This window comes from Lolium perenne, chromosome 3 (assembly GCF_019359855.2).
Source record: "Lolium perenne isolate Kyuss_39 chromosome 3, Kyuss_2.0, whole genome shotgun sequence".
Lineage (NCBI taxonomy): Eukaryota > Viridiplantae > Streptophyta > Magnoliopsida > Poales > Poaceae > Lolium > Lolium perenne.
The window spans coordinates 27444760-27516848 of record NC_067246.2 but is presented as its reverse complement, the minus strand read 5'-3'; the positions used below and the strand labels follow the sequence as shown (position 1 = coordinate 27516848).

General features: G+C 45.9%; 2 protein-coding genes and 1 long non-coding RNA gene across 3 annotated transcripts; 1 reads left to right on the top strand and 2 right to left on the bottom strand.

Annotated features, from left to right (window-relative positions):
• Positions 1-5104: 5104 nt before the first annotated feature.
• Positions 5105-5789, bottom strand: LOC127338112 (uncharacterized). Its single transcript, XR_011754701.1, has 3 exons — positions 5582-5789; positions 5388-5502; positions 5105-5305 (listed from the first exon to the last, which is right to left on the bottom strand). It is a non-coding gene; the product is annotated as an uncharacterized lncRNA (long non-coding RNA).
• Positions 5790-9632: 3843 nt separating this feature from the next.
• On the bottom strand, positions 9633-11559 carry LOC127338111 (cytochrome P450 716B1-like). The gene is made up of 3 exons (XM_051364359.2): positions 10592-11559; positions 10265-10452; positions 9633-10175 (listed from the first exon to the last, which is right to left on the bottom strand). The coding sequence occupies exons 1-3, from the start codon at positions 11532-11534 to the stop codon at positions 9867-9869; spliced, it is 1440 nt and encodes a 479-aa protein (XP_051220319.1). The 5' UTR covers positions 11535-11559; the 3' UTR covers positions 9633-9866.
• Positions 11560-21783: 10224 nt separating this feature from the next.
• LOC127339182 (pentatricopeptide repeat-containing protein At5g59600-like) lies at positions 21784-42572 on the top strand. The gene is made up of 2 exons (XM_071827128.1): positions 21784-21834; positions 41739-42572. Exons 1-2 carry the CDS (start codon positions 21784-21786, stop codon positions 42570-42572), a joined length of 885 nt encoding a protein of 294 aa, XP_071683229.1.
• Positions 42573-72089: the final 29517 nt, after the last annotated feature.

Sequence of the window (72089 nt, the reverse complement as noted above, 5' to 3'; positions counted from 1 at the left end):
CAACAAGAGCCTACTCTTGTAGGCTTTGGAATCTCTTCAAGGGTGAGACTCGATAAACCCCTCGTTGCTACCGTCTTCTAGATTGCATCTTGGCTTGGATTGCGTGTTCGCGGTAGGAAATTTTTTGTTTTCTATGCAACGTTATCCTTCAGCGCCGGTGGAGGAAGCCGGGCGGCACGGCTACTTGGCCGGGGCCTGATGCTCTCCGTCGGTAGCCATGGAGGATTCGGTGGAGCGGTGGCGGCCTCCGCCCCCGGTGACGGTTCAGCGGTGGTACGCATGATCCGCGCCGCCGTCTTATTCCCTGGTGATCCGGCAGGAGGGACTGGCGGCGTGGGGGCTGCTGGTCTTGCTTTGTTTTTGGTGGCGGTCCTCGGGTTTCTCGCAAGCGAAGATGAAGATCTACCGGAGGTCGGTTTGCTTTGATCTGGCTGGAGAGATGAGTTCCAGAAAGCTCCGCTGGCGAATGGAACAGTGCATATTTTGCCTGCAGTTTGCTGGATCGGGTGGTATTCGGTCGCGCGCACCCATGTTTTTATTCCGACCGTTTGGTTCCGGAGGGAGCGCCGCGAAGCTATATTCTGTGTTGACATCTGGTGACTTTTTGGTCCATGGTGAAGTCAGAAGAAGGAATATCATGAAGGCCGGATTGGTGGACTGACTAAAGGAGGTTCGAGTCAACGTGATGCTGAGGGATCTGCTTGGCGTTCTGGGCTTGCCGCAGTGGTATGCATGTGGGGGCGGCAGCACAGGGGAAGTTCGGAGTCTTACCTCTCAGGGTGAAAACCCAAGGTCTGGCCTTAACTGGTTGTGCCTGGCAATGTTCTTGTTGGAGGCATTGTTTTGAGAGTGGGGACTATCTTCAGGAAGAAATCCTAAGACCTTTGGTCGGGCGACGACGGCGCTGGTGCACTGTTTCCTTCTTGAAGGCGTCGCTTTTGGAGAGTCTGTACTTCAGGTGTTGTCACGGTGGTGGTTGTATTGCTATTGCTAGGTCTAGAAGGCTGTAGCGGGACTTTTATTTTTTAGTTTTCTTTTCTATTTTTTGGCTGTGTGCATCCGTACTGCCATTAGCACTACGGGAAAAAGGGACGTTGCCGTGCTCCACTTTGCACGGCAAAGAGCCCTATACGCACGGCAACGGCTTTGCCGTGCGTGCCCTCACGGCAAAGCTTGCACGGCAAAGTCATCGACGGCAAAGCCATCTTTGCCGTGCGCATGCAACTACCGCACGGCAAAGCCCTTTGCCGTGCGCTGCCTTCTCTGCCGTGCGCTGCAAACGCTGCCGTGCTCCCACTCTTTGCCGTGCGGCACAATACTTTGCCGTGCTCCCACTCTTTGCCGTGCGCCGCTATACTTTGCCGTGCGAGGGTCGTTGCCGTGCGCCTCGCTTCTCTGCCGTGCGCGCCTTTGCCGTGCGGGCTACCCTACCACGCACGGCAAAGCCCCCTACAGGCACGCCTCCAGGAGCTCCCAGGAGCACAGGCTTGCGCCACGTGGCCCCTTTGCCGTGCGTGTGCACACGGCAAAGTGACCAAAAGTCCTTTGCCGTGTGCACACACACGGCAAAGGGGCCTGATTTTTTCATTTTTTTGCTGTTTTTCATTTATCCCTGCAGTTCAAATATTGCATTTCACAAATATAGCATATATATCAATATATGATCACCAAACACATCAACAACACCACAAATACGTCGAGCACACATAGTTCATGCATACAATCCGTTACATAGAGTCCATAGTCCATCCACACAAGTTACATAGAGTCCATAGTGCAATGTTCAATATTACAATCCATTACAAGCATACAATCCGACAAAGCGCACGAAGACCATGCCATCAACCTTGTCCTCCTCCGCTTCCGCCGGCCTCATCGTCATTGCCTTGTGACATATAATCTATAAGCATGTTGATGGAATGAACATTTGCATTTGCATATTGAACACTTGAACAAGTAGCGGGTTGGGCACAAGAGGACTCACCGCGGTTCATGCTCCGGATGATGTTCATGTTGTTGACGGTGATAGGTGTCCCCGGGGTCTGAGTGGGCGGTGGCGGCATCCACATGGAGTAAGGTGGAGGAGGAAGACTCCCCGGTGGAGTAGACAGAGCCGTATGGCTCATCAGCCAGCTCATCTGTGCCTGCTGCTGCTGCATCATCTGCTGCTGCTGTTGCATCTGCTGCATCATCTGTGTCTGCTGCTGCTGGTACTCCAGAATCGTCCGCTCCATGTTCCGTGCGTGCTCCTGGGCCGCCTGCTCCTTCGCTGCCATCTCCTCCTACGTTGTGTTGCCGCGATGTCATTAACATTTCAATGGAAAGCATGTAAAGGAAATGTAGAGACCCGAGGAAGAACATACCCGTAACCGCTCGACAGCTAGATCCGAAGCCCGTGGCCGGGGCTCTACCTCAGGCTGGCCGCTCTTACGACCACGACGGATCTGGCGGAGAGAGGGAACCCTCGCTGGGTCGACGCACCCGTCACCAAACCATCGGCGGCCATGCTTCAAGCCTTCTCCCGCAAGCACCGCGACCTCAGGGTCAAAGTCCTCGGCCTCTGGATTGGCCTCCTCGCCGTACTTCTGCTTGAACTTGGAGACATACGACGTGCACTGGGTCTCGGATTGCGGGTTAACCCACACGGACCCCGTCTCAGGATCAGGCGTCTTCCTTTGCTTCATCTTCTTTAGCACGGCAAAGACGTTAGGCTTCGCTCCTGTCCTGACTTCCTGCAAAAGAGAACATGTAATTGAGTGAAGTGACACACCCTTGGAGAGTTAACAAATATATAACATGAATTCAAAGAATGAAGGAACCATTAATTTGCTCACCTCCTTCTGCAGGTGAAGAGAGATGGGGATGCTGCCTTGGATATGCGATCCACCTCGCATCTCTGCCCGCTTCTTCTTGCCCTCCTCGTGCTTCTTGAGGTACTGGGGGCATGTCCACCACATGACCATCGCACGAAAGCACCTATCGTCGTTGCCGACGTACTGAGGAGGGTTCTACATGCACAAGATAAACCCATTATGGTAAAATAAACTACATGGCGATAAAGAAATCAATAACACATAAATGCAAATACCTGCAAGTACTGCCACGGCTGCATGAGCGTGTCGCGAGCGTCCTCCTTACTCATGTGGACGAAGCGGTCGGCGTGCCAGTCGCGGACGCATTGAACACGTGCCTCGTAGTGCATGCCAGTCACCCTCTTCCTTGCAAGCTGGTGTAGGACATCATCGCACGCATTCTCCTTGCCCTCGGCCCTCTTGAAGAATTTCTGCAACATAGGTAAAACAAGGGGCATTAGTGCAATTATTGTGAACCAAGGAGAGTGTATGAATGGTAAGAAGTCAAAAGTCACGTACCCAGAATTTGGCAACAACCAAATCCGCCGCGGTGCCGCGGCCAAGAGGATCTTCCGCGAGGCTGTAGTGCGCCCACCTCCAAGCTACGTCGCAGCCACCAGTAGGGAGATTGACTATCCCAGGGAAATAAAATCTAAGTAGGCCCCCAAGGATGTTCGAGTACCCACGTGGCGGTCTCTGCGTCGGGTCTTCAAACTGGAACGAGCTGCACCATGAAACGACAACATCAATATGTATGTGATAATAATTTTGATAATGACAAAATTGCGATAACGAAATGCCAAAAAATAACATGTACCTCCTTCCATAGGGCACAAGAACAACGTGCCTGTAGCGCCAGCTCTTCAGCGAGGGGAGCTGTGTTATCCCACGCCGATATGGCTTCCTATCACGTGGCCTCAGCCTCTCCAAAGCTGGAACGTACTGGTAATCCTCCGGCTCACACCACTCTAGGCTTGGATCAGGATCGAACACTAAGTTCCCCAACTCCTCATCCTCCGAGAGGTCGTCCTCGTCCCTCCTCCTCCCTGGTCCTCCCCACCCCCTCCTCCTCCCTGGTCCTCCCCACCCACCTCCTCCTCCTGGTCCTCCCCACCCCCGTGGTGCTCCTGGTCCTCCTCCTCGTCATCATCATCGGCTGCGGGAGGGGGGCTAGGACTAGGAGTGAGTACCCGCGTCGCATTCTTCCTACGCGGCCGCCCTGTGGGAGCGACAGGAGGGGGGCTAGGAGGGGGGGTAGTAGCTCGGCCCTGCCTCGAAGTCCCTACACCTACCAAGTCCTTGAGCTTCTTTTTAAGACCGCCACCCCTTTTTTTTGGCGCCATGCTTCAATCACCTGCAAACACAAATGAAGAGAGTGGTTTATTAGTACGCAATATTGTAAAGAGATAAATATTAGTGAAAGCAACAGAAATATAAGTAGATGAACATTAATGAAAGCAACAAATAATGCAAAAGGATGAACATTAATTAATTAGTGGAAGCAACAAATAGCTACCATAGAGTTCTCTCAAACATAGCACGGAGTTCTTACAAATAACCTAGCTAGACAATCTCTATTACACGGAGTTATTACAAATAGGCTAGCCTCACAATTACTACTACATAGATCAGTAGCCTGTGTCGCCATCCGTGATTGGACCGCGTGTCTCCTCATCGTCATCAGGCTCGGCGAACCAATAATCATCAATGAAACCTGGAGGTGGTCCATCTGCATCGAGGTCAATCCCTGCTTTGAACGCCTCGAGCAAACTCAGGTCTTCCGGGGCACAGACATCCTCAGCTTCATCTTCTGCATTGTCTCCATCCATGCCCGCGTCTTCTTGTTCATCGTCTACGACCATGTCATCGATAGTCGGCAAGCCGATTGTGAAATGGCCGGGGAGCCCTTCTTCCTGATAAAACTCGACACTCCTTGCTGAGGGGTCTACGTGGCGGTAATCGTCCTTGTTTGGCGGGGGCGGCCTATTGCGTGAAGGCACCGTCATCACAACATCCCATCCATGTAGACGTTTTGTCGGGTTTCTGCACGCGTACGGGAGATAGAATACTTGAAAGGCCTGGGTTGCCAAGATGTACACATCCTCTCCCTTATAAACGGAGTTCCTTTCAACTTCGACCAACCCAATTTCAGGATCCCGTCTCACCCGACGTGGGTCAAACCAATGGCATTTGAAGACGACGGGATTTAGCCCTTTGTGAAACCCGTAATTCAGCTCGTATATACCCTCGACTCTTCCATAGTAATGGAGCCCATCATCACCTTGACATACCACCCCACTATTTATTGTCTTCGCGTTGGGCCGGCTTGTTGTGTATTGATGGGTCTGGAAGCGATACCCGTTCACGTCATAGGAGTTGAACGCTTCTACGGAATGGTCAAAGCCCCTAGCAATTTTTCTTAGCTCTGACTTCATCTCTTTGTCAGTTCTTGCCTACAAGTTTAGCACAAGAAGTTTAGAACGAGAAATGACCGATAAATGTAGGAAGTGCTAGCTAATTTGGATAGAATAGTACCAAATTACAAAACCAGCTACTGAAACCGAAACCGCCTCCCTTATCGAAAATTTGCTTGGATTCTTCCGGGGTAGGCTCCCTGTGGGTATTCTTCCAATGTATAGCCTTGAATTTCCTATACCGATGAAAAGAGGAAGAGTTAGCCACGAACATACGAGTGAACGTTTGCGAATAATTAAATGGTTCGCACTTACTCGATGTACGGCTTCACTTCGACCATGGTGTTTAAGACATACGAGTGGATCAAGGTCCGCTCAGGTAGGTCCGTTCTGTACGGCTTCGAGCCACTTGACTTGCCACCAAGCCCCACGAAGATGCTAAGCTTGGGTACTTCTTCATTGTTGGCGGCATTGTAACGGAGGACCGGGTTGTGCTTTGTGGGAATGTTGGGATCATAGTGCTTAGTGGTGAAGTTTGCCACCTCCACGTTCGGGACTGCCTCGGCTATGGATGCTTCGATCTTGCATTTATTGCCGGTCATTTGACGAAGCTTTTGTGTTTCTCTCTCGGGACCAAAGCGCCAACGGCCCCAATTCGGGCCCCCCTTTAAGCACTCCTCCGCGAGGTGCAGGATCATGTGTTGCATCGGATTAAAAAACCCTGGAGGAAAGATCTTCTCCAGATCGCAAAGCAACACGGGTGCCTCTTCATCCAGCTTCTCAATCACTTTAGTGTCTAACTCCCTAGCACAAATCACGGAAGAAAAACTCAACCTCGCTAGCACTCGCCAAGTCTTCTCGGGGACATAGCCTCGAATCATCACCGGCATTATCCGCTCAAGCCATATGTGGTAGTCATGACTCTTCAGTCCTTGTACTCGCAGCGTTTCAATGTTCAGGCCCCTCATCCAGTTGGCTGCGAACCCATCGGGGAAAAACAAGGAGTCCTTCATCCATTGGAAGACCTCCCTTTTTTGGGCCTTTGTGAGGCAGAACGGAGCGTGTGGCTTAGTCCAAGTTTTTTTGGCACCATTAGGTGGCTGCATGTTCAACTCCGGCCTATCACACCACCTTTCTTGATCAATTCGAGCCTTTATGTTATCCTTCGTCTTCTCAGTGTCCACAATCGTGCTCCAAATGGCTTCACTGATATTCTTCTCGGTGTGCATTACATCAATGTTATGCGGGAGCTCGAGAAACTCAAAGTAAGGGAGCTTCCATAAGCACGGCTTGTGAGTCCATTGGTGTGTCTCCCCATATCCTAAGAAACCATTCCCATCAGGGCTAGGCTGAAGAGCATCTAACTCGGCCTTGATTTCCGTTCCGGTCTTCGGAATTGGCTTCGGGCCACGGACAACACGGCCTTTCTTGAAACTCTTTACATCACTCCTGTATGCATGCCTCCGCTCAAGGAACTGTCGAGCTTCATCAAAGCATGAATACTTGCCTCCCTTGTTTAGCCAGAAGAAAGTCACGGCCTGTCTGCACTGTGGGCAAGGCCACTTCCCATGTGTACACCACCCGCAGAACAAAGCACGTGCTGGCAGGTCATGCAGGGACGTGTGGTACCACACATACATATCGAAGTACTCCTTCTTTGATGCGTCATATGTTCGGATCCCGCGACCTTCCCAGCCACGAACCAAGTCATCCACCAGCGGTTCCAGGTACACATTCATGTTCTTGCCCGGGTATTTGGGCCCTGGGATTATCATCGACACAAACATGTTCTCTGATCTCATGCAGACGCCAGGGGGGAGGTTCATGGGAATAACAAACACTGGCCAACAACTGTATACTGCAGCCGACATACCATATGGATTGAACCCATCAGTTGATATCGCAACTGCTACGCTCCTCGGGTCACCTGCTTTCAGTGGAAATTTCTTCACAAAGTTCTTCCATGCAGTACCATCCGACGGATGTATCATCTTGTCGGTGTATCTGTTTCCTTCCACGGCCCACCTCATCTGCTGGGCAGTATCCTCGGTCATGAAGAGCCGCTGGATCCTCGGTAGAACTGGAAGATAGCGGAGGATATTCTTGGCAACCGTGGTCTGCCTCTTCTGACCATCACCATTGCGGTCTACCTCAAAGTACCTAGAGGAATTGCATTTGATGCAATAATTTGTGTCAGCGTGCTCCTCTCTGAATAGCATGCATCCCTTTGGACAAGCGTGTATCTGCTGAGATGACATCTTAAGGTCACTGAGCAATTTGGTCGAATAGTAGAAGTTTTGCGGCAAGAGGTGCCCTTTCGGCAGAAGGCTGCCTACGATGACCAGAAGTTCATCGAACCCATCTCTGCACAAGTTCCTATGGCACTTCAAGGCCATAAGGCGAGCGATGGCATCTAGTTGGGTAACCTCTGTATTTTCATGTAGGGGTTTCTGCGAAGCAAACAGAGCCTCATAGTACTCCTTTGTGTTTTCCTCCGGGTCCTCACTTGTCTCCGCATCTTTGGTTCTCCATGTGTATATGTACTAAACAAACCTAAAAGAATGAAAAGTTACATTGGTGCACCCTCGCGCGGAGAAATCTAGGGGGGTAGACCCGCCGGGGCACACGTTCCGCTGTTTTGGGGGGAGGAGGGGGAGAACGACCGCCGGAGCACCGGAACCCCACCAAACCTTGCATGTGGACCTATTCTATGTTTCAAAGTGTGGTGCTAGGTGTAATTCACCAAATGGTGCATGGCATGGATCCCCGGTCTGACATTCCTCACCTTCGGGCGATAACACTTAACAGATTCCTGGACGTGTACGGTGAAGTGTCCCGCCGCGGGTATATCGGGGGCTAGACTGTGCCAAAGGGTACCACACATGGTTTTCCATATGTCCATGGACTAAACAAACCTAAACCTATGAAAAGGTATATTGGTGGAACGTCGCGCGGAGAAATCTAGGGGGTAGACCCGCCGTCCCGCTGTTTTGGGGGGGAAGGAGGGGGACGGCCGCCGGAGCACCGGAACCCTGATATATGTGGGGGATGAGCATGGAGACTAATTTTGTATTTCACATAGTGTAATAAATAGTCATCAAAAAGAAAAACTAATTAACAAAATAAATATAAGTAGTAGATGAAATAAAATAGTTAGAAAAACAAAACAAAAAGTATAATGGCGCACGGCAAAGGGAGAAGCGCACGGCAAAGGACCCTTTGCCGTGCAACTTGTCTGTCTGCACGGCAAAGTTTGGCCGCACGGCAGTGCCCAGGCCTTTGCCGTGCGCTGTTTCTTTGCCGTGCGGCTTGCAGGGACTTTGCCGTCCCAAAATCTTTGCCGTGCGCTTCTCCAATTCTTTGCCGTGAGACACTTCTTTGCCGTGCGCCATATCTTTCTTTGCCGTGATATGTTTCTTTGCCGTGCGCTGCGCTAATACTTTGCCGTGCATTTTTTCGTTGCCGTGCGCTCTTCCTGCTACGCACGGCAAAGAAATCTTTGCCGTGCAGCAGCTCACGGCAAAGTTTGGCTGCACGGCAGTGCCTGATTTTCCCGTAGTGTAGGGTGGGACGTTGTTGCAGAGGCTGGGTGTAATTGGTATCTTTTGATATTAATATATTCCCTTTATCGAAAAAATGCAGAATGACTGTAATGTATGCATCTAATTCAAATCTGTTTCAAAAAAAATTCAAATCTGCAACGTAAGAGGCCTTGGCTTCATGAGTTTTGGTATGTACAGAGACAAGCTTTTGTATCTTTAGTTGCCTCACTAATGAAACTTGGCTCTTCATCTAAGTATGTTTTAAGAGATTTGCTCATTTAAGAATGACTTCATATATATATATCTAGCATACTAGGATTTGTTTTCTTAACTTTATCTTGCTTTGCATCCGTTGTTACTAATATATAGTGCTTTCATTCAGCCATTGTGACTGAAAAAATAATTCGGTGTGTCAAATTTATTCTTTCCATTGTATGCAAATGTCTTAATTTAAAGGAATTCGGTGTAATGATCGATCAGTGCTATGCAAGCTTCTACATTAGCTAACTTAAGTAATTATCTTGCTTTGATCGATGTATGATACTCAGATATAAGTGAGACAATTTTTTTTGTCTTACTTGCTCTTACAAATGCTTATTGGTCGAATATGGATGTGTTTCCATCAATGTTACATATTCTCATCATATTTTCATAGACAATTTCATGCCATCTTTTGCATACAAGAAAATCATGTATGATGACCGCCGCAATGCGCGGGGTATCAACTAGTATACTATATAGGGTAGGAGGAGCTGAACTAGAGGAGGTAGCCAGGTAGGCGTGCGCGTATTGGTGTTGGCCATGAGAGAGGGAGGAGCGCCCGCTTTGATACTAATAAGAGAAATAATCCATGTAGTTTTATTCATTACCAATCTAAGTATAAGTACATGTGACAAGGGGAGATCGTGCACACGTAGAGGCACACAGAGACGCATGCAAGGCGCAGGAATACAACTCCCTCATGACTAGGTACTACTTTTACAGCACATACAAATACAAGGTATAAACATGATTCAGTAAGGGACACCGATTGATGTGTACTTTTTCACGTTCAAACTTCAAAGGGAGGTCATGTGCTCCAGTTGTATCGGCAGGCCATGTAGAGGCGATGGCATGGGGTCCCTGATGAAGGTATTCTCCTTGTAGCAGAGCTTCCATCTGAAGTGTCTCACCAGGTTATGCATGGTCACCAATATTTCGATCTTAGCAAACTCCCTACCGGGGCATATTCTAGGGCCGCCACCAAAGGCGACGAAGGAGCATGGTGGCGCTGACGCCAACGCGTTCTCGAAACGGGAGGGGTCAAACTTTGCCGGATCGTGGAAAATGCTGGGGTCCATGTGTGTTTCATTTGCCGTCCAAAACACCTGAAAACACGATAAAAGTTGCATCATCTTTTTGCTGCAAATTGGTGTTTCAGTTACAAGCTGAGTAGACGTCAGAGATTATGATTGACCTGCCATCCTTTTGGAATGAGGTAGCCGTCAAACTCAATGTCTTCGAGTGCTGTTCTGAAGCCCCCGACGACTGGAGGGACGATGCGAAGTGTCTCCTGTGCGACTCGCCATGTGAACTTCATTTTCGATAGGTCTTCCCAGGTTAGAGCTTCCCCATCTGCCTTGTCCTTTGCAATCTCTTCATGCTCTGTGTCCATAAACACACAACACATGATTAACTGTCCGCAAAAGGTAAAGCATGAAAATAAATTGACTGTCCGCAAAAGGTAAAGCATGAAAAGAAAATAAACCCACAACATGCCCATGGCAGGTTAGTTGTCACTTACCTTGCACCATAGCTGCGAGGGTGGCCGGATCATTGCCGAGGTGGCGGACCATGAACGTCATGAGTATGGAGGTCGTGTCATGGCCGGCAATCAAGGCGAGGATGCAATTGTCGATGATCTCGTCGCTGCTCAAGAGCTGCTCGCCATGGTCGTCTGTCATGCTGACCAGACGGCTGATGAGGTCATTGTTTGGCGAGACCTTTCCCTGCTCCAGCATAGCCTTCCTCTCTCGCATGATCCCGTTGAGGAGACGTTCAGCCCTTCGCCTAGCCTTGATGCTCCGGCTGAAAGCCGTGAACGGCAGGTTCACCGGGATTGCCAACGCGCCTTCGAGTATGCATGTGAAGTCAATGGCGAGGGCGTCCCGTACGGCACCCCTCTCAAGGCCAAACAGTAGTGATGAGATGATACCCAACGTCAGACGCTTCATCAGCGGCAGCACGGTGACAGCCGTGCGACCGACCCAGTTCTCCTCTAGGTGGTGCCTCACCTCGGCGTCGATCCTCGAAATGTACAGCTTGAGCATGTCAGGCTTGAGGAACTCCATTAGCGCGCCACGAATGCGCCGGTGATCGTCGCCGTGGATGCTCAGGAGGCTCTTCTCCCCGATGATACGCTTGGTCGATCGGATTTGCATCACCGGCAGCAAGCTGCTGAAGAACATGAACTTATTGGCCGCCGGGCCCGCCAGAAGAACCGTCGGCATGCTGAAAAGCGATAGTTTCGAAACCGGGCCGTATCTCTGGACCCGGTCCCGAATCCACCGATCAGTGGTGTTTCCGCGCATAGCGCGGATGATGCTGACGGTCTGGCCAATCACCGGCAGACCAAAGGAGCCCGGGGGCAAGTTCGCCAGACATGGTTTCTTTGCTCTGGTCACGAGATGGATTCCTATAGACGAGGCCGTGACAATGAGCGCTACCACTATAAGCAAATGATCCATTTCAAGAGCAAGTGTTCAGATGATAGATCGATGCTTCTACATAATTGAGGCATATAGGGGCATACTTATTTATACGAGCTAGCTAGAATATCGATCCAAGGAGAGCATAATTTAATTGAAGATTCCTTTTCTATAGACTTCAAAAGATACGATTCCAGGATTTCATTTCTATATTAATTAGCTAATGTCAACTACGTCGCTATGTAAAATACACTTCTGCACGTTACATGGTTGAAACGGTACTACCTAAATAATTCGTAAATCAACCCTTGTCCTTATCAATTCATCGGATCCGACAGTAATTAACTCTATGTTTTACATGTCCAGAATTTGGTTGTGCACTTGGTAATTAATGTACTACCTAAAATTATTATCCTCAATTTCTGAGATCAAGTAACACCTAAGCATATCGAATACATATTTCTTTATTTCTGAGAGTTGATTTTATACATACGGCATGGGTGTGGGTGTGTACTGTACCGCCGATTTATTCCTCGAGATTCTTGCTCATCGTTGCAGGTGACTGTCTCTCGTAGTTTTATCCGAATCTCAAAGCAAAACGGACGATGAAGGATACACCCACACTCATTCGTGTAAGGTACGAAAATATATTTCCATTAAATATATGGTTGAGAATATATATTGACTCGATGCGGGTTCACAAACCAATGAACGTACCCACCAATGAGGTATACATTAGTACAATTATAGTCGTTGCGCAAAGAACACTTTCACAGTGCATGATTGGAACAATACACACTAAGGAGATTTTAAATTAACCCTTGGCAGCCTCAATTTGGATTATATCCTTTTTTCGAAATGGGGATGTACCCTGGCTTCTACATCATGATGATGCACACGACCTTTTATTAAAGAAGGTTTAAAATCTGTATTATTTACAGCTCAAGCATCGCCAAGAATTGATACACGTTGGATTCTATCCTAACTCTAGGTTTTCTAATCCCTCAAAATAACTTCAACTAATGTCCATTGTTTGGTTGAACTCTTACTAATCTAATTATGAGAAACGATTGGATGACCTAATAATCCAAGCAGAGGCAAACAATTATGGAGCTGGTGTCCAGGTTTTTGCTTTGCAGCTGTCCAACATGGGGCGTGACCGGCGTACATGTTCGAAGTCCCGATTGGCGATCTACTCATGTTCGTGGAGCTGGCTAGCGTGGCCACGGGGCATTGGCGACCTTGATTTTTTTTAAACATAAGGTCCTTGGCCCGGCTTTATATATAAAGCCATCACGACAACCATAGAGTAGCGATACAACACACCCAACATAAGACTGATGCCTCCAAAGTGCTGAAGCCACAATAGAAATAAGCAAAGTCTGGTACCAAGATCAACTCATAGATAAAACAGGGAAACTAAAGCGCGTGGAGCGGGCGTGAGCGGCAACGTGCAGTCGACGATGGCGTCAGTGTCCTCCGGCCCGGGTCCGCGCATGTAGCCTCCTAACCTCGTCCAGCGCCACGTCCAGCAGTGGTCGGTCCCTCGGTCTGACCAGAACCCTCCAGCTCTGCATGTACATAGACATTTTGAAGATAGCATCAGCCGGGCTGGAGATGAGAGAGCCCTCAATAGCTAGCTTGTTGCGGATGTTCCACGGCGTCCAGCACTGCGCAACAAAAGTAAACCAAGCTATCCTACGGAGTCTACCCGACAAGCCGTTGGCAATGGCGATGAAGTCCGCAGCCCCTGCTGGGTTCCATGAGCAGGAGAGGAGGTCCCTGATTCCTGCCCACATAAATTTAGCGATGTGGCAAGTGAAGAAAATATGGTCGCAAGTTTCCCATTCGCCACAAAGGGCACACCGCCCATTCGATGACCCATGTCGCTTGATTATTTGGTCCACTGACGGGAGCCTCCCTCGGATGAGTTGCCAGAGGAAGACCCGGATTTTTGGCGGAACCCTAGTGCGCCAAATTTCCTTGAAGTGGGTGATCGTCCCGCCCCGGGACAATTTGGAGTACATCGAGCGGGTGGAGTACTCCCTAGATTGCTCAAGCGCCCAACGAACCACATCATCGCCCTCAGAGGCCGGCGATAGGTCAAAGATTCTGCAGAGGTTGTCCCATTCCACCCTCTCTGCGAGGCCGAAGGTGCGCCGGAAGCGAATTCTCCAGCCCCCGCTGGACCTAACCCCCTGATACGTCTCCGACGTATCGATAATTTCTTATGTTCCATGCCACATTATTGATGTTATCTACATGTTTTATGCACACTTTATGTCATATTCGTGCATTTTCTGGAACTAACCTATTAACAAGATGCCGAAGTGCCGCTTGTTTTTCTGCTGTTTTTGGTTTCAGAAATCCTAGTAACGAAATATTCTCGGAATTGGACGAAATCAACGCCCAGGGTCCTATTTTGCCACGAAGCTTCCAGAAGACCGAAGAGGAGACGAAGTGGGGCCACGAGGTGGCCACACCCTAGGGCGGCGCGGCCCCCCCCTTGGCCGCGCGGCCCTGTGGTGTGGGCCCCTCGTGCCGCCTCCTGACCTGCCCTTCCGCCTACTTAAAGCCTCCGTCGCGAAACCCCCAGTACCGAGAGCCACGATACGGAAAACCTTCCAGAGACGCCGCCGCCGCCAATCCCATCTCGGGGGATTCAGGAGATCGCCTCCGGCACCCTGCCGGAGAGGGGAATCATCTCCCGGAGGACTCTACGCCGCCATGGTCGCCTCCGGAGTGATGTGTGAGTAGTCTACCCCTGGACTATGGGTCCATAGCTGTAGCTAGATGGTTGTCTTCTCCCCATTGTGCTTAATTGTCGGATTTTGTGAGCTGCCTAACATGATCAAGATCATCTATTTGTAATTCTATATGTTGCGTTTGTTGGGATCCGATGAATAGAGAATACTTGTTATGTTGATTATCAAAGTTATGTCTATGTGTTGTTTATGATCTTGCATGCTCTCCGTTATTAGTAGATGCTCTAGCCAAGTTGATGCTAGTAACTCCAAGAGGGAGTATTTATGCTCGATAGTGGGTTCATGTCTCCGTGAATCTGGAGGGGTGACAAGAACCTCTAAGATTATGGATGTGCTGTTGCCACTAGGGATAAAACATTGGTGCTATGTTCAAGGACGTAGTCACTGATTACATTACGCGCAATACTTAATGCAATTGTCTGTTGTTAGCAACTTAATACTGGAGGGGGTTCGGATGATAACCTGAAGGTGGACTTTTTAGGCATAGATGCATGCTGGATAGCGGTCTATGTACTTTGTCGTAATGCCCAATTAAATCTCACTATACTCATCATAATATGTATGTGCATGGTCATGCCCTCTTTATTTGTCAATTGCCCAACTGTAATTTGTTCACCCAACATGCTGTTTATCTCATGGGAGAGACACCTCTAGTGAACTGTGGACCCCGGTCCAATTCTCTATACTGAAATACAATCTACTGCAGTATTGTTCTACTGTTTTCTGCAAACAATCAGCATCCACACTATACATCTAATCCTTTATTACAGCAAGCCGGTGAGATTGACAACCTCACTGTTTCGTTGGGGCAAAGTAATTTGGTTGTGTTGTGCAGGTTCCACGTTGGCGCCGGAATCCCTGGTGTTGCGCCGAACTACATCCCGCCGCCATCAACCTTCAACGTGCTTCTTGGCTCCTACTGGTTCGATAAACCTTGGTTTCATACTGAGGGAAAACTTACCGCTGTACGCATCACACCTTCCTCTTGGGGTTCCCAACGGACGCGTGCTGTACGCGTATCAAGCTCTTTTTCTGGCGCCGTTGCCGGGGAGATCAAGACACGCTGCAAGGGGAGTCTCCACTTCCCAATCTCTTTACTTTGTTTTTGTCTTGCTTAGTTTTATTTACTAATTTGTTTGCTGCACTAAATCAAAATACAAAAAAAATTAGTCGCTAGTTTTACTTTATTTGCTATCTTGTTTGCTATATCAAAAACACAAAAAAATTAGTTACTTGTATTTGCTTTACTTATTTCACTATGTTTCCTCCTAAGTTTGTTCTTAAAGATGTACCGGTAGGGCGAGGGTCTATCCTTGGGAAAGATAATATAGAAGATTTTTTCACTCATATTAGTACGGTTGAAGATTTTGAAGATAGACACTTGGTAGAACTTGCTCCTACTTATGAAATTGCTGTTGCTTCTTTAGTACACGCGTTAGAAGCTAGATTTGTTAATCTTAATCCTGTGATTCAACATATGTTTCTTACACTCAGTGATATGGAAGAAGGAGAAAAGAAAGATTTTGTATTAGAAATCCTTCTTAAAGAATTTAGGGGAATAGCGAGAGAAGCTAGAAAAGTCTTCACTAAATATAATATGCTAGGCTCTTATACCAACTTTGCCAGTACCCTTGAGAAGATGGAAAAGGATAGACAAAAGTACACTAATAAAGTTAATTATGAGGGGGATATTAAAACATCAATACCTTGCAAGCTCTTGGGAATGTGTGAGGCACTAGAAAAGAATTTTGATTGGATTGTTCCTGAAGATTTGTTTGATGAGAGTAGCAAGCCCAAGACTAATGAAAAGGGAGCCTCTGAAACTCACATAGAAAAGATAAAATGCATAGTTGAGAAAACTCCACACCCCGTTGGAGATGCACCATCTCTCGATAATACTTGATACACACTTTCTGCGCCTAGCTGAAAGGCGTTAACGAAAAGCGCTTATGGGAGACAACCCATGTTTTTACCTACAGTACTTTGTTTTTATTTTGTGTCTTGGAAGTTGTTTACTACTGTAACAACCTCTCCTTATCTTAGTTTAGTGTTTTGTTGTGCCAAGTAAAGTCGTTGATAGTAAAGTTCATACTAGATTTGGATTACTGCGCAGAAACAGATTTCTTTGCTGTCACGAATCTGGGCTGTTTTCTCTGTAGTAACTCAGAAAATTATGCCAATTTACGTGAGTGATCCTCGGATATGTACGCAACTTTCATTCAATTTGAGAATTTTCATTTGAGCAAGTCTGGTGCCTCGATAAAATTCGTCAATACGAACTGTTCTGTTTTGACAGATTCTGCCTTTTATTTCGCATTGCCTCTTTTGCTATGTTGGATGAATTTCTTTGATCCATTAATGTCCAGTAGCTTTATGCAATGTCCAGAAGTGTTAAGAATGATTATGTCACCTCTGAACATGTTAATTTTTATTGTCCACTAACCCTCTAATGAGTTGTTCTAAGTTTGGTGTGGAGGAAGTTTTCAAGGATCAAGAGAGGAGTATGATGCAACATGATCAAGGAGAGTGAAAGCTCTAAGCTTGGGGATGCCCCGGTGGTTCAACCCTGCATATTCTAAGAAGACTCAAGCGTCTAAGCTTGGGGATGCCCAAGGCATCCCCTTCTTCATCGACAACATTATCAGGTTCCTCCCCTGAAACTATATTTTTATTCCATCACATCTTATGTGCTTTGCTTGGAGCGTCGGTTTGTTTTTGTTTTTGTTTTGTTTGAATAAAATGGATCCTAGCATTTACTTTGTGGGAGAGAGACACGCTCCGCTGTAGCATATGGACAAGTATGTCCTTAGTTTCTACTCATAGTATTCATGGCGAAGTTTCTTCTTCGTTAAATTGTTATATGGTTGGAATTGGAAAATGATACATGTAGTAATTTGCTATAATGTCTTGGGTAATGTGATACTTGGCAATTGTTGTGCTCATGTTTAAGCTCTTGCATCATATGCTTTGCACCCATTAATGAAGAAATACATAGAGCATGCTAAAATTTGGTTTGCATATTTGGTTTCTCTAAGGTTTAGATAATTTCTAGTATTGAGTTTGAACAACAAGGAAGACGGTGTAGAGTCTTATAATGTTTTCAATATGTCTTTTATGTGAGTTTTGCTGCACCGGTTCATCCTTGTGTTTGTTTCAAATAAGCCTTGCTAGCCTAAGCCTTGTATCGAGAGGGATTACCTCTCATGCATCCAAAATACTTGAGCCAACCACTATGCCATTTGTGTCCACCATACCTACCTACTACATGGTATTTTCCGCCATTCCAAAGTAAATTGCTTGAGTGCTACCTTTAAAATTCCATCATTCACCTTTGCAATATATAGCTCATGGGACAAATAGCTTAAAAACTATTGTGGTATTGAATATGTACTTATGCACTTTATCTCTTATTAAGTTGCTTGTTGTGCGATAACCATGTTCACTGGGGACGCCATCAACTACTCTTTGTTGAATTTCATGTGAGTTGCTATGCATGTTCATCTTGTCTGAAGTAAGAGAGATCTACCACCTTATGGTTAAGCATGCATATTGTTAGAGAAGAACATTGGGCCGCTAACTAAAGCCATGATCCATGGTGGAAGTTTCAGTTTTGGACAATATCCTCAATCTCATATGAGAAAATTATTAATTGTTGCCACATGCTTATGCATAAAAGAGGAGTCCATTATCTGTTGTCTATGTTGTCCCGGTATGGATGTCTAAGTTGAGAATAATCAATAGCGAGAAATCCAATGCGAGCTTTCTCCTTAGACCTTTGTACAGCGGCATAGAGGTACCCCTTTGTGACACTTGGTTAAAACATGTGCATTGTGATGATCCGGTAGTCCAAGCTAATTAGGACAAGGTGCGGGCACTATTAGTATACTATGCATGAGGCTTGCAACTTGTAAGATATAATTTACATGATACATATGCTTTATTACTACCGTTGACAAAATTGTTTCATGTTTTCAAAATCAAAGCTCTAGCACAAATATAGCAATCGATGCTTTTCCTCTATGGAGGACCATTCTTTTACTTTCATTGTTGAGTCAGTTCACCTATTTCTCTCCACCTCAAGAAGCAAACACTTGTGTGAACTGTGCATTGATTCCTACATACTTGCTTATTGCACTTATTATATTACTCTATGTTGACAATATCCATGAGATATACATGTTACAAGTTGAAAGCAACCGCTGAAACTTAATCTTCCTTTGTGTTGCTTCAATGCTTTTACTATGAATTATTGCTTTATGAGTTAACTCTTATGCAAGACTTATTGATGCTTGTCTTGAAGTACTATTCATGAAAAGTCTTTGCTTTATGATTCACTTGTTTACTCATGTCATATACATTGTTTTGATCGCTGCATTCACTACATATGCTTTACAAATAGTATGATCAAGGTTATGATGGCATGTCACTCCAGAAATTATCTTTGTTATCGTTTTACCTGCTCGGGACGAGCAGAACTAAGCTTGGGGATGCTGATACGTCTCCGACGTATCGATAATTTCTTATGTTCCATGCCACATTATTGATGTTATCTACATGTTTTATGCACACTTTATGTCATATTCGTGCATTTTCTAGAACTAACCTATTAACAAGATGCTGAAGTGCCGATTCTTTGTTTTCATTGTTTTTTGTTTCAGAAATCCTAGTAACGAAATATTCTCGGAATTGGACGAAATCAACGCCTAGGGTCCTATTTTGCCACGAATCTTCCAGAAGACCGAAGAGGAGACGAAGTGGGGCCACGAGGTGGCCACACCCTAGGGCGGCGCGGCCCCCCCCTTGGCCGCGCGGCCCTGTGGTGTGGGCCCCTCGTGCCGCCTCCTGACCTGCCCTTCCGCCTACTTAAAGCCTCCATCGCGAAACCCCCAGTACCGAGAGCCACGATACGGAAAACCTTCCAGAGACGCCGCCGCCGCCAATCCCATCTCGGGGGATTCAGAAGATCGCCTCCGGCACCCTGCCGGAGAGGGGAATCATCTCCCGGAGGACTCTACGCCGCCATGGTCGCCTCCGGAGTGATGTGTGAGTAGTCTACCCCTGGACTATGGGTCCATAGCAGTAGCTAGATGGTTGTCTTCTCCCCATTGTGCTTAATTGTCGGATCTTGTGAGCTGCCTAACATGATCAAGATCATCTATTTGTAATTCTATATGTTGCGTTTGTTGGGATCCGATGAATAGAGAATACTTGTTATGTTGATTATCAAAGTTATGTCTATGTGTTGTTTATGATCTTGCATGCTCTCCGTTATTAGTAGATGCTCTGGCCAAGTTGATGCTAGTAACTCCAAGAGAGAGTATTTATGCTCGATAGTGGGTTCATGTCTCCGTGAATCTGGAGGGGTGACAAGAACCTCTAAGATTATGGATGTGCTGTTGCCACTAGGGATAAAACATTGGTGCTATGTTCAAGGACGTAGTCACTGATTACATTACGCGCAATACTTAATGCAATTGTCTGTTGTTAGCAACTTAATACTGGAGGGGGTTCGGATGATAACCTGAAGGTGGACTTTTTAGGCATAGATGCATGCTGGATAGCGGTCTATGTACTTTGTCGTAATGCCCAATTAAATCTCACTATACTCATCATAATATGTATGTGCATGGTCATGCCCTCTTTATTTGTCAATTGCCCAACTGTAATTTGTTCACCCAACATGCTGTTTATCTCATGGGAGAGACACCTCTAGTGAACTGTGGACCCCGGTCCAATTCTCTATACTGAAATACAATCTACTGCAATACTGTTCTACTGTTTTCTGCAAACAATCAGCATCCACACTATACATCTAATCCTTTGTTACAGCAAGCCGGTGAGATTGACAACCTCACTGTTTCGTTGGGGCAAAGTACTTTGGTTGTGTTGTGCAGGTTCCACGTTGGCGCCGGAATCCCTGGTGTTGCGCCACACTACATCCCGCCGCCATCAACCTTCAACGTGCTTCTTGGCTCCTACTGGTTCGATAAACCTTGGTTTCATACTGAGGGAAAACTTGCCGCTGTACGCATCACACCTTCCTCTTGGGGTTCCCAACGGACGCGTGATGTACGCGTATCACCCCCTGAACAGTCGCAAAGTGGTTGTCGCAGCAGGCGAACAACCTAGGAAAAGTAAAGCGAAGGGGCCCCGTGCCCTTCCACCAGTCTAACCAGAAGTAGGTCCTCCGCCCACTGTTAACCTGGTGCTTCGCACCCAGTTTGAAGTACCATTTGATCTTCTGGATGGCGTTCCAGAATTGTGATCCTTTGGTGGGTACCGCCGGGGAGAACAAGTCGTGGTCCCCCAGGTACTTGGCCCTAAGAAGGTCTGCCCATAGGCCTTCCTCGTTCTGATAGATCTTCCAGATCCACTTTAACATCAGGGCAATGTTTATGAACTTGGTGTTGAGGATTCCCAATCCTCCGAACTCACGTGGTTTGCACACCGTGGCCCAGTCCACCATATGGTACTTCCGTTTGGGTCCCACTCCCTCCCAAAAGAAGCGGGACCGGTGTTTATCCATCACCGCATGCGTCGTGTCATGCAGCAGATAGAGACCCATTGCAAACATCGGTAGGCTGGAGAGGCAGGAGTTGGTGAGCTCCAGTATGCCGGCTGATGCAAGGAACAGACCCTGCCAAGGCTCCACCCTATGACCAACCTTCTCAGTGAGGAAGTTCCAGTCCGCAACGGAGAGGGGGCGGTCGCTGACCGGTAAGCCGAGGTAATGTAACGGCAGGCTCCCCAGCTTGCAGTTAAGGGCGTCAGCCACCCTCTGACGTTCCAGGTCGGGGACCCCTGTCACGACCACTTCGCTCTTAGCGAAGTTAATCTTAAGCCCTGACATGTTCTCGAAGCAGAGAAGCAGGAGCTTAAGGTTGGCCAACCCCATATCGGATGGCTCGATCAGAATCAAGGTGTCATCCGCATACTGGAGGTGGGTGATCCCTCCCGGGACCAGGTGGGGCACCATACCCTTGAGGTGCCCAGATTCGGTAGCCCTTGCGATGATAGCAGCCAGGGAATCCACCATAAAGTCGAACAAGATCGGGGAAAGAGGGTCCCCTTGCCTCACACCCCGTGCGTTTCTGAAGTTTTCCCCGATGACTCCGTTCACGTTGACCGCGGTCTGGCCACCCGAGACCAGCTGCAATAAGCGGTGAACGATCATGGGGGAGAAGCACTTCCTCAACATAACTTCTCTCAGGAAGTCCTAGCTTACCCGATCGAAGGCTTTCTCAAAGTCAAGTTTGAAAAGAAGGCCCTTGAGTTTCTTAACCCTCAACTCATGGGCAATTTCGTGGAGAGCAAGCACGCCCTCGTGCAGGCATCTCCCTTTGATGAATGCCGATTGGCTGCGGTCGATCATCCTATGCGCTAGCGGGGCAAGACGAGTAGCGTAAGCCTTAGCGACGAATTTAAAAATAACGTTGATTAAAGCGATGGGTCTAAACTGCTTGATGGTGTCCGCCCCCTGAACTTTCGGAATAAGAGAGATGACGCCAAAATTAAGGCGCGCGATGTCAACCCTCCCTAGGGCGAAGTCGTTCAGGATCCGGAGGATCGGTCCTGTCAGAATATCCTAGAATATATTTGGCGACCTTGAATTTGGATCGATCAGGAAGTTGTAGTACTTTTGGGCCGTGGTCCGCAAGGCATACGTTGTAGGTCCTACACAGACTAAGAAAACGCGTTTATAGAGTGTGTGAACACCCAGTAAAGGAACATAATGAACATACCAGCCAAAGATAAACAATATTAAAATTATAGTCACTATGTAAATTACAGTTTGCGTTGCACATGTTTGGAATGGTACACGCCAGATAATATCTTAAATCAACCAATTCAGTGGTTCCCTTAGTAACTCTATATTTTCCAGTGTCTACAATTTTGCTGTGATCTTACTATTATACTAATAATGAATGATTAGACAACCTAATAATTATTATCCATGATTCATAAGATCAATTAACACCTAAGCATATCATATTATTATTTCTTTATGTAGCAAATCTCATAGCTTATGGATGTGACAGAGAATTTATATTGATTCAATGTTGGTTCGTCTATCAAATGAACATACCTGCCAATGAAGAAAAGTAGTATAGTTATAGTCGATATTAATTAATTTTTTGCGCAGCACATGGTTTGCACGCTACACACTAAAAAGATTTTAAGTCAACCCTTGACAGATTCAACTCATTGGTTCCCATAAATTTTCTAATGTCCATGATTGTGCTACACACTTATCAATCTATTTATCATGAATGATTGCACAATAAATTATTGTTATCCAGGATTTCTACGATCAATATATGAACACCTACGCATAGCGTACTGTTATTTCTTTATTTAACAACTCTCATAGCTCACAGATGTGATCGAGAATATATATTGATTCAATGCAGGTTCAGTCATCAAATGAACATACCAGCCAATGACGAAAGGCCATGCTACTATAGTCACTATGCAATTACATTTTGCGCACCAGAGGTTTGAGAGCATCTCCAGTCGCGTCCCCCAAAACGTCCCCCAAACCGCGCCGGATCGAGCGTTTGGGGGACGTGTTTTGTTCGTGCCGCGTTTGGGGGACGTTGCTCCCCAGCCGCGTCCCCCAAACGCCGCCCCCAAATGAATATTTGTGCACGAAAATAAAGGTTTTCATTCAATTTTGATTATATATTACAAAGTTTGAATGAAAACGGCTAGATTTCATCTAAACCTAGACTACTGACCGCCCGGCGGCGCGTTCGACGGCCCCGCCCCGTCGTCGCCTCCCCTACGCCGCAGCTCCTCCTGCGCGCGCCTCCTCTCCTTGCGTTCGGCGGCGGCCAGACGGTGCCGCTCCCGCCGCGCGTCCTCCGCCGTCCCCTGCTGCGCCGCCTGGAGGGAGAGCTCGTTGGCGCGACGAATATGCGCCTCTTCGAGGGCACGGGCGTCGTCCTGGAGCTTCTTCTCCGACTCGAAGGACTCGACGAGGGCGCGTTGCTGATCCGCCGTCTCGTCCGGGTGCGGCCCGTCGTCGTCGGACCACTCGAACTCGTCGTCGTCGTCGTCCTCCACCTCGGTCTCCTCCGCCTCGGCCTCCTCCTCCTCCATTGGCGCCTCCTCCTCCACATCTGTTGGCGCCTCCATCATCGCCGCCGCAAACGCGTCGGCCGCCGCCAACTGCTCCGCCCGCCTCCCCCATAGCGCCGTAAGCGCCGCCTCCCGCTGTCGACGCTCCTCCGCCGTCGCCTGCTGCTGGAGCTCGATCGACTCACGCCGCCGGCGCTCGATCGAGTCACGCCGTTCACGGAACAGCGCCTGCCGCTCATCGCGCTGGCGCCGGCGCTCGTCAGCCCATCGCTGCTCCATCTCCTCCCGGTACTGGCGCCGTCGCGCCTCTTGTCCCGTCGAGGCCGCAACGGTGTCGCACTGCTGCTCCTGCCACGCTGCTGCCGCCGCGGCCTCCTCAGCTGCGGAGGCAGGGGCGGAGAACGCCGCTAGATCCGCCGCCTGCTGCGCCTCACGGCGCTGGCGGGCCTCCTCCTCGAGTGCCTCCTCGAGTGCCGCACGCCGCTGCCGGCTCGTTAATGGAGGAGACGGCGGTGGAGGGAAGTGGCCATCGCCGGGGCGGTTCGCCATTGCCACTGGTGATGGAGGAGACGGCTGTGGAGCGACGAGGGCTGTGTTTGTTGCCGGCGGGGTGTGGTGGCTACCATTGATGAGCCGGGAGACCTTTTATAGACGCCGGCGTCGGGAAGAAAGCGCGGGAACAGACGAGAAGAGGCGGGAAGATCGCGCGGGAACGGGCGGTGGCGTGCGAACGCCGGCGACGCGTGGAGGCTGCGCAGCACCGACGAGACGTCTCGCCTGCCCCTCCGTCGCCATTAAGGCAAAGATGCCGCTGCGCGCGAATAACTACCGTCGCGAGGTAGGCGACGGTTAGGTTAAAATTAACTGTGCCGCTGACGCATCGGCCCCGCGTCGGTTGGCCTCGCTTTTCGTTGTGTCCGGCGTCCCCGGAGCGTCCCCTGTGGGACGGGGACGGGCTCGGGGCGCCGGACACCGTATCGGGGAGCGCCGGACAAAAAAGGGCTTTGGGGGAGGCGGCTGGAACGCTTTTTTTGTCCGGCGCGCCCCAAATCCCTTTGGGGGACGCTTTGGGGGACGCGACTGGAGATGCTCTGAAAAGTACACGCCAAATAAAATTTTAAGTGAGCCCTTGATGCATTCAATTCACTGGTTCAAATACCAACTCTAAGTAGTATTGTAATGTCCACGTGTTTATGATGAATGATTGCACAACCTAATAATTTATTATCCATGATTTCTAAGATCAATAAACACGTAAGCATATTGTATTATTATTTCTTTATTTAACAACTCACATAGCTTACAGACACTAGTAGAAAACCTCTCATCCATCTAAGCCATTGGTACCGGTTCCCTTACGAACCGGTACCAATGGGGTCATCTGCACCGGTTCAAGGGCTCTGGCGGGCGAGGAGATTTGGTACCGGTTCGTGAGGAGCTTTCGTACCGGTTCGTGTTAGGAACCAGTACGAAAGGTCTTCGGCCAAAATTCAGACGCGTGGTGGGGCTCGGGCTGGACCTTTGGTACCGGTTCGTAACACGAACCGGTACCAAAGGGTACCCAGCTATATCAAATCGCCCAGATCCCTTCCCGAGCCCCCTGGCTCTCATTTTTCTCTTCTTCCTCACACTCTAAATTTTTCTCCACCTTTCACACTCCAATAATCTTTATTTTTCTCCACCATTTTAACAAGATTAACGGCATACATCTATCCAAGGGTTAGCAATATCATCCTTCCTTCCGGCGTTCCTAATTTAGCTCAGTTCTTTGGTAGTTTTAACTCGTACTATTTTTGTAGTGCAAGCAAGGTGTTCGATGAAATGCCTAAGTTACTGATTTTATTTTTTTATATGCAATTTGAGCTGAAAGTATGGTATGTTTTGTAGGTTTTAATTAGTATCATCCCCGTCCTTACCGCTGTCGATCGCCAGCGTCGTCCCCTAGCCGGCACGGTACCACCTCGGTGAGCCCCTCTTCTTTTATAAAAAACAATTAGTTTTATGTGATGAACTTGAATATTAATTAAGTTGGTCACTCATATATCCATGATGTTGTGATTTTAATGATTTTTGATATACATATAAAATGCAGATGAGTCGACAATGGATGTACGGTGACCGGTGCCATCCCGAGTTCATTACTGGCATGCATTATTTTCTCAACGTGGCTGAGGCAAACAGGCGGTCGGATGGTTTCATGTATTGTCCATGTAGTTCCTGTAAGAATATGAAGGATTACTCTACCTCGAAGACCCTTCACGTCCACCTGCTGGAGAATGGTTTCATGCCCAGCTATAATTGTTGGACCAAGCACGGAGAAAGAGGGGTTATATTGGAAGACAACGAAGAAGAAGAGGATAGTGACAACTATCCCTTATTCACTGAAGACGGTGGTAGTAGAATGGGGGAAGACGAAGCTGGAGAAGAGCCCATTTTCGATGAGCCGATTTTTGATGACCCAGATGACGATTTGGGTCGGGCCATTCTTGATGCGAAGATGAACTGCAGAAATGAAAAGGAGAGGTTGAAGTTGGAGAAAATGTTAGAGGATCACAACAAACTGTTGTACCCAAATTGCGAAAATGGTCAGAAAAAGCTGGGTACCACGCTGGAATTGTTGCAGTGGAAGGCAGAGAATGGTACTTCTGACAAGGGATTTGAAAAGTTGCTGAAAATAATAAAGAAGATGCTTCCAGGGGAGAACGTGTTGCCCTCTAGCACGTACGAAGCAAAGAAGGTTGTCTGCCCTCTAGGATTAGAGGTGCAGAAGATACATGCATGCATCAATGACTGCATCCTCTACCGCGGGAGTACGAGAATTTGAATGCATGCCCGGTATGTAGTGCATTGAGGTATAAGATCAGGCGAGATGACCCTGGCGATGTTGAGGGTGAGTCCACCCCCAGGAAGAGGGTTCCTGCGAAGGTGATGTGGTATGCTCCTATAATACCACGGTTGAAACGTTTGTTCCAGAACAAAGAGCATGCCAAGTTGTTGCGATGGCACAAAGAGGACCGTAAGAAAGATGTGATGCTGAGACACCCCGCTGACGGGTCGCAGTGGAGAAAAATCGACAGAGAGTTCAAGTCATTTTCAGATGACGCAAGGAACTTAAGATTTGGTCTAAGTACAGATGGCTTTAATCCTTTCGGGAGCAGAGCTCACCATAGCACCTGGCCAGTGACTCTATGTATCTATAACCTTCCTCCTTGGTTGTGCATGAAGCGAAGTTCATTATGATGCCAGTGCTCATCCAGGGCCCGAAGCAACCCGGCAACGACATTGATGTGTACCTGAGGCCATTGGTTGAAGAACTTTTAGAGTTGTGGCGTGACGAAGGTGTACCTGTGTGGGATGAGCACGAACAAAAGGAATTTAACCTACGAGCGTTGTTATTTGTAACCATCAATGATTGACCTGCTCTTGGTAACATTTCAGGGCAGTCAAACAAGGGATACAATGCATGCACACACTGTTTAGGTGAGACTGACAGTAATTATTTGGGAAACAAGATTGTGTACCTAGGGCATCGTCGATTTCTTCCAAAACAACATCACGTAAGAAAGAGAGGAAAGCATTTCGGAGGTGAGGCAGATAACCGAACGAAGCCTACCCGCCCTAATGGGGAAGTTATATATGATATGGTCAAGGATTTAAAAGTGATCTTTGGAAAGGGTCCCGGCGGACAATCTGTTCCGCATGATGTTGACGGACACGTACCCATGTGGAAGAAGAAGTCGATATTTTGGGAGCTACCCTACTGGAAATTCTTAGAGGTTCACTCTGCAATCGACGTGATGCACGTGACGAAAAATCTTTGCGTGAACCTGCTAAACTTCTTGGGCGTGTATGGGAAGACAAAAGATACACCGGATGCACGGCAGGACCAGCAAAGTATCCACGAAGGAAACAACCTGAATCCAGAGAAGTATCAAGGTCCTGCCAGCTATGCTCTTACCAAAGAGGAGAAGGAGATCTTTTTTGAAGTCCTGAGTAGCATCAAGGTCCCGTCTGGCTTCTCGTCGAATATAAAGGGAATAATAAACATGTCGGAGAAAAAGTTTCAAAACCTAAAGTCTCATGACTGCCACGTGATTATGACACAATTACTTCCGGTTGCATTGAGGGGGCTTAGGAAAATGTTCGAGTACCCATTGTGAAGCTATGTGCGTTCCTCAATGCAATTTCTCGAAGGTGATCAATCCACTTACTCTACAAAATTTACAGAAGGATGTGGTCCAATGTCTAGTCAGCTTCGAGTTGGTGTTCCCACCATCCTTCTTCAATATTATGACACATCTCCTAGTTCACCTGGTCGAAGAGATTGGCGTTCTCGGTCCTGTATTTCTACACAACATGTTCCCCTTTGAGAGATTCATGGGAGTCTTAAAGAAGTACGTTCATAACCGTGCTAGGCCAGAAGGAAGCATCTCCAAGGGCTATGGAACAGAGGAGGTCATTGAGTTTTGTGTTGACTTTATTCCTGACCTTAAGCCGATCGGTGTTCCTGAATCGCGCTATGAGGGGAGACTGCGTGGAAAAGGCACGCTAGGAAAGAAATCAGCAACGTGTATGGACGGACATTCTTTCACTCAAGCACACTACACAGTTCTACATAATTCCATCTTGGTGGCTCCGTACAAAGAGGAACACAAGGAGATCTTACGCTCTAAATACCCTAGCAACGTGAAGATTGGATTGATGGAGAACACATGAAGACTTTCGGCGGTTGGTTGCAAACACGTCTCATGAATGTCACCGATGACGAGCAGCTGTACTTGTTGGCCAAGCAACCATCTTCTACTATATCGACTTTTCAAGGGTACGAAATTAATGGGAACACATTTTACACTTTCGCCCAAGACAAAAAGAGCACCAACCAAAACAGTGGTGTCCGCTTTGATGCAGAAGATGGCAATGGGAACAAGGTCACATATTATGGGTACATAGAGGAGATATGGGAACTTGACTATGGACCTAATTTCAAGGTCCCTTTGTTCCGGTGTAAATGGTTCAACCTGAAAGACGGGGTACAGGTAGACCCGCGATGACGGAATGACTACAGTGGATTTCAAGAATCTAGGGTACGACACCGAACCATTCGTCCTAGCCAGTGAAGTGGCTCGGGTTTTTTATGTGAAGGATATGTCTAGCAAACCGAAAAAAAGAAAAGAAAGGCAAGAGGACACATCATACGATGAGCCAAAGCGGCACATAGTTCTTTCAGGAAAAAGAAACATCGTGGGAGTAGAGGACAAGACAGACATGTCAGAAGATTATAATAAGTTTGACGATATTCCACCCTTCAAGGTAAAAATTGACCCAAGCATCATCTTAAACAATGAAGATTGTCCATGGTTGCGTCGCGAAGAAGAAAGGGAAACGGGCGAAGAAAACTCGAAGACTAGCTAGCTACATATAGGGATCATAACTTGTGTATCTCAATATGGAAATCACTTTTGTGTAATGATGTTACTGTATGTAAGATATTAACAATGGAGATGGTTGGCTTGTTTTACTAGTTAAGTCACGGGCTTGCAGGGAAATTTTTCCGAGGCGGAACTTCCGAATATGCCATATATAGGGCATGTGCACCAAGGGCATATTCGAGAAGTTCCGCCACGGGAGATTTCCCAACCCTTTCCCCAACATTGTTAGAGGAGATGGAGTCTTCCACGGGCTTGCAGGAAAAAATTTCCGAGGCGGAACTTCCGAAGATGCCATAGGGCGTGTGCACCAAGGGCATCTTCGACAAGTTCCGCCACGGGAGATTTCCCAACCCTTTCCCCAACATTGTTAGAGGAGATCGATGGAGTCTTCCACGGGCTTGCAGGGAAAAATTTCCGAGGCGGAACTTCCGAAGATGCCATAGGGCGTGTGCACCAAGGGCATCTTCGACAAGTTCCGCCACGGGAGATTTCCCAACCATTTCCTCCATCCATGGTGATGAAACTCTCCATCCATGTTGGCTTGTTGAGCTGCTTCCCATGGTGTATCGATGCTCCTTTTATAGGCACGGCGCCGCTTCTACTTTGTCTTCTTCTTCCTCCGACAGGGCGTCGTGCGCTACATACTTTAGCTCATCGAGCAGAGCGTCCTTATCCCACCGACAGCTTTAGTACCGGTTGCACCCACCAACCGGTACTAAAGGTTACCCACGCGTCCTTATCCCACCGACAGGGTGTCGTGCGCTACATACTTTATCTCATCGAGCAGGGCGTCCTTATCCTGCCGACAGCTTTAGTACCGGTTGCACCCACCAACCGGTACTAAAGGTTACCCACGCGTCCTTATCCCACCGACAGGGCGTCGTGCGCTACATACTTTATCTCATCGAGCAGGGCGTCCTTATCCTGCCGACAGCTTTAGTACCGGTTGCACCCACCAACCAGTACTAAAGGTTTGCCTCTGTCTTCCCACCTATTTTCTTCCCGCGCTTTCCACCGGTTCCCGCCTCTGTCTTCCCGCCATTTTTTCACTATATATATGTAGGCTTGGCCACCATTTACATATCACATCTAGACTCATATCTGCAAACCTCATCATTCTCTCCCATGGCTTCCATCGCATCTCTAACCCCCCGGGAGGCGGAGGCGCTTTGCGCCTCGAACTACCCCTGCCCGCCGGGCTACCGCGTCCCGATCGGCTGGTTGCTAAGCGTCGGAGGCGTACCGGTCCCTCCAGTCCCTCTAGGTGTGGCGCGCGAGATGGCCATCACGAACCACTACTACTTCGAGCTCACGCCAGAGCAGCGGAGGAATCCCCAGTGGCATCCCGACTACAGCCCGACTTGGGAAAGCTTCTTCATCAATCGGCGTGAGAGGGCGCTTGCCAGGCACGAGGAGGGCGGCCCGCCTCCTCCGAACTTCAACGAGGCCGGCCGTCGGCTGTGGTGGCGCGGCCGGACTCTCCAGGGCGTCATGGCCTACCGTGGCCCCCGCCTGCGCTACCCTCAGTCCCAGCCCACGCGTGCTCACCCGCCGACGTTCGAGTACCGCGACCCCGATGCCAGCGACGATGATGACGGCGACTACGATGACTACAGTGGCGACTACTACAGGGCTAGGCACGAGTATGACTGAATGACTCCAACAGTAGAATTTGGCCATGTATCTTTAATTTTCAGTTAAGCTATGTACTTTTAATTCGAGTTCACTCGTAATAAAATTTTATTCCCGCCCTTTCTTTCCCGCCTTTTTCCGTCGTACGTGGCGGGAAAGTTTCCCGCGCGGACGGCGTCGTGGCAGGAGTAGATAATATATAGAAAAGAATTAGAAAATATATAGAAAAGAAATATAAAAAAGGATATAGAAAATAAATAGAAAAGAAAACAAACGAAAAAAGAAAAACAAATAGAAAACAAATAGAAAAGAAAGAAATAGAAAATAAAAAGAAAACAAACACAAAAGAAAACAAAAAAAACTGAAAAGAAAAGAAAGAAGAAACATAAAACAAAATAAATAGAAAAGAAATATAAAAGAAAAGAAACACAAAAGAAAGGGGAGCGAAAATGAAAAGAAAAGAAATAGAAAATGAAAAGAAATAGAAAATGAAAAGAAAAGAAATAGAAAATGAAAAGAAATAGAAAATGAAAAGAAAAGAAAAGAAACACAAAATAAAAGAAAAGAGAAACAGAAAAGAAAGAAGAAAACGAGAAAAGAAAAAAGAAACAAAGAAAAGAAAAGAAAACGAGAAAAGAAAAAAGAAAACAAAAAAATACATTTGGTACCGGGTGGTAGCACCAACCGGTACGAAAGGCCTTTCGTACCGGTTGGTGGTACCAACCGGTACCAAAGGCCTCTCCCCCTGGTTTTCCCTTAGCCGCGCGACGGAAAATCCCCAAATCCCCTGGTTCTCCCTTAGCCGCGCGACGCACAAAGCAGAGCCGCCGACGCACCCACGCCGCCGACGCCACCGACGCACCCACGCCGCCGACGCACCCACGCCGCCGCCGACGCAGTGATGACCCACAAGTATAGGGGGGTATCGTAGTATTTTCGATAAGTAAGAATGTCGATCCCAACGAGGAGCAGAAGGTGTTGACAAGCAGTTTCGATGAAGGATTCCCTGTAAATGCTCACAGACAAGTATTCAGGGGGTTTTGATGTAACAGTTGAATAAAGTACGAAGTAAAGTGCGAGAGTAACAATTGCAGCGAGTGGCCCAATCCTTTTTAGCACAAAGGACAAGCCGGTTTGTTTACTTATAATGACCAAACGTTCTCGAGGACACACGGGATTTTAGTCTAGTGCTTTCGCTACATACGGCTAAATAATCTTCATTGTTATGATAAGTGTTGTGTGGGTGAACCTATGCTAATGTACCGCCCTTTCTAGGACTAATACATACTTGTGATTATACCCCTTGCAAGCATCCGCAACTACAAGAAAGTAATTAAGAATAAATCTAACCACAGCCTTAAACTCTGAGATCCTGCTATCCCTCCTGCATCGCTATACCAACGGGGGTTTAGGTTTCTGTCACTCCGGCAACCCCGCAATTGGCAAACGAGTACAAGATGCATTCCCCTAGGCCCATAAATGGTGAAGTGTCATGTAGTCGACGTTCACATGACACCACTAGAAGAATAACACCACAACTTAAATATCATACCATTGAATATTACTCAACCATAGTTCACTACTAACATTTAGACTTCACCCATGTCCTCAAGAACTGCACGAACTACTCACAAGACATCATATGGAACATGATCAGAGGTGATATGATGATGAATAACAATCTGAACATAAACTTGGTTCAATGGTTTCACTCAATAGCATCAACAACAAGTAGGAATCGATACCGGGAGAGTTTCCCCTATCAAACAATCAAGATCAAACCCAAATTGCTACGGCGGTGACGGTGTCCAGCGGTGGAGACGGCGGTGATGATGGTGGAGATGATGATGATGGTGATGGAGATGATGTCCAGCTCAATGACGGTGACGATGGCGTCGATTTCCCCCTCCGGGAGGGAATTTCCCCGGCGGATTCCTGTCCGCCGGAGAGCTCTTTTCTCTCTGGTGTTCTCCGCCCTGCAGAGGCGGCTGTAACTCTTCGCGAGGTACCCTCTGTGGCTTAGGTTTTCGGGACGAAGGGTTTCGCGAAGAAAAGGAGGCGAAAGGGGCTGTGGGGCCCCCACACCACATGGTGGCGCGGCCAGGCCATGGGCCGCGCCGCCCTATGGTCTGGGCCCACCTTGGGTCCAGCTCGCTCCTCCTTCTGGCTTCCTTCGTCATCTTGAAAAATAGGATTTTTGGTATAATTTCCTTCCACAGTTGATCTTCCGAAATATTGCGTTCTGACGGTGCTTTTTCCAGCAGAATCCTGGCTCCGGTGCTTGATCCTCCAATAATGATGAAACATGCAAAATAGATGAAATAACATAAGTATTGTGTCCAAATATGAAATATATCAATGAATAACAGCAAATTATGATATAAAATAGTGATGCAAATTGGACGTATCAACTCCCCCAAGCTTAGACTTCGCTTGTCCCCAAGCGAAACTGAACTCAGTAAACAGGACCACATGTTTATGGAGTGAAGAGTCGATAAATAAAATACGGACAAGAAGCATCATATTCATTCACACAAGACATTCTAGTAAACAACTTCCTCATATAACTCAACTTGAAACAAGTATAAAGTAATCACAAATAAAGGTGCATAAGAAATCATAGTTGGTGATGGCAAACTTCGTTCTTAGTCAGAGAACAATTAACAGATTATATTTATCTCATTGAGCAGCGCTCTCATGTTAAAGTTTATATGGCATAACTTGCATACTCAATCATAATAGTCTCCTCGTAATCATTGATAACTTGCAAAGTTATATTCATTCAGATAAAAATTGTACTAAACAAAAAAGAATAAAAGACATGATGAGGCAAATCACAATATAATGGTTTGATCACAACTACTCAAATGCTTGCTTGAGATAGAGGGAAATAGGTTTACTGACTCAACATAAAGTAAAAGACAGGCCCTTCGCAGAGGGAAGCAGGGATTAAATCATGTGCTAGAGCTTTTTCAGTTTCGAAATCATATAAAGAGAATAAAAGTAGCATTTTGAGAGGTGTTTGTTGTTGTCAACGACTGGTAGCGGGTACTCTAACCCCCTTGCCAGACAACCTTCAAAGAGCGGCTCCCATATTATTTTCATTTTATGTGGCACTCCTTCCAACCTTTCTTTCACAAACCATGGCTAACCGAATCCTCGGGTGCCTGCCAACAATCTCATACTATGAAGGAGTGCCTTTTTATTTTGGTTTTATTATGATGATGACACTCCCCCCAACCTTTGCTTACACAAGCCATGGCTAACCGAATCCTTCGGGTGTCGTCCATCAATCACATACCATGGAGGAGTGTCTATTTAGTTTAATTAATTTGGGACTGGGAATCCCATTGCCAGCTCTTTTTGCAAAATTATTGGATAAGCGGATGAAGCCGCTAGTCCATTGGTGAAAGTTGCCCAACAAGATTGAAAGATAAAACACCACATACTTCCTCATGAGCTATAAAACATTGACACAAATAAGAGATACTAAGTTGTGAATTGTTTAAAGGTAGCACATGAAGTATTTACTTGGAATGGCGGAAAATACCATGTAGTAGGTAGGTATGGTGGACACAAATGACATAGGTTTGGGCTAAGGTTTGGATGCACGAGAAGTATTCCCTCTCAGTACAGGTTTTTGGCTAGCAAAGTTAATTAGCAAGCATAAGAGTTGAGGGAAACAAACAAATATACATGTGATAGAAACAATCATGCATCTTCCTTGTAAGCACAAACAATTTTAACTTCAGAATAATAAGCTATGAGCTAACAAGAAAGAAAGACAATGAAACAACTACATGTATTTCTCTTTTCTACTTAAACCTCAAAGTGTTGTTGCTATTGACCAATGCTAAGTTTGCCAAAACCAAATAGATTTATTCAATGCTCCCAAAGTGATACCAATACTAATGACAAAATAAATCATATAATAGAGATTGCAAACTAAAATAAAATGTGCAATATGTAAATGATAAGACTTCTCATTAATATTCCATAATGATAACTCACACCAAGGGATACATAGACAACCAACTAAAGGAGAGATACTTCCAAACTGCAACCCATCTTATATGATAACTTCCCTACTCATGATATGACACTACTTGACAGTAAAAAGTAAAAGGTAGTGATGATGTGATACCGCGGCACTCCCCCAAGCTTGGAACAAACCAAGGGGATGCCAATACCGATGATGAATTACTCCTTCGGCGATGGTGGTGATGAACTCCTCCCGCGCTTCTTACAGATCTCCTTCAGCTTCAGTTTCTCAGCTTGGCAATTCTGCACTAAGACTTGAAGAGATTCATTGTTATCTGAAGTTGGCGATGATGACCTTGTGATGTGAATCGAGTGGTATTCCAGCATTCTTCGGAGACGGCAATTCTCCTCCTGGAGTATGTCCACTTCTCTTCTCAGAGCCCGATATTGATCACAAAACTCATCGGTAGTCCGTAGAGCTTCTTCCAACACAGGGAAGGAGTCGAGGCTAAGAGCGGGTGGTAAAGGTCCCTGCAAGTTATGAGAAAAAGAACGTCGAGTGTCAACAGATCCCACCAAGATTTGCTTGCTCCCAACGGCTTGCTGCTCTTGTCTTGATGGCACCCTCTTCACTTCTTCCTCCGAAAGCCCCTTGCCCTTGTTGTTGGAGGCCATGGTGCTTCTAGACCGAAAACAGATCCTGCCAGAAACAGCTCGAAACAAAACACGTCGAGAAAACGATATACGGACCTCCAGGGATCCGGGGGATTATATAGCAAAAAAATTTACGACAAAAGGAAAGTACCAGATCGAACCAGAGTCGGAAAGGGGCGACGAGGCGGCCAGACCATAGGGCGGCGCGGGCCCAGGCCAGGCCGCGCCGGCCTATGGTGGCACGCCCTCGTGCGTCCTTTCCTCTCCGTTTCGAACTCGTAATTTTTCATATTTTCCAAAAACAGCAAAAATATTGTTCGGAAAGTAAATTGCGTACTTTTCATTACCGATCATACCTATTCAAAGTCGAGTTCTGGCGGACTGTCAATTTGCCCTTTGATGAAAGCCTCCGGTGTTTCCACTTGAATAATATCAACATCAACGTTATAAGAATCACCTGAGATATAATGCTTGAGTCTTTGTCCATTTACCACTTGCGTGGCATTGCCTTGGAGAGAGCTAATTTTGATTGCTCCTGAACGATACACCTCCTCGACAACATACGGTCCTTCCCATTTCGAGAGTAATTTCCCTGCAAAGAATCTGAGACGAGACTGATACAATAGGACTTTATCCCCAACATTAAACTCTCTTTTGATGATCCTCCTATCATGCCATTTTTTAACTTTCTCTTTAAAGAGTTTAGCATTTTCATAAGCTTCACTTCTCCATTCATCTAGAGAACTTAATTGCAACAACCTCTTATCACCAGCTAGTTTAGGATCTTTATTTAGTTCTCTAACAGCCCAATAAGCTTTGTGCTCTAGTTCTAAAGGTAAATGACATGCTTTCCCATAAACCATTTTATAAGGTGACATTCCCATGGGATTTTTATAAGCAGTTCTATAAGCCCATAGTGCATCCTTCAATTTACTAGCCCAATTCTTTCTAGTTTTATTAACGGTCTTTCCCAGAATAGATTTAATCTCTCTATTTGATAATTCTACTTGACCACTAGTTTGAGGATGATAAGCGGAAGCAATTCTATGATTAATACCATACCTAGCAAGAGTTTTTCTAAAACCTCCATGAATAAAATGAGAACCTCCATCAGTCATAATATATCTAGGCACTCCAAATCTAGGAAAAATAATGTCTAAAAACATTTTTAAAGAGGTCTCACCATCAGCACTTTTTGTAGGTATGGCTTCCACCCATTTAGTAACATAATCAACAGCAACAAGTATGTGAGTGTTACCTTCTGAAGACGGAAAAGGTCCCATGAAGTCAAATCCCCAACAATCAAATGGTTCAATAACAAGAGTATAATTCATAGGCATTTCATTATGTCTGGATATATTACCAACCCTTTGGCATTCATCACAAGATAAAATAAACTTTCTCGCATCCTTGAAGAGAGTTGGCCAATAAAAACCTGATTGTAGAACCTTTTGCGCGGTTCTTTCTCCGGCGTGATGTCCTCCATAAGCACTACCATGACATTTACTCAATATCTCCTGTTGTTCATATTCGGGAACGCACCTTCGCTGAATACCATCCACTCCTTCTTTATATAAGTGTGGGTCATCCCAGAAATAATGCCTCAAGTCATAAAAGAATTTCCTCCTTTGCTGAGCTGAAAAGGTTGGAGGCAAGTACTTGGAAACAATAAAGTTAGCATAATCAGCATACCAAGGACTGTCTCGCGAGCTCACCTTTATTACAGCCAATTGTTCATTTGGAAAACTATCATTAACAGGAACAGGATCATAAACAATATTTTCCAATCTAGATAAATTATCAGCAACAGGATTATCAGCACCTTTCCTATCTACAATATGTAAATCAAATTCTTGCAAAAGAAGTACCCATCTAATAAGCCTCGGCTTAGCATCTTTCTTTGTCATAAGGTATCTAATTGCAGCATGATCAGTATGAATCGTAACTTTTGAATCAATAATATAAGATCTAAATTTATCACAAGCAAAGACTACAGCTAATAATTCTTTTTCAGTTGTAGCATAATTTCTTTGAGCAGCATCAAGAGTTTTACTATCATAATGAATAACATTCAGTTTTTTATCTACTCGCTGTCCAAGAACAGCGCCTACAGCAAAATCACTAGCATCACACATAATTTCAAATGGTAAGTTCCAATCAAGAGGTTCAACTATAGGAGCAGTTGTTAAGGCTTTCTTTAGAGTTTCAAAAGCTTCCTTACAATCATCATCAAAAACAAAAGGTACATCTTTTTGAAGAAGATTAGTAAGAGGCTTTGAAATCTTGGAGAAATCTTTAATAAATCTCCTATAAAACCCAGCATGACCAAGAACACTACGAATACCTTTAACATCCCTCGGATAGGGCATCTTCTCAATTGCTTCAACTTTAGCTCTATCAACTTCAATACCTCTCTCAGAAATTTTATGTCCCAGTACAATTCCTTCGTTAACCATAAAGTGGCATTTCTCCCAATTAAGAACAAGGTTAGTTTCTTCACATCTCTGCAAAACTTTATCAAGGTTTCGCAAGCAACTATCAAAAGAATTCCCATAAACGAAAAAATCATCCATGAATACCTCTACAATACTCTCACAAAAACCATGAAAAATAGCAGACATGCATCTTTGAAAAGTAGCAGGAGCATTACATAAACCAAAAGGCATGCGTCTATAAGCATAAGTTCCATAGGGACAAGTAAAAGTGGTTTTCTCTTGATCTTTAGTTTTAACAGCAATTTGTGAAAACCCAGAATAACCATCAAGAAAGCAAAAATGAGTATTTTTAGACAATCTTTCTAGCATTTGATCAATAAATGGTAAAGGGTAATGATCTTTCTTAGTAACTTTATTAACTTTTCGAAAGTCAATGCACATTCTATACCCTACGACTACTCTTTGAGGGATGAGCTCATCATTATCATTAGGCACAACAGTCATTCCTCCTTTCTTGGGAATGCAATGCACAGGACTAACCCATCTACTATCAGCAATAGGATATATAATACCAGCTTCAAGAAGTCTTAATACCTCATTCCTTACCACTTCCTTCATCTTCGGAATTAGACGACGCTGATGTTCAACAACAGGCTTTGCATCATCTTCCATATTAATAGCATGTTGGCAAATAGAAGGAGAAATCCCTTTCAAATCATCAAGAGTGTAGCCAATAGCTCCTCGGTGTTTCTTCAATATCTCCAATAACCTTTCTTCTTCAAACTCTGCAAGCTTAGAACTAATAATAACAGGATATATTTTCTTGTCATCAATATGAGCATATTTAAGATTATCAGGCAAAGGCTTTAATTCAAAAACAGGATCTTCCTTTGGTGGCGGTGTTGTACCCAAATCTTCCACCGGTAAATCATGCTTGAGAATAGGTTGGCGGAGAAAAATTTCCTCAAGCTCATCTCTTTCTTTCCTAAAAACTTCACTCTCGCTATTCTCCAAATGTTGCTGCAAAGGATTATTAGGAACAAGAACAATAGATGCACACTGCTCCATTTTAAAATCATCACTAGGCAAATCAGCTTTATAAGGGGTTTTGGTAAATTTAGAGAAGTTAAACTCATAAGATTCACCAGCAAATTTAGTCAAAATTTTCTCTTTCTTGCAATCTATAATAGCTCCACAAGTATTTAGAAAAGGTCTACCAAAAATGATAGGACAATAATCACTAGCAGCAGAACCAAGTACCAAAAAGTCAGCAGGATATTTAATCTTACCACATAGAACTTCCACATCTCGAACAATACCAATTGGAGAAATAGTTTCTCTATTAGCCAGCTGAATAACCACATCAATATCTTCAAGTTCACAAGAACCAATTTCGTGCATAATCTCCGTGTAAAGCTCATAAGGAATAGCACTAACACTTGCACCAATATTACATAATCCATAATAGCAATGATCACCAATTCTAACAGATAGCATAGGAACACTAACTTGTTTGGGTTTATTAGGATGTGAAACAATATTAGAAGCATCTTCACAGAAAATAATATGACCATCCTCCACATTTTCAGTCACAAGATCTTTAACTATTGCAACAAAGAGGTTCAACTTTTATTTGTTCTTCGTGTTCTACAGGTTTCTTTTCACTTTTATGAACCGCACTATTTATAATGAGTACTCCTTCATTTTAGCAGGGAAAGGAGTTTTTCAATATAAGCTTCAGGAATAACATGATCAGCAGTTTCAACTACAACGCATTTATTAATAGATGAATCAATTTTATCTTTATACGGTTCATGATACTTATCAAAATTCTTCTTTGGCAATTCATAATGAGAGGCAAAAGCTTTATAAAGATTTGCAGCAACTGGAGAATCAAGACCATATGTAGCACTCATATTACGAAATTTATCAGTATCCATAAAAGCTTCAATGCATTTATAATCATAAATTATACCTGATTCTCTATCCTTGTCGTTCTCCCAACCTTCAAAGATTTTCTTGGATCCGATCAAGAAGGTCCCTTTTAAACTCTTCTTTGTTGCGTGTAAATGATCCAGAACAAGAAGTATCCAGCAAGGTCTTGTCTTGAAAAGAAAGTCTTGCGCAGAAATTATCAATAATAACATTACCAGGAAGCTCATGAATGGGGCATTTGAGCATTAAAGACTTCAATCTCCCCCAAGCTTGGGCAATACTCTCTCCATCATGAGGCCAAAAATTATATATGCGATTCCGATCCTTATGAATTTCACTTGGAGGATAGAACTTAGAATAAAACCGGGGCACAATATCATTCCATTCAAGAGAATCCCCATTATCCAGTAATTTATACCAATGCGCCGCCTTACCAGACAGCGATAAAGAGAATAGTTTCTTCCTCACTTCATCCATAGCAATACCTGCACACTTGAATAAACCGCATAATTCATGCAAGAACAATAAATGATCTCCAGGGTGGACAGTTCCATCCCCTTCATAGCGGTTATCCATAACACGTTCAATAATTTTCATAGGTATTTTATATGGTATCACTTCCTCACCTGGCGCCTCATCCACTACCGTTGCAGTAGTAGTAGATTTCCCAAATAGAAATTGAAGAGAAGATCTCTCCATAATGACTTATAGCAGCAGTAAATAAAATCAGCACAAACAGTAAAGGTTTTCCTTACCAATTCCACTTACCAATAGCGCTTCACTCCCCGGCAACGGCGCCAGAAAATAGTCTTGATGACCCACAAGTATAGGGGGTGTATCGTAGTATTTTCAATAAGTAAGAATGTCGATCCCAACGAGGAGCAGAAGGTGTTGACAAGCAGTTTCGATGAAGGATTTCCTGTAAATGCTCACAGACAAGTATTCAGGGGGTTTTGATGTAACAGTTGAATAAAGTACGAGTAAGTAAAGTGCGAGAGTAACAATTGCAGCGAGTGGCCCAATCCTTTTTAGCACAAAGGACAAGCCGGTTTGTTTACTTATAATGACCAAACGTTCTCGAGGACACACGGGATTTTAGTCTAGTGCTTTCGCTACATACGGCTAAATAATCTTCATTGTTATGATAAGTGTTGTGTGGGTGAACCTATGCTAATGTACCGCCCTTCCTAGGACTAATACATACTTGTGATTATACCCCTTGCAAGCATCCGCAACTACAAGAAAGTAATTAAGAATAAATCTAACCACAGCCTTAAACTCTGAGATCCTGCTATCTCTCCTGCATCGATATACCAACGGGGGTTTAGGTTTCTGTCACTCCGGCAACCCCGCAATTGGCAAACGAGTACAAGATGCATTCCCCTAGGCCCATAAATGGTGAAGTGTAATGTAGTCGACGTTCACATGACACCACTAGAAGAATAACACCACAACTTAAATATCATACCATTGAATATTACTCAACCATAGTTCACTACTAACATTTAGACTTCACCCATGTCCTCAAGAACTACACGAACTACTCACAAGACATCATATGGAACATGATCAGAGGTGATATGATGATGAATAACAATCTGAACATAAACTTGGTTCAATGGTTTCACTCAATAGCATCAACAACAAGTAGGAATCGATACCGGGAGAGTTTCCCCTATCAAACAATCAAGATCAAACCCAAATTGCTACGGCGGTGACGGTGTCCAGCGGTGGAGACGGCGGTGATGATGGTGGAGATGATGATGATGGTGATGGAGATGATGTCCAGCTCGATGACGGTGACGATGGCGTCGATTTCCCCCTCCGGGAGGGAATTTCCCCGGCGGATTCCTGCCCGCCGGAGAGCTCTTTTCTCTCTGGTGTTCTCCGCCCTGCAGAGGCGGCTGTAACTCTTCGCGAGGTACCCTCTGTGGCTTAGGTTTTCGGGACGAAGGGTTTCGCGAAGAAAAGGAGGCGAAAGGGGCTGTGGGGCCCCCACACCACATGGTGGCACGGCCAGGCCATGGGCCGCGCCGCCCTATGGTCTGGGCCCACCTTGGGTCCAGCTGGCTCCTCCTTCTGGCTTCCTTCGTCATCTTGAAAAATAGGATTTTTGGTATAATTTCCTTCCACAGTTGATCTTCCGAAATATTCCGTTCTGACGGTGCTTTTTCCAGCAGAATCCTGGCTCCGGTGCTTGATCCTCCAATAATGATGAAACATGCAAAATAGATGAAATAACATAAGTATTGTGTCCAAATATGAAATATATCAATGAATAACAGCAAATTATGATATAAAATAGTGATGCAAATTGGACGTATCACGCAGCCGACGCAGCCGCCGCCGCCCGCAGGTAACCTCCCCGGCCCTCTCCTCCTTCTTTCCCTCCCTACCGCCGTGCCCACTGCCCTCCGCGCCTGCGCGCACCTCGCCGAAGCTGCCGCCGGCCGCCTCATCCACGCGCTCGTGCTCACGCGCCCCGCCCTCGCCTGGGACCAAGTCGTCGCCACCGCCTTGCTCGACATGTACGCCAAGTGCGGCCTCATCGCCAGCGCCCGCAAGGTGTTCGACGAGATGCCGGCCAGGGACCTCGTCGTCTGGAACGCGCTGCTCGCGGGCTACGCGCGCCACGGCCTCCCCGAGCACGCCCTTGCGCTGTCGCTCATCTCTGGCTCGGTGCTGAACTTCCAGTACGGCAGAGCGCGCGCGCTGTTCCGGCAAATGGTGGCCAGCGGCGCCCGTTTCCCGCCAAACTCGTCGACGGTTAGCAGCGTCCTGCCAGCATTTGGCACCATCGGTGACATAAAGCATGGCAAGGAGGTCCACGGCTACGCCGTCGTAACCGGCGTCGAACGGGAGCTCATCGTGGGCAGCGCTCTCGTCGACATGTACGCCAAGTCCGGACTCGTGCACGAAGCGCGCCACTTGTTCGACAGGATGTCAGAGAGGAGCACGGTGACATGGAACTCCATGATCTTCGGTCTTGCGAACTCCGGCCATTGCCAGGAAGCCGTCGGCCTCTTCGACCGGATGCCACGAGAGGGAGCGAAGCCGAACCACCTGACCTTCACCGCCCTTCTGACAGCCTGCAGCTATGACTGCGTCAGGAGAAGCACCGGCGGCTTTGCGAGAAATGTGCTTCTTGTGGTTATGACTGCGTGAACCCTGGGTGGGAGCAGATGACATGGACGGCGGAGCTCAGAGATCACCTACCGCCGAGGCAGTATATTTGTTGATGAAAAAGTTATTTTTTAGGTGGTTATATGGGTTATACATGTTGTTCTCGTTCTTAGTTTGCTACATTTTTAGCAGGAATCTGACATTATCTTAAGCCCCTTAATTAATTTCAAGTCATTGTTCAAGATTTCTTGTTCTTATGCTAGATGGCTATTCAAATAACTAGAATGGAAAATGGGCAAATCGCAAACGAGCAGCAATATGATGCCATTGCATTATCACTAGGTGTTCCGGCACTCTATGGTTTCGCTATCTGTTATATGATCATGACATGATGAATGAAATACAATTGCTTTCTTAATTTTGCAGTGACATTGAGGTATGGAGGACGGCACCTTCGTCCGAGATGAGGAGGGGGAAGAAGCGGTGCAGAAATTGATCTATGAGAGTGCCCGTGGTCCGGAACCCGACGATGGAGATGACAACGAGTACCAAGACTTTCTGAATGATTTTGGCGAGGGACTTGAGTCTGAACAAGTTAGAAAAGACAATGAAGTGTCCATCACAAACTCCGGCGAGGTGTATATCTATGTATCAATTAGTCTGTGTTCATCCCTAGATGCATTCATTTATTTGTATTGCACTTATTAACGAATAATTTTTTCTTTTAGCCTTCTGGATCATCGAGCAAGTCTGTTAGAACAAAACGAGGCCCGACGCGGGTGCTAAAGGGCGAGGGCAGGTTAGCCCTCACGGCATTCAAGGATAATGGTGAACCAGTTCATCCCAAGGAGTTTTGCCACAAATTTACAAGTCAATCCGGAGTTATTGTTAGGGACCATGTACCGATCAGCATTCAAGAGTGGCATAAGCCGAAGAACCCGGAGAGTGGTGCTAGTTATGTCAACGACACGATGAAAAAATTTCTTTGGGACACGCTACTGACAAAGTTCAGCCTACCGGAAGACATGACGGAAGGCCAGAAGAATAAAGTCAAGGAATGGACATTGAAGAAGATGGCCATACAATTCCAGAGCTTCAAGAAAAATTTATGGGACAAATATAAGAATGAAGATCCAAAGATTCGATGATAATCTAGTGAAGATAAAAGATCACTGGGCCGCATTTAAGGATTATAAGAAATCGTCTACTTTTGTGTCCCGATCGAAGAAAAATACCGAAAATGCTGCAAAGAAGAAACTTCCGCATCATTTGGGGTCAGGTGGCTACAAGAGTGCCATTCCGAAGTGGACAGCGTTTGAGAATAAACTGATTGATCATGGAATCACTCCACAGACATGGGACTGGCCCGAACGGTCCAAGTTCTGGTTGTTTGCTCATGGGGCAGGGTTGGACCCAAAGACAGGGCTGATCGTTGCGAAGGGAAAATGGAAGGAAAAAATTGAGGCAATTGTACCAAAGCTTGTAGATGCAATTGAAAAGGTCAGAAAGGGAGAGTACATTCCTGATCGAGAGAATGACGAGCTGACACTCGCCTGGGGAACCCTGAACATGTTGGACGGGTACGAGCTCGCCCAGTCTCACCATGAAGGAAGCGTGGCCGGACAGCGCGACACTTATAGAAGCCGTTCGCGAAAGAAGAAGAAGGACGCCGACATTGTAACGGAATTGTTAACTAGGGTGGAGGCTCTTGAGAGAAATCGTAGGGCACCGATCAGCCCGTTTCTACGGGATCCACAAGCCGATGCTGCCCCATCTCAGCGAAGAAGCGATGTCGGTTCCTCGCATCTTGACGGATGTGGAGGAAGCTACCCCGTGGATTATGTCACGGAGAAGACAGATTGCGAGCTACATATGTTAATCGGGACCGCGTACGTTAAGGTGGCGGTCGGCTATGTTTACCCAAGTGAAGATGGAGCAATGAAACATCATAAGCCCATTCCACCTGGGTGAGTTCGTGTAGGGGTGTATGAAGTTGTTTCTTGTTTAGAAAAAGTGGATCTTGATATTCCTAGAGGTGAAGATGAGAGGACACTGGCCGATGTCAAGCACGGTTTCGCCCTATGGCCGAAGAAGTACGTCGTCCTTTTGCAAAGGCCACCGACTCCTACACATGAGCAGCAAATGCCATCAACTCCTCCTGGTGGCAGTCCTGGTGAGCAGCCAAGTCCATACCTACCTGAGAGGGACCCCAGCGTGAGTCCACCATCTCGAGATCCTCCGCGACGTAAGACGGCGTCCGTTGCGGAACGGTGCACGCCGCCTAGGAAGAAAGCTAGAAAGGAGAAACAACCGCCGCCTACCGAGAAGTTACCTTGGGAAAAAACTCCGAGGAAAACGCGGAGGCCGTTCGTGCCGAGTTGAAGAAATGGTTTGCACCGAAAGTGCCAGAGATACCTTTCGAGAAGACACTAGATCCGGTGAAAGTTGTGCGTACCGTTGACAATCTATATGACCCTGTACCATCGCCGCCATCTGACTATGCGCGTTCTATTGAAAGGTCGTATGACAAGATGATCGAGGCGACAAAACCCGTTCAATCGGGTATCAGGGAGATAAAAGGGATACACAGTGTCTACCAGCTCGGACAACAACCCGTTCAATCGGTCGCCCCTCTCAAGGTGTTTGACGGGAAGACCGTTCAAAGTTCTCGACAAGACGCAACTGATTACGCCTTCGCTGAACGAGCATATCAGTTTGTTCAAGGGAAAGATTTGGTCGAGAATCTCAGGAAGGTACCAACATGTATGCGTAACTTGCATTCGTGGTACCTTAAGGCCTCAAAGGAAGGGATCGAGACTATCATGGTGCGAGTTAGGGAAGAGCACTACTTCCAGGAGTACTGTGTGAACGTTGACTTCGCCGAACTCTTTCAGTTATACAATCTCCGGGCCCTCGACAAATCAATCATCAGTTGCTATTGTCTGTAAGTGATTTATTTATTTAATTTGACAAGTCGTTCATTGCCTGCAGATTATAATCTTTTGTGCGCTATATTATGCAGATCGAAGATGCTCGAATGCAAAAGGGACGATATCACAGACATTGGGTTCATTGACCCGCACACAATGCATGTTAAAACCATAGAGAATCCCCTCTATAACAAGGATACACCGCAGACTTTGCTAAGGTTTTTGAAGCGACAACGTGACAAAAAGCTAATAATTTGGCCTTACAACTTCGAGTGAGTCTTACCGTCTTATAACACATTATATTTTGCTCACCGTATGTCAAAATTTTAACTAATGACTTATATATATGACACTACATATTGAAACGTGCGTAGGTTTCACTTTATTCTTCTCGTCATCAATTTGGAAATTGGAGAAGTTGAAGTCTTGGACTCACTAAGCAAAAAATCGGAACTATACGTGTCTTGTTTTTTAATGCTCAGAAGGTAATTTTAATTCTTATCGGTTTGTTTCGTTAATTTCCTGCTTTGAACTAATTGATGACTCTTTTATGCATTTTCTTTTGTCGAGCAGCGTATGGCAAACTTTCATCAAGGAAGATACGTCCGTGAATGTACACCGAAGATGCGATGGCGTGCGAAAGTAAGTAGTACTACCTAGGTCCACACACCTTTTAATTATCATAATTGACTATTGTTTGATTGAATTATATTCTTGTAAAGAAATTCCCGAAACAACCTCAGGACCGATCTCTGTGGATTCTTCGTTTGCGTAGTACATCCGCAGAATTGTCAACGAGAGAACGAATAATGAAAGAAATAAAGAGGTACAAAAACAATCTTCACAAATTTGTTTTGTTATCATAAGTTGTGCTTTGAGTTTCAAAGTAAAGTTGTTTCATGTATTCATTTGTATCTTATTCTTTTATAGTTGGCAAGAAAGCGGAACAAGCTCTCAATCGATGACCGCTTCATAGCAATAGGCGAGGAATTGGCGGGATTTTTCCTTCGGGACGTCATACCACCACTCGCAGAGTACCACTATGAATGAAGATGTACATGTTACATATATAGTTGACTCGAAGAGTACCACTATGCTACATGTAATAGACATATATAGAGTACGCCTCGGAGAGTACCACTATGCATGAAGATCGATCTTCATGCATAGTGCTACTTAATTTGTGATCTTATGCAATAACATGTGTGTTATATTATATGCACCAACTTGCTATGCATCATCTTGATCTTCATGTACTACCTAAACCCAAACGCGTTTCTGGTGCATCGACGCGATATGAAACAAACCGATATCCCTAAACCCCTCCAAAAACCCTAAAAAACCAATTCTCTGCCGCGGCAGAGATTTGGGCAAATTCCCTGCCGCGGGTGGGAACCTTTGGTACCGGTTCGTATTACCAACCGGCACCAAAGCTCCTTGGCCCTGAGCTCTCCTGGTGGCCCACGTGGAGGGCCTTTTATACCGGTTCGTAAGCAACCGGTACGAAAGGGGGGGGCCTTTAGTGCCGGATAATTAATACCGGTTGCTCAACCGGTACTAAAGCCCCTCTGGAACCGGTACTGATGAGAGATTTTCTACTAGTGAGATGTGATCGGGTAATATATTGATTTGATGCAGATTCCCCCATCAAATGAAGGCAATGAACATATCAGGCAATGACGAAAAGTAGTACAATTATAGTCACTATGTAACTACATTTTGCGCATCACATGGTTTGAACTCTACAACCAAAGAAGATTTTAACTCAACCCTTGATGGGTTCAATTCATCGGTTCCTATACTAACTCTATGTTTCTAAGTTTTCTAATGCCCACGATTTGACAATGCTCTTATTAGTCTATGTAGATGAATGACTGTATGACTTAATAATTATCATCCAAGCTTTCTAAGATCAAGGAAGACCTAAAGATATTGAATAATTATTTCTATATTCCCAAACGCTAAAAAGTGCTTGGATGCTAGTTAGTCCATCCGAGCCTCCGTTTGTGAGCCGTCTGATGCCTGAGCGGTGGCACGATCGCGGCCGCGTCGAAGGAGAGTGTCCCGACCAGATTACACCTGAGTATCGACACCTACATCACTCCCTAAACGTTATCTCCACCGCCCCACCCTCCACCTTTCCGGCACCGCCCCCGGCGACCCATCCCGGCAACTCACACCTCCCGCGCCCCCCAACCCTCCTGCTCCACCAACCCCCGAGATCCGTCGGCGCTGGCACAACGCCTCCCCACAACACCTCGAGGTCACCGGCCCTCCTTCATCGTCGTCGGCAGAGCGCGGAAACCACCTCCGGAAGCACCCTACCTCCATAGGCGCCGCCAGGTGCCCCACCTCGAGAAGGAGACGCCGAAGCAACCCACCTCCACCCTCCGTCCTGCTCGCCGATGGGGCCCAACCGCGCCCACGTCCCGCTCGCCGGCGCCCCCGTCCTGCTCGCCGACGCTGGCCCGCTCCACACCTGTCATTTCTCGACCACCCGCGGCCCTCCACCGGAATCCAAAAGGTATGCGGCATGGCCGTGGAGATCCAGCAGCCGCAAGAGGTGGGCAAATCCAGGGCCCTGAAGGTGGACGAGGAGTATTCGTGTGAGCTGTTCACCGCCGAAGCTAGCAACGAAGACCGCACGGTACGTCGGTTCATCCATTCCCCATTCTTTCCCTCCTCCTTCCCTTATCTTGGCCTAATTTCCAGTGTTTTGTTGGTACTCTGGCCTTCAGTTTCCCACGTAACAGTGTTACCCATCTTCCGTTCGACATGCAGATTCGAGCTACAGGAGGAATTGACTGCAAATTGCACACAAGAAACATTCAGAGGTCTCGTATAATATTTGGAAAGCTTATCAATCGTTACTCTAGCACCGGTTCTAAGTAAGAGAATTTTTCTCAATATCAGTACTTTAGTTCTAATTTTGCATTTCTATATGGAGGATACATACTGATACTACACGCCACTGATCTGTTTCTCTAGCTGTAAGCAATGCAAATATAGAATTAGTGTGACTTTTCACTAGTGGGATTATTCATATGTTAAAATCGGACTACCTTTTCAGATGGGGAAAACAGGGGGAATAGCTGATCCCCCATAGCAGATATATGTAGATCCCCGCTTTTCTAGGGGCAAGTTGTGTACTCACCTTAGTTAAGTTGTATATGCACGCTCTTAGGATTTTTCTGAACTGGTAATCATCTAAATGATAAGTTCATGAATTACTGTATCCTAAATTGTAGCAGAGATTTTGTAGAGTTATCTGACGGTGTCACCTACATTTTAGTTGCCTTTATTTAAAATTGATGCAACCAAGTTAATTCACCATGGTTGTTCATCCGTTTTTTTTTCCACTATAGCCTATGGCATTAATCTGTCCATGGATTAATTGTAGAGAATTCCTCCATTTCCTCCGATTGCTTTTTTACTGCATGGTTATGCTCTTGTTGTCTTGATATGCTCCAAATGTGTTGTTATTCTGATTTTGCCGGCACTAACATTTGAGATGTTCGTTTCTATTTATCGTTCATTGGTCATGGAGCTATTATTATCTGGGTGCTTACTGGTAGCATCGCTATGTGATGATGATATTGTTTTTTTTTTGATGAAAAGGATGATATTGTTCATCCATGCTTTCACTTATTTTTACTATAGCCTTATTTGTCTTTTGCCTGTAACCTAAGTGGCAGCCAAGATTAGCCCAAGTAGTTTTCACCAGAGCCTAAGTTATGTTCTTCAGTTGTTTTCACTATAGCCTAAGTTGTCTTCAGTTTACCCTAAGTTGCATTTGTTATGTAGCCTAAGATGTAGTAGGGAAATCATGCATTTGTTATGCAGGCGGAGATTTGATGTATAAGCTTATTCGCCATTTTTTTTTATCCAGTTGTTTTCACTCTAGCGTAAGTTGTTTTCCCATTCTAGTCTAAGTTGTACCAGAGATCATGTAGAGTTGTATGACGGTTTGTTCTGCTTCACTGTCTTCTTTGTTTCTAAACTAGGTTGGGATTCACTTCATACTCAAAGTTTACTTATGATCAAATGTTTACATGTTGAACTCTAAATTTATATTTTCTTGTTACCTATTTTTAGGTTTTGCACTGAAACATCTACTTGCAGTCGATATCGGCAAGCACAACCTGCATTTACCAGAGCCTGAAGGTGGAGGGAGCCTCCCTGCACCCCAAATACAAGTGGGTCAGCAGGTATGCAACAGGGAGGACACAATATTTTTCTTTTGGAGTAAATGAGATGTTTTACCTCCACGATGATGCATTCATTTATCGATGTTATCGACAACCAAACAGCTGCAGACACTAGGCGTAGCGTGGTTGCACCTAAATTTAATGTAGGCGCACTTGCACATCCTATGGCTGCGCCAAATGTACCTGGAGCAGTAAAGGCTCCACGCGTACGCCGGAAGGTTCAAGCGGTGTGTTTTCCTTTGTACCTTCATTTTCTTTTTTATGGTCATTATTTTTTATGATAACAAAACCTTGGTGTTGATGGTCTCTAGTTCTGCATATTCTCACCTCCAAAAGTTTTTCCGTAGTTTTGTACTTCCGTCCTAAGTTGTCTTTTTGTTGTAGGCTAAGTTGTAGCCAAGATTAGCCCAAGTTGGTTTCACTATAGCCTAAGTTGTCCTCTTCAGTTATTTTCACAATAGCCTAAGTTGTCTTCTGTTTAGCCTAAGTTGAATTTACCATGTATCCTAAGATGTAGCATGGAAATCATGCATTTGTTATGCCCTTTGTTATGTAGGTTTGATGTAAAAGCTTACTATCCTAAGTTGTTTTCCGCTCTAGCCTAAGTTGTAGTAGAGATCATGTAGAGTTGTGCTCTTTTTCATCCTGTTTTTTATGCTCTTTTTGTAGGTTGCAAGTGCGTTAATGGCACACAGGCTTGTCCCCTACACAGAGGCTTCCTAGGTTGGTTCTAGGATCAAAATATATTATTTTCCATCATCTAACTAAGTTGCTCCCTACCATGCAATCAATTTTGGTCAACCAAGCAATGCCCTCCTTACTTGAAAAATTGCCTTTCTAGCAGACAAGCTTTAAGTCTGGTAAGAATCAATGAGTAAAGATAATACCAAGCGAGCCTGCCTGCGGCTACCAGAAGCTGACGCAGCAGTAGGGAGCTTCTAGTGCCTCTTCCACAAACTGCTCAGCAGGTACATGCATAAGAATGAGTGTCAATGTTTGGAAATTCCTAACTGCTGATTTTTTAAGAACCTTTGTTCTAAATGGTTTTTTTGTTCCTTTGAGCAACCTACATAGGTTGGGTACTGCTCTAATTGAGTTGCATTTAGAAGCTTGCCTAAGTTGGCTACTAAATTTAGTGAAGTTGAATTTTTTCGCAACCTCATGCTATCAGTTTGTACTACACAGCCTACCTAGGTTTTCTTCTCGCCTTGAGTAACCTATGTAAATTGTATACTGTTTGAATTAAGCTGCATTTATAAGCATGCCTAAGTTGGCTACTAAAAGTTATTAAGTTGCTTTTCTGTACATATGCCTTCAGTTTATACTACAGAGCCTACCTAGGTTTTCTTTTCCCTTTGAACAACCTACATAAGTTAGATAATGGTTCAATTAAGTTGTATTTAGAAGCATGCTTTAGTTGGGCAATGAAAGTTATTAAGTTGTATTGGATCTGTTCATCATGTTTTCAATTCGTACTACCCAGCCTACCTAGGTTTCTTTTCCTTCAACATCATGCATAAGTTGTGTACTTGTGTAACTAAGTTGCCTTTGCTTGCATGCTCAAGTTGGATACTTAAAGTAATTAAGTAGTTTTTTTCCAGATTGTTGCAAAAAGAACCAGGCTGTGGCATCGGCATGATCAACAAAGCAAATGTTGTCTCCTATATCAAAGCTATGCCACTATGTTCAAAGTGAACATAAACTTTGTTCTATCTTGCATCTACTACTGCAATCTATTGATAGAAAGATGTTTTGGTGTTTGTTCAACTTCTAGGTGTCTCTGTTCGGCAAACCATTGTTGACATTTTGCTTGTGCTTCCCTATACCCTGAACTACTTGCTATGTCGGAAACCTCAACCACCTAAGTTTGTATTAGCACATCTGGTTCATACTATATTTTGTTACCATACTGGTTCCATGTATAATATGTATCCTCTTCTATTATTTTCCACAACGTGCATCTCATCTGTATCCACAACTGAACCAAGTTGCTATACAACACAACTAAGTTGTTCTACATCCAGGTTCAGGTTATCCCCTGTCTATGAAATTTACAGGCCTTTGTTGTCCCAGGTCTGTCTCCTTAGTTGTGTCCCTGATCCAACTAGGTTGTTGTACATCAAAGTTCAGTTTGGTACTCCCATCTGGTCTCTGAATCCTACTTCTCTTTTATCGTATAGTCTGAGGATTAAGTTGCTGGACAAATAATCGTACCAAGTTCTCCTGGAAGTTACCTCTAATTTTTGGAAGATCTACTTCAAGTAATCTACAGCATAGGTAGTGTTTTTTACATAGAGGGGATTTTCCATGGAGGTGAGGTGTTGGAGGGGTGAGGCACAGCTGCATAGTGGAAGAGGTGGGATTCCTTGTGATTTTCCAATGGAAGCACACTGTTCTGGAGGATTTTGCTGACTTTGATTCATACGGTTTGGATCCTTGAAAATCTGTAGGAGGAAGAGATAGCCCGGTAGATTTAAGTTGCTTGCAGAACATAGATAAAATGTTTCTAGAAACATAGTTAAGTTGCTTTCTCATATTATTAACTTTAATTTTGCAGTAATTAACTAAGTTCATTTTACGTAGATTTAAGTTACTTGCAGAACATAGATAAGTTGTTTCTACGAACATAATTAAGTTGCTTTTCCACGCTATTAACTGAGTATCTTAGAAATTAAGTTGCATCCCTTCGAATATGCCGCAGCATGACTAGCGGCTAGTAGAGTAAAGTTGATGTCTCAGTACAAGTGTTGATGACGGTTGGTGCTATGGTTGGTGCTAACTGAGTATCTTAGAAATTAAGTTGGAACAAAATATACAAAAAAAATAGTGTAACCAACTCTTTGTACGAAATTGCTTCGCAATAATACTAGAGTTGCTTTTCCGCTGAATTGGTTTTTGAAAAAAAAAAGTTTGTCAAAATATATACAAATGGGATCTAGTTTCGAAGATCTCGTCGTGAGAGGTCCAACGGTAAAAACGGATCACAATTTTGATAAATGGTTCGAAAGTTATGACTTTTTTTTAAAAAAAATCACTTGACATTAAATGCACGTATAGTCTATATGCCAAACTTACTTATTTTGGATAAGGGTTAAAGTGGACGAGGGACACTTTCCTTATTTGGGGTGAGGGCTAGATCGAACTAATCAACCCCCGGGGGCTGCCTAGTCGCGTCCTTCTATACTACCTCTGATTCAAGGAATAAGGCGTCCTTGTTGTACGTGTTTTTCGTTTGACTAAGAATTACTTTAAATATATAAAGATTGTTTGTATGCAATTAACATCATTAGAAAGTGTTTTTCAATACGAATCCAATGATACTAATTACATATAATATAACCAAGATTTTGTTGCTTAATTTTTATGGTCAAAGTTCGTCTTGGAATACGCGTGCGCCTTATTCCTTGGGACGGAGGTAGTATTTAACAACTCTCATAGCTAACAGATAAGACATAACATATATATTGATTCAATACAGTTTCACCCAACAAATGAACATACATGTCAATGAAGAAAGTTAAACAAATCTAATTATTAATTAAATTACACTATGCATGGTAGAGATTGATTTGCTAACCACGGTGACAAGGGATTAACTTGTCAATGCCTACAAGTTGTAGACTTGGGTTTTGCGGAAGTAGAGGGCAAGTAGATCTCGAAGGTTTTTGCCGAAAAGGTGCTCGACTGCTAAAAGTTAGGGTTGTGTTGACAATAAGATCGATCATCTCTTTGTCCCTCGACTCCCCCTTATATAGGAGGCGGAGCCGAAGGTTTCGTATTATACAAGTTACAAACACCGGGAGACTCTTTGAGTTCGTCCCGTAAAGTTACAACTCTCTATTCCTAATTTACCTCTACTTGTCATAGTCGATGCTTTAATGGGCTTCCGGCCTTCATAAACTTCGGGTCGTGGACCTTCAGTAAACCCTGGGTACCATCTTCGGCAGGCCCATCCGGGATGCCTATGTCAGTAGCCCCCGAGATTTTGCTTGAATCGTAGAGTCGAGTAAAATCTCCATCGTAAAATTCATCCATAAATTCTTCGAGTTATTTACAAATGATTTATTCGAGACAGGGATAATGGTAGATGGGGTTGGTTCATCTGACGGATCAGGTACTAGTTAACTGCTCTTGTGGCAAACCGGCAAAAACCTACTTCAAGGTCAAGTCCCTGGACATGACCCCGGAATACTGGCGTAATTCGTCATGTCCCGTTTTAGGACTTAATCATGAATCGAATCCCAGTGATATTTATAAAATCCACAGCGCGTCTGCTGGGAATATTTCTTCGCATATGTTGATACAGAAAAAAGTAGCAGAGCGCATTCGGGTGCGATACCACGCCACACAGGACAGAACCCGGGGTCTTACCTTCGTAAAGTTTTACGGGATCTAGAGGTTTTATCGCGGCAGACGCGCTCTAGGAATATATTGTCTAGTACCTTTATCGGTTGTTGGAATAGCCAATTTTATCGAGTCATATAATAATAAATATCTTGATTCTCCCGATGGGAGTACACGATGAGTTATATGTAACTCGAAGATGTATGACGACAATCATTTTCCGTGTATTTTGTCTGCCAATCTTTCTCTCTGCATATTCTATCGGGTGCGCGACCAGCGCTCCTGATGGGAGTAGCCCCCGAGGCTACAGTCGAGTATTTATACTTGGCTGTAGGCTCAACTTGTATTGTTGCTTCCCTCTATATTTTAAAATCACGACTTCTGTTCCACCTTTATCTTATCGGGTGCGCGACCAGCGCTCTCGGTGGGAGTAGCCCCCGAGGCTACAGTCGAGTATTTATACTTGGCTACAGGCTCAACTTTCGTCTTCTTTGAACAACCATATATTTTTGTCCTTCATATTATCCTCTTATCAGAAGTACGAATAATACTTCTGATAAGAGTAGCCCCCGAGCATTTGAACAAATACTTGTACTTGATCACAGGCTCCCGAAGTTATTTTGTTTGGACCATCGACATTTCCCTGTCGCTATTTTTTCAAAGAAGGTCAGTCGAAAATTTCTGTATGGCGATGTCAGCGCTGATGATGGCCACGAACTTTGTATTGGGAAGGCGCGAATTCTGTCATTTCTCTGATTTGTGGGTCCAAAACCCTGCGCCGTTGACACGTCGCGCAAGTGGGGGACACACGTCCTCCGCAATTTCCGGCACGCGCGCTGTAACGCCTGTCCAGTAACGGCGCGACGGATCGGTGGCTCGCTATAAAGCTGCATCTTCCTCCTCATTCTCCCCCTTCGCTACGCCGTTCACCTCTCTTCTCTCTCCACTTCCGCCATTGCCATCTCCAAGCTCTGCGTGCTTGTGCCTCCAATTATCTTCTTCCTCGACCAAAACTCGATTCCATGCCGCCGCGCACGAAGCTGACCAAGCACATCGCTCCTGGGACCAACACGCCGATGGAGAAGGTGGAGATCTCTGGATGGGAGAGATCCAAAATCTCCAACCAAGACCAGAAAACCCTCAAGAAGGTGGGCCTGATGAAGAAGAAAGACTCGCTGATCTTCCGTGGCGACGAAAGCTTCCCGAGCCCTCCGATTGGATTTCGGGTAACTTTCATCGACCACCTCATTCGCGTCCTTTCCACCCCCATCCATGAGTTTCTTCGTGGACTTCTGTTGCGGTCAGAAACCCACCGGCGAGCAGCGACGGGCAACACAGTAGAGCCGGGAGGCTCCCAGGACTGCGGCTGGCCCTGGTCCCTCCGAGCGACGGCCCGCAAAGACTCGGCACGCACGTCCGATGCTGGTGCAAGGGCGTGCCACCTGACCTATACCTGGTCAGGAAGGTGATGGATGTGCCTCGCTTAGTTTCCTGCATGGCATACACGTAAACATTAAATACGAGCCTCGATCGGCTCTCAGGTTGTCCTGTGAATCGGCTCAAAGAGCCGATCCACCCATGATCCGTACGAGGTGTACGAATATATGGTGGTCCTGCTTGATCAAAATAAAGCTAAAACGACCTACTACGATTTAGGGTTTTCACCACATAATCGGAACATCCTACTCGTGATTGAGCCTGGCGGCCACGCACGGTGATCGTAAACCGACCCTAGACAAGGCCTAAAAACCAACACGAAGTTGATCCCCGGAACATCCTGTCTAGGGCTAGCAAACTACACCCTACGCGCCACTGGATCCTTCAACCCGTTTGTAAGGCCTAACTATGCGGATATTAAACTAATCCTTGAAGAACAAGGAGCAATCATAACGGATCGGATCTACTAAATAATGATCAAGCGGGGTGCCGCCCTTACACCTAAGATAGGTGTAAGGGCGGCTAGACGTCTAAGGGTTGCACGACGACAGCATATGATACGATGAACAATGCTAACCCTAACACGTCTAAGATAACTACGTTGCTCGCCATCAACAAGGATTCAGCACGAGCAACGCATGAACAGCGAATAAACATGTACTGCCTAGATCGCAAGATGCGATCTAGGCAGCATGATGCTTACCCGGAAGAAACCCTCGAGACAAGGGAGTTGGCGATGCGCCTAGATTGGTTTGTGGTGAACGTGATTGTTGTTTATTTCATAAACCCTAGATACATATTTATAGTCCGTAGACTTTCTAACGTGGGAATAATCCCAACCGGGCACGAGCCAAACTCTATCTAATCGACACGTATCCTACTATATTACAGATCCACGGGCAAACTAGCCCAAACTTTGCATATAAGGTCGATTCATGTATTCCTTCCATGTATATTCTTCAAGCCCATCTCCAATCGCGGCCCACCTCTGATCCGGTCAAATTCTGGTGATAACATATGCCCCCCTGGTTTTGGAAATGACAATTCCAAAATCATTCTGCTTTTCCTTCGTCGGGTCATGTCGTGGCAGAGCAGAACCGTCGCAGTATCCTTCATCATGATGCCGTGCCTCCTCAACTTCTTTGCAAGATTTGATAGCTTTAATATCACTCCCTCGGAAACCGTAATGGCATTAAATCTCCACTACACCCCCTTTATTTAACTGTGCCGAACGGTTCGCCACTTCATCTCCTTGCTCTGTTCCGGCCATCGGCACCTAAAAAACCCTCTTTCCCTGTAGCAATGTCTTCCTCTTCCTCCATCTCCTCAGGCCTCTCTTTCCAATCTTCCTCCTCGAGCGAGTAGGAGTGGAACTTTGATCACGTGCCAGATGGCCCACCCGAAGCACTCGTCGGGTCAGATGGTGACTTACCTCTGACCGATGGGGAGGACGACCTCGAGTTCCTCATCGAAGGGGAGCTGAATAGCGAGAGCAAAGACGACCTCCACTCCTGGGCGAACTCCACCTCCTCCGACGAGGAGGAGGAAGAGGACGAAGCAGAGGAAGAAGAGGAAGAGGAGGAGGATGATTCCTCCTCCTCCGCTGGGTATCCGCCGGCGAAGCGCTTCCGCGCTTGGGCGGACAGCGAGGACGATGATGATGACGAGGAAGAAGAGGCTCCGGCCGAGGGCTGGGGCAGCAGCGACGAGGAACTCTCTGGAAGCAGCGCCGACGGCAGCTACAATGGCGACGATGAGGACAGCGACGGCCCCTAGAGCAGGGGCCAATTAGTGTAGGACTAGTAGTAGCAGTGCATTAGGCATCGGATGATCCTTTTGAGAGCCATCGGCTCTTTCTTGTAAAGTCGTTCCTTTGAATCAATAAGAAATGTTCTTCCAATTTGACTCTCAATTAATCCAATTTCAAGTCTTCCGTTTGCCGCACCAAGACCGATAGCAACGTATCGGACTTTTCGCCTCAGATGCCCATGAAGCCAGACTCAGATACCAATTTAGACCGTCAGTCAAGCACTTCTCAAATTCAGACTGTAATTTGATATCTGACCATAATACTTTGCAATTCTATAGCCGATGGCTGTTCATCGACTGTTTTTGAAAATCCAGTCTCCTTCATCTTCTTGCAGCAACAGGACGGTCCAGACCCTGTAGATGATGACGGCTTCCCTTTCAAATTCCTTTTAGCAGCCCTGGTGGTCTTCTTCTGCAACAACTCAACGCTTTTGAAGCAGGTTATGAGGCAGGGTCAGCCGATGACACTCCAATCGGCTTCCAAAAACAGAGTATCCACCAAATCAACTACCCCCCGAGCCTCAGTTAGGGCAAGAACAGCAGCGAGGACGCACAGTTCAGTCAAAGGGCCTCAAACTCAGGCAATTCTGAGATAGCCATCATGCAGAGGCAGCCAGACTTGCCACCGTCGAAAGCCGATATTGCAGACGAAACACCAACGGCTTAATGAACAAAAGGCTATCTTGTATGCCAAACGGACACCTCTGACAGTACTGCTGAACTGGCGGCCTTGCGCAAAGGGTTGGAAGTCCTCGAAGAGAAGGTTCGGGCAAGGGCAACAAAATCGGCTTATTGAAGCTGAGGCAGCTTTCATTGTTCACTCCCTCGAGCAAGCAGAAGGCCTCGAAGCTGCAGTGAAAACCGACTTGGCCGAAATCCGCGTCTGGAACACGCAGCTGGTAGATCCTGTGTAATTTGTACTAGAGTCGATGGCTGTGCATCGGCTGTTCATCGTGAGAAAAAAATTTTACTGGCCGATTTTTCTATCGGCCCCCAATATTTCACTGCACATGTATCGTACATGTTCATCTGATTAGGTGCCCCTCGAGCCGAATCTGCCAGGTAACTGCGGATATCGGCTCTGTAGTTAGCCAAGGCACTGTATTTGAACGTCGGCTCCGTTAGGACTAATGTTGACTTTTTCCAGCTCATAAGCCGACGTAAAACCGCTGCCCATTAGATCGACGTTGAACACAGGCAGAACGTATGGTGAGGATAATTTTGGCCGATTGCTGGAATCGGCCTCCATGTTGATTGAATCGCTCAATGAAGGTTTTGCAATGTTCCTCCATAGATCTTTGGGGCCGATCCTTGGGATCGGCCTCGCCACGTTTGTCCATAGGTTTGTTCTTGCTATACGGTCAGGCCGGTGGATAAGACCAGCCTAACCCCGTCCTTCGTCACGTCGATGCGCTCGCAGTCGTCCAAATTGATGCCTGAGAGTGGCTCTTGGCCTGTTGTCTCCCAAGCGTTCATGCCAGCCATTGAAATCTCGGCTGAGTCATCTGCATGGACGACCTCTACTTCATCTCCATCCCACTGTATTACGCATTGGTGCATCGTGGATGGAATGCAACAGTTGGCGTGGATCCAATCTCTTCCTAGCAGGACAGCATAGGTGCTCTTGCTATTGACAATAAAGAACGTCGTAGGGATGGTTTTCCTTCCTACGGTCAGATCCACGTTCAGAACACCTTGTGCGTCAGACGCTTGGTCGTTGAAATCGCTCAGTGTCACGTTGGTCTTGATCAGATCCGAGCTAGAGCGTCCCAACCGACGTAGCATGGAGTATGGCATAATGTTGACTGCCGCTCCGGTGTCCACCAGCATCTTGTTGACAGGCTGCCCATTGATATAACCTCGCAAGTACAGGGCCTTCAGATGTCTGTAGCTTCTTTCTCGTGGCTTCTCAAAGATAACTAGCCGTGGGCCGCAGTCAAGTTGTGCCACAGGTGCTTCGTCTAATCCTGGAGCACTAAACTCCGTCGGAAGGATGAACACCATGTTTGTGCCAGCCGATGTTTCATCATCGGCTTTCTTTTGTCTGGGGCGCCACTCTTTCCTTTGTGGCCGACCTTCTTCGTCCAGGGTTCGCTGAATTTTAGCGGCCAGATCAGGCCGCGCCTTCCTCAACGTGTGCAGGTATAACCTTTCGGCTTCTTCCAAACCACGTAGTCGCTGAACCCTACGCTTTTGGGAACGGCTGAGTCCATCAGGGCACCACCTTGGCCGGTGGTACTTATCTTCTTCTTCTTCATCATCGTCTTCCAAATCCTCGAGATCTTCCACCCGAGAGGACTCAGCGTGCTTGTTCCAAGGCGGGAGAGGCCCTAGACGTTTGAACACGGACACGTTAGCTGCATCCTTCCTCTTCTGTCTACATTCTGGGCAGTTGCCGATTGTAGGCAATCGGCTCATTCCTGAATCCCAGCAGTGTCTGAAGAAGGGACAGTCCCAGTGCCTATCCTCGTCGTCTTGCTCTCTTGACTTTTCCTTGGCGTGGCGCTCATATCTCTCCTCGTCGCGATCATGCCGACGATGTCTCCTGGCGTCCCTAGCCAGACGATCTCTTTCATCATCGTCGTTGGGTCGTCGGCGTTGGTCATATTGACTCACATACTTGTTGAGGAGGTGATCAGAGAGATGTCACTGATATCTCACATTCCTCACTTCTTCCTCTGTGATGTAGCGCTTGCCATCGTGACGGAGCCGATCGCGTGGAACGGCTTCCTCTGTGTCCTTGCTACGAGAGCAGCTGCCCTCGTCTCCGTCCTTACCAGAGTGGTGTCCAGGTCCTACCATGTTGATGTTGAACGAGAATCCTGGCTGGCACCCTCCAGGGTAAGTACACTCCACCATGTTAACAGCGGGGAAGGGGTGTGTGTCGACTTTCATGGCGTACTGGCTGAAAATTAGACGCCCTTGTTCTATCGCCATTTGGACCTGCTGCCGCCACACCCTGCAGTCGTTGGTGGCATGGGTGAACGTGTTATGCCACTTGCAGTATGGCTTTCCGTTCAGCTCTTGCGCCGTGGGGATCTTGTGGCCTTCTGGTACCTTTAGCTGCTTCTCCTTAAGTAAGAGGTCGAAAATCTGCTCAGCTTTGGTAACGTCGAATTCAAACCCTCTTGGAGGACCTTGTGGCTTAACCCACTTGCAGGACACGGGGCTTGCCCCCCCGAGTCCATTCAGCCACTGCTACCTCTTGATCTCCCGCAGAGCCTTCGTCTTCACCTGCCTCAACCAGGACCACCGCACGCTTGAATTTATCCTGGTATACATCTGGGTGGCGCTGTTCATATACTGACAGCTTCTGCACCATGTGCGCCAGTGAAGGGTAGTCTGCTTGGGAGGCCACGTCCTTGATCGGTGATGCGAGACCCACCACCGCCAACTCGACTGCTTCTTTCTCAGTGACACGAGCCGAATAGCATCGGTTCCTAACGGTCCTGAAGCGCTGGACGTATTCTGACACTGTCTCTCCGCGCTTCTGTCGTACTTGTGCTAAATCGGCAATGCCAGCCTCGGAAGCCTCTGAGTGATACTGCATGTGGAACTGCTCTTCCAACTGCTTCCAAGTCCGGACTGAGTTTGGTGGCAGCGATGTGTACCACCCGAAAGCCGATCCTGTGAGGGACTGTGCGAAGAACCTCACACGCAGCTCATCTGATGCTGAGATCGTGCCCAGCTGTGCCAAATATCGGCTCACATGCTCGATGGAGCTGGAACCATCTGATCCATTAAACTTGGAGAAATCAGGGAGCCGATATTTGGGTGGTAGCGGGATCAACTCGTACTCGTTGGGGTACGGCTTGGAATAGCCGATTGTCCTCCTTTTCGGCACCATGCCGAACTGGTCTCTCAGGATTGTACTGGTCTGATCCGCGGTGCTGGCTGCAGGAGTCGAACTCTGAAGATTCGCCGGAATGGCATACTTAGCCAGCCATGCTTGCTTTTCCAGCTCTGAGCCAACTGCAGGACCTGAGCTCTGGAGGTTTGTCGGAGTGGCGTACTTAGCTAGCCACGTCTGCTTCTCAAGATCTGTTCCTGAAGTTCCTCCTGCTGTTCCAGAAGTCCCTGCTGTTGCAGTCTGGTTTGTGAGTGCCCGATTCTTGCGATGCAGTACGTATGTGCACGTGTATCCGTGAGGGATCTCCTTAGGCGTCTCATGCAAGAACTGGTAGTCACTAGGGTCACCACCGATCTTGTAGACGACGTATGCCGGTGAATTCGGCACTTCTGGTGCTGCCAACGCGAATGGCAGCGGTGGACGGGACTGGAGTGGCATCTCTCCTTGGTAAGTCCCTAGAGCTGGTCCTGACGGAGAGTACTGATGCCTCATGATTTCCTGGATCACCCGAAGAGCGACACGCTCCAAAGTGTTCACCAGGCTGTCAAAATGGCGGTGCAGCGAGTGAGCTACCATGAAGTTAATCTCCTGACGCAGGGACCTGGTGCGTTCTTCTGACGGGGCGGACAGGTCCACTCCATCGAGCGCGCCTTCAGGTGAGAACCCTTTCCACCTGATGCCATGTGAGCGGGTTCTGTGAAAAGAGCCGATGAGGTCGGCTTCGAGGATTGCTTTGACCTCGTCATACTTCTTCTTGAGCTCCTCGGTCAGATCCTCGTACGTGACTGGGGTGCCTTCCGCCATCTCAGATGTAGATGGCGATGCGGTTGATGTCGAAGACGGTCCCACCGGGCGTGCCAGAATGTGTTGCGGTCAGAAACCCACCGGCGAGCAGCGACGGGCAACACAGTAGAGCCGGGAGGCTCCCAGGACTGCGGCTGGCCCTGGTCCCTCCGAGCGACGGCCCGCAAAGACTCGGCACGCACGTCCGATGCTGGTGCAAGGGCGTGCCACCTGACCTATACCTGGTCAGGAAGGTGATGGATGTGCCTCGCTTAGTTTCCTGCATGGCATACACGTAAACATTAAATACGAGCCTCGATCGGCTCTCAGGTTGTCCTGTGAATCGGCTCAAAGAGCCGATCCACCCATGATCCGTACGAGGTGTACGAATATATGGTGGTCCTGCTTGATCAAAATAAAGCTAAAACGACCTACTACGATTTAGGGTTTTCACCACATAATCGGAACATCCTACTCGTGATTGAGCCTGGCGGCCACGCACGGTGATCGTAAACCGACCCTAGACAAGGCCTAAAAACCAACACGAAGTTGATCCCCGGAACATCCTGTCTAGGGCTAGCAAACTACACCCTACGCGCCACTGGATCCTTCAACCCGTTTGTAAGGCCTAACTATGCGGATATTAAACTAATCCTTGAAGAACAAGGAGCAATCATAACGGATCGGATCTACTAAATAATGATCAAGCGGGGTGCCGCCCTTACACCTAAGATAGGTGTAAGGGCGGCTAGACGTCTAAGGGTTTCACGACGATAGCATATGATACGATGAACAATGCTAACCCTAACACGTCTAAGATAACTACATTGCTCGCCATCAACAAGGCTTCAGCACGAGCAACGCATGAACAGCGAATAAACATGTACTGCCTAGATCGCAAGATGCGATCTAGGCAGCATGATGCTTACCCGGAAGAAACCCTCGAGACAAGGGAGTTGGCGATGCGCCTAGATTGGTTTGTGGTGAACGTGATTGTTGTTTATTTCATAAACCCTAGATACATATTTATAGTCCGTAGACTTTCTAACGTGGGAATAATCCCAACCGGGCACGAGCCAAACTCTATCTAATCGACACGTATCCTACTATATTACAGATCCACGGGCAAACTAGCCCAAACTTTGCATATAAGGCCGATTCATGTATTCCTTCCATGTATATTCTTCAAGCCCATCTCCAATCGCGGCCCACCTCTGATCCGGTCAAATTCTGGTGATAACAACTTCTTTTTATTTACGGGATTCAGCTGTATCAGCTGACACCCAATTCCATCCTCCACATCTCGATTTTTATCACCCTGTGCGAGTGCTTCCTCGGGACCCATCCTCATTGTGGCCTGTGGAAGCGCATTTTCTATCTCCGGCGCAACAACTCTCGCAACGTCGTCTACAATGTGGGCGACGTTTGCATCTGCGTCCGACCCGACGTTGATTACTTCGATGTCAAATTCCCCGACTTCGTCCAAGGGTGGCGCAGGAGATGGTTGTACGTCCAAGAAGAATACGTCGGTGACCAGGATTACGGCATCGCTCCTTTTGATGGTGCCGCAGAAATCCTTAGGCGCCGATCCTGGGACGATGAAGCTTCTGCCGAAGAAAAAATAGCCACAGACACTCTGATGAAGCGCATCCATCAACTCCAGAACACCCACGCTGAAGAACTGTCGGGTGTTCAAATCACTGCTTATTTGCTTAGGATTAGGGTGCAGCCTCTGCAGGCTCGCAAAAAACCCTTTGGATGTATGCTGGCGAAAAAGATGTTGATCGCGTGTCCAAGGATCTTTCTGTGAAGGACTTGGAGAGGCTCATTCGACGCTTTTCTTCGCTGAGCAAGAAACACAAGGTGCCAACATCTTGTCGCGTGGAGCCATATAGTGGCAGCCACGCCCTTCCCGAAGTAAGTAGCTTTTCTCTCAAGTTGTACTGCTATTTTTCGACTGCTTTTTCATTTCCTTATATTTACCTTAGTTTTGCTTTTTCATCCGACAGAACCACCAAATTCTATCTTCTCTTCCTCCCCTCCCTAAAGGTGGAGAGGTGGATGAGCGAACCGTTGTTAATGACGAGTCGCAAGAATCCTCTCATCCTGAGAGTGAAGTCGCAAGATCTCACAAATCTGCGACTTCCTCCGAAAAAGAAACTGAATCAGAGGCTTCTGAATCCGGCTGCTCCGACTCTCCTCCTCTCGTTGTTTCTCCAAGGAACAAGAGGAAAAGGGATGAAGTCGAAGATTCCGGCAGCTCCAAGCCCACTGAACCAGCTACCGAAGAAATGTCACCCGAAGAAGAGAGTACCTTCAACCCTTACAATGACGCAGGCTCCGTTAGCTTGTAAGTTTATTTGTTGTTATTTTTTGCGGAACTCTTCTTTGTTTGACCTGCTCATTTTTCTATGTTAACAGTGGCGAAGAGGAGGAGGAAGAACCCGCGGTTCATGGCACGGCTCCAACGAGCACGTCGAACACTGTGGTTCTTTCCGAAGCACGCCACGCTGCCGAGGAATCCTCCCCTCCCCCTCAACAAAACGTGGAAACGTCGACTCCTACAACCAGCCCCCGAGTCCCTTCACCGAAGAGGGCAAGGACTGGGGCTGGCGAGAGCCATGAGATTGTTGCTGGGTGTTCCTCGACTCCTTCGTTGAACGACGTAAGTTCTTTTTCCTTCTTGAGTCGCTATTTTTTTCCACTCTATCTTTGATCATTTGTCGAGTTTTTCTTCTTTCTGAGCTTGTTTCCCAACATTTCCTTTATAGCCTGTGATGAAGCATCTCATCAAGCTTGGGACCCAATTTATTGGGTTTCGTGATGCGGCCGAAGATTTGAGAGGTAAGGGCCCGCTTTGACCTGGGTGACCCATTTTTGTCGTCAGACATGCTTTGTACTCACAACGGATTTTCGCCTTTTAACCAACCTTTTAGAGGCCCTCGATCGAGCCGAGAAACGCGCTGATGCACTAGCTGTTCAGCTTGAGCAAAGTGAAAAGGCTCGCGAGAAGGCTGAACAAGATGCTGCTGTTGTTGGAGATCTTCGCCAGAGGCTCCACAATGCTGAAAATGCTTTGAGCGACAAGGTTTCTCAACAAATCGAGCGTGAGAAGTACATCATAGATCGCTTGGTAACCCAAAACCGGCAATTTGTTAGTAAGTGTTTTCCTTTGCCTGCCTCTGTTTTGATTTTTTCTTGCCTTTCTGAATATAGATGAACTTCTTCTTTGCTCCAACAGGGAGGATGGGTGAAGATTTTACCCTGCATAAAGCTGAGGAGGATCGTATTCTCAACACCCTCTCCATCCTCGAGCTGCAAGGGGATCTGGCACGTGATACGTCTCAAACGTATCCATAATTTTTTATGTTCCATACTAGTTTTATGACAATACTCACATGTTTTATACACACTTTACATCATTTATATGCATTTTCCGGCGCTAACCTATTAACGAGATGCCGAAGCGCCAATTCCTGTTTTGTGCTGTTTTTGGTTTCAGAAATCCTACACAGGAAATATTCTCGGAATTGGACTAAATTAACGCCCAGGGTCTTATTTTTCCACGGAGCTTCCAGAAGACCGAAGGGGATTCGAAGTGGGGCCACGAGGTGGCGATACCACAAGGCGGTGCGGCCAAGGAGGGGCCCGCGCCGCCCTATGGTGTGGGCCCCTCGAGCAACCCCGACTCTGCCCTTCCGCCTACTTAAACTCTCCGTCGCGAAAACACTATTACCGAGAGCCACGATACGGAAATAGTTCCAGAGACACCGCCGCCGCCAATCCCATCTCGGGGGATTCAGGAGATCGCCTCCGGCACCCTGCCGGAGAGGGGAATCATCACCGGAGGGCTCTACATCACCATGCCCGCCTCCGGACTGATGCGTGAGTAGTTCATCCTTGGACTATGGGTCCATAGCAGCAGCTAGATGGTTGTCTTCTCCTCATTGTGCTATCATGTTAGATCTTGTGAGCTGCCTATCATGATCAAGATCGTCTATTTGTAATGCTACATGTTGTGTTTGTTGGGATCCGATGAATATTGAATACCATGTCAAGTTGATTATCAATCTATCATATATATGTTGTTTATGTTCTTGCATGCTCTCCGTTGCTAGTAGAGGCTCTGGCCAAGTTGATACTTGTAACTCCAAGAGGGAGTATTTATGCTCGATAGTGGGTTCATGCCTCCATTGAATCTGGGATAGTGACATAAAGTTCTAAGGTTGTGGATGTGTTGTTGCCACTAGGGATAAAACATCAATGCTTTGTATAAGGATATTTGTGTTGATTACATTACGCACCATACTTAATGCAATTGTCTGTTGTTTGCAACTTAATACTGGAAGGGGTGCGGATGCTAACCTGAAGGTGGACTTTTTAGGCACAGATGCATGCTGGATAGCGGTCTATGTACTTTGTCGTAATGCCCTGATTAAATCTCATAGTAATTATCATGATATGTATGCATCTCTATTTGTCAATTGCCCAACTGTAATTTGTTCACCCAACATGCTATTTATCTTATTGGAGAGACACCACTAGTGAACTGTGGACCCCGGTCCATTCTTTTACATCTGAAATACAATCTACTGCAATCTTTGTTCTCTGTTGTTTTCTACAAGCAAACATCATTCTCCACACCATACGTTTAATCCTTTGTTTACAGCAAGCCGGTGAGATTGACAACCCCACTGTTAAGTTGGGGCAAAGTATTTTGATTGTGTTGTGCAGGTTCCACGTTGGCGCCGGAATCCCTGGTGTTGCGCCGCACTACACTCCTCCGCCAACAACCTTCACGTGGCCTTCATCTCCTACTGGTTCGATAACCTTGGTTTCTTACTGAGGGGAAACTTGCTGCTGTAGGCATCACACCTTCCTCTTGGGGTTCCCAACGGACGTGTGCGTCACGCGTTATCAGGCTCTTTTTCTGGCGCCGTTGCCGGGGAGATCAAGACATGCTGCAAGGGGAGTCTCTCACATCCAATCTCTTTACTTTGTTATTGTCTTGCTTTACTTTACTTTATTTTCTGCTTTGTTTGCTTTCTCTATATCAAAAATACAAAAAAATTATTTACTTGCATTACTTTATTTACTGTCTTGTTTGCGTTCTCTATATTAAAAACACAAAAAAATTAGTTACTTGTTTTACTTTACTTAATTTAGTTTGATTTATTTACTATTGCTAAAAATGAGTAATCCGGAAGTGGAAGTTCGTTCATTTAAGCAACAAGGGGGAGAAAGTTTTAAAGATGCTTGGTATAGAATTAGTGATGCTCATCATAGGTGCACTAAGAAACACTCCACTATTATCCTACTTAGGAACTTTTATGTTGGTATATCTAGCTGGAATAGGTATGTTCTTGATACTCTTTCGGGGGGTAATTTCCTAGGTACGCCTGCTTTAGAAGCTAGTTGCATTATTGAGAGTCTAGTTGGAATACCACCTGTTAATGAAGCTAAAATTGAAATCTCTCTTGAGGATGTCATGAAAAAATTGGAAGCCATAAAGAAAAATGTTCCAAGTGTTGAGACTAAATTGGGAATATTACTTGATAATACTGATAAACTTGATAAATCCCTAGGAGGAATTAATGAAAGAATTGGTATTTTAGAAACTTGTGCTAGCCATGATAATCAAACCCATAGGATTGGTGAACTTGAAGAAGCTATGGGAACCTTGGGTTCAACTTTTTCTTCTCTTAAATTTAAGGAGAAAGCTTATGTGGGTAAGGAGCAAAAATTCATGTATGTCTCTAAGGTGCCTAAGCCAAAGAATTATTATAAGCCTAAAATTGATAAAACCCTTAGTACCATTATGGGAAATTTAGATAATGGAGCATCTAAGGTACCCTCTGCAACAAGTTGTGTTTGTAAGAAAAATTATGATGTTGATGCTTCATCTCTCGATAATACTTGATTCACACTTTCTGCGCCTAGCTGAAAGGCGTTAAACAAAAGCACTTCTTGGGAGAACCCATGTATGTTTTTACTACTGTTTTGTTGTGTCTTGGAAGTTTTTACTACTGTAGCAACCTCTCCTTATCTTTACTTTATTGCATTGTTGTGCCAAGTAAAGTCTCTAATAGTTAAGTTGATACTAGATTTGGATTGCTGCGCAGAAACAGATTTCTACCTGTCACGAATTTGCGTAGATCTCTCTGTAGAAAAATCAAAAAAAATCTGCCAATTTACGTGCGTGATCCTCAGATATGTACGCAACTTTCATTAGTTTTGAGCTTTCTCATCTGAGCCTGTTAAGTGCCTCGGAAAATTCGTCTTTACGGACTGTTCTGTTGTGACAGATTCTGCCTTTTATTTTGCATTGCCTCTTTTGCTATGTTGAATGGATTTCTTTGTTCCATTAACTTTCAGTAGCTTTGTGCAATGTCCAGAAGTGTTAAGAATGATTATGTCACCTCTGAATATGTGAATTTTTGATTATGCACTAACCCTCTAATGAGTTTGTTTTGAGTTTGGTGTGGAGGAAGTTTTCAAGGATCAAGAGAGGAGGATGATACAATATGATCAAGGAGAGTGAAAAGTCTAAGCTTGGGGATGCCCCCGTGGTTCATCCCTGCATATTTCAAGAAGACTCAAGCATCTAAGCTTGGGGATTCCCAAGGCATCCCCTTCTTCATCGACAACTTATCAGGTCGCCTCTAGTGAAACTATATTTTTATTCAGTCACATCTTATGTGCTTTACTTGGAGCGTCTGTTTTCTTTTATTTTTGCTTTTGTTTGAATAAACTCGGATCCTAGCATTCTTTGTGTTGGAGAGATACACACTCCGCTCGTTCATATGAACACTGGTGTACTTAGCTTTACTTTTAATGTTCATGGCGAAGGTTGAAACTGCTTCGTTCATTGTTATTTGGTTGGAAACAGAAAATGCTTCATGTGGTAATTGGTATATTGTCTTGAATAATTTGATACTTGGCAATTGTTGTGCTCAAATAGATCATGTTTAAGCTCTTGCATCATGTACTTTGCACCTATTAATGAAGAACTACTGTAGAGCTTGTTGAAATTTGGTTTGCATGATTGGTCTCTCTAAGGTCTAGATATTTTCTGGTGAAGTGTTTGAACAACAAGGAAGACAGTGTAGAGTCTTATAATGCTTGCAATATGTTCTTATGTAAGTTTTGCTGTACCGGTTCATACTTGTGTTTGCTTCAAACAACCTTGCTAGCCAAAGCCTTGTACTGAGAGGAAATGCTTCTCGTGCATCCAAATCCTTGAGCCAAAACCTATGCCATTTGTGTCCACCATATCTACCTACTATGTGGTATTTCTCTGCCATTCCAAAGTAAATTACTTGAGTGCTACCTTTAAAATTCCATTCTTTGTCTTCGCAATATATATCTCATGGGAAAATAGCCTTAAAAACTATTGTGGTATTGAATATGTAGCTTATGTATCTTATTTCTTATAAGTTGCTTGTTGAGCGGTAGCCATGTTTCTGGGGACGCCATCAACTATTACACCTTTGTTGGATATCATGTGAGTTGCTATGCATGTTCGTCTTGTCTGAAGTAAGGGCGATTTTCATGATCAAATGGTTTGAGTATGCATATTGTTAGAGAAGAACATTGGGCCGCTAACTAAAGCCATGAATCATGGTGGAAGTTTCAGTTTGGACACTAATCCTCAATCTCTTATGAAAATATTATCTGTTGTTGAATGCTTATGCATTAAAGAGGAGTCCATTATCTGTTTTCTATGTTGTCCCGGTATGGATGTCCTTGGCTGAGATTTATCAAATAAGAGAAATCAAATGCGATCTATCTCCTTGGACCTTTGTACAGGTGGCATAGAGGTACCCCTTTGTGACACTTGGTTGAAACATATGTTATGCAATGATAATCAATGTAAATCCAAGCTAATTAGGACAAGGTGCGAGCACTATTGGTATTCTATGCATGATACTTGCAACTTATAAGATGTATTATGCATAACACATATGAATTATTACTACCGTTGACAAAATTGTTTCTATGTTTTCAAAATAAAAGCTCTAGCACAAAAAATAGTAATCCATGCTTCCCTCTACGAAGGGCCATTCTTTTACTTTATGTTGAGTCAGTTTACCTACTTCTTTCTATCTTAGAAGCAAACACTTGTGTCAACTGTGTGCATTGATTCCTACATACTTGCTTATTTGCATTCATCATATTACTTTGTGTTGACAATTATCAATGAGATATACATGTTGAAGTTGAAAGCAACTGCTGAAACTTATATCTTCCTTTGTGTTGCTTCAAAACTTTCTACTAAGAATCTATTGCTTTATGAGTTAACTCCTATGCAAGACTTATTGATGCTTGTCTTGAAAGTACTATTCATGAAAAGTCTTTGCTATATGATTCAGTTGTTTAATCATTATCTTTACCATTGCTTCGAATCACTTCATTCACTTCATATGCTTTACAATAGTATTGATCAAGATTATGATAGCATGTCACTTCAGAAATTATCCTTGTTATCGTTTACCTACTCGAGGGCGAGTAGGAACTAAGCTTGGGGATGCTTGATACGTCTCAAACGTATCCATAATTTCTTATATTCCATGCTAGTTTTATGACAATACTCACATGTTTTATACACACTTTACATCATTTATATGCATTTTCTGGCACTAACCTATTAACGAGATGCCGAAGCGCCAGTTCCTGTTTTATGCTGTTGTTGATTTCAGAAATCCTACACAGGAAAAATTCTCGGAATTGGACGAAATTAACGCCCAGGGTCTTATTTTTCCACGGAGCTTCCAGAAGACCGAAGGGGATTCGAAGTGGGGCCACGAGGTGGCGACACCACAAGGCGGCGCGGCCAAGGAGGGGCCCGCACCGCCCTATGGTGTGGGCCCCTCGAGCGCCCCCCGGCTCTGCCCTTCCGCCTACTTAAACTCTCCGTCGCGAAAACCCTATTACCGAGAGCCACGATACGGAAATAGTTCCAGAGACACCGCCGCCGCCAATCCCATCTCGGGGGATTCAGGAGATCGCCTCCGGCACCCTGCCGGAGAGGGGAATCATCACCGGAGGGCTCTACATCACCATGCCCGCCCCCGGACTGATGCGTGAGTAGTTCATCCTTGGACTATGGGTCCATAGCAGTAGCTAGATGGTTGTCTTCTCCTCATTGTGCTATCATGTTAGATCTTGTGAGCTGCCTATCATGATCAAGATCGTCTATTTGTAATGCTACATGTTGTGTTTGTTGGGATCCGATGAATATTGAATACAATGTCAAGTTGATTATCAATCTATCATATATATGTTGTTTATGTTCTTGCAGGCTCTCCGTTGCTAGTAGAGGCTCTGGCCAAGTTGATACTTGTAACTCCAAGAGGGAGTATTTATGCTCGATAGTGGGTTCATGCCTCCATTGAATCTGGGACAGTGACAGAAAGTTCTAAGGTTGTGGATGTGCTGTTGCCACTAGGGATAGAACATCAATGCTTTGTCTAAGGATATTTGTGTTGATTAGATTATGCACCATACTTAATGCAATTGTCTGTTGTTTGCAACTTAATACTGGAAGGGGTGCGGATGCTAACCTGAAGGTGGACTTTTTAGGCATAGATGCATGCTGGATAGCGGTCTATGTACTTTGTCGTAATGCCCTGATTAAATCTCGTAGTAATTATCATGATATGTATGCATCTCTATTTGTTAATTGCCCAACTGTAATTTGTTCACCCAACATGCTATTTATCTTATTGGAGAGACACCACTAGTGAACTGTGGACCCCGGTCCATTCTTTTACATCTGAAATACAATCTACTGCAATCTCTGTTCTCTGTTGTTTTCTACCAGCAAACATCATTCTCCACACCATACGTTTAATCCTTTGTTTAGAGCAAGCCGGTGAGATTGACAACCTCACTGTTAAGTTGGGGCAAAGTATTTTGATTGTGTTGTGCAGGTTCCGCGTTGGCGCCGGAATCCCTGGTGTTGCGCCGCACTAAACTCCTCCGCCAACAAACTTCATGTGGCCTTCATCTCCTACTGGTTCGATAACCTTGGTTTCTTACTGAGGGAAAACTTGCTGCTGTACGCATCACACCTTCCTCTTGGGGTTCCCAACGGACGTGTGCTTCACGCGTTATCAGCGCGCACCAATATTTCCGATGCGCGAGCCGCGTTTACGTGCCTCTTCCCCCATTTCTTCCCCAAGCAGACGTAGCCACA

Coding starts and splice junctions, on each gene's coding strand:
- LOC127339182 (XM_071827128.1), top strand. CDS start 21,784: ATGTCAACCCTCCCTAGGGCGAAGTCGTTCAGGATCCGGAGGATCGGT. Junction 21,835..41,738: donor GGATCCGGAGGATCGGTCCT/GTCAGAATATCC, acceptor CGTATCACGCAG/CCGACGCAGCCGCCGCCGCC.
- LOC127338111 (XM_051364359.2), bottom strand. CDS start 11,534: ATGGATCATTTGCTTATAGTGGTAGCGCTCATTGTCACGGCCTCGTCT. Junction 10,453..10,591: donor CCTCGCAGCTATGGTGCAAG/GTAAGTGACAAC, acceptor TTATGGACACAG/AGCATGAAGAGATTGCAAAG. Junction 10,176..10,264: donor TCATTCCAAAAGGATGGCAG/GTCAATCATAAT, acceptor TCGTGTTTTCAG/GTGTTTTGGACGGCAAATGA.